The sequence below is a fragment of the Camellia sinensis genome, chromosome 9 (assembly GCF_055761805.1).
Source record: "Camellia sinensis isolate YWXY chromosome 9, ASM5576180v1, whole genome shotgun sequence".
NCBI lineage: Eukaryota > Viridiplantae > Streptophyta > Magnoliopsida > Ericales > Theaceae > Camellia > Camellia sinensis.
Window position 1 is genome coordinate 44,716,526 of NC_138969.1, and position 72,089 is coordinate 44,788,614.

At 36.1% G+C, this 72,089-nt stretch overlaps 2 protein-coding genes across 4 annotated transcripts in view; both read right to left on the reverse strand.

Moving 5' to 3' along the window:
• Window positions 1-39,320: 39,320 nt before the first annotated feature.
• On the reverse strand, window positions 39,321-45,104 carry LOC114295659 (eukaryotic translation initiation factor 3 subunit D). The gene is made up of 2 exons (XM_082886743.1): window positions 43,131-45,104; window positions 39,321-39,581 (listed from the first exon to the last, which is right to left on the reverse strand). The coding sequence occupies exon 1, from the start codon at window positions 44,841-44,843 to the stop codon at window positions 43,134-43,136; it is 1,710 nt and encodes a 569-aa protein (XP_082742869.1). The 5' UTR covers window positions 44,844-45,104; the 3' UTR covers window positions 39,321-39,581; window positions 43,131-43,133.
• Window positions 45,105-58,266: 13,162 nt separating this feature from the next.
• The window catches only part of LOC114295658 (basic helix-loop-helix (bHLH) DNA-binding superfamily protein), a 19,071-nt gene continuing 5,248 nt past the window's right edge, over window positions 58,267-72,089 (reverse strand). The window contains exon 4 of one of the 3 annotated variants that reach the window (XM_028239963.2): window positions 58,267-58,517. The gene's annotated coding sequence lies outside the window, so the exon portion shown is untranslated. Of the gene's footprint in view, window positions 58,518-59,289; window positions 59,339-64,313; window positions 64,523-72,089 lie in introns of those variants that run through there. The other 2 variants (XM_082886744.1, XM_028239964.2) reach the window with 2 other exon arrangements.

Genomic DNA, 72,089 nt, shown 5'->3' on the forward strand with positions numbered 1-72,089 from the left:
AATCTAATTGAAAGTGGTGAATTGGAGTCCCATATATGTTTTTTTTAGCATGAGAAAGAGACCTTCCATGCTAAATGGTTTAATCTCTTTAGAGGTTCATTACCAAGGCATTACATCTCTCTCATGCCAAAAACAACTCCTTGTTTGACGCTTCTCTTATTTTAGTGGACATAATTCTCAATCTTGGACTAAAATGACTAAAGAATGGCAAGGTAATTAAAAGGGCTAATAAATGGGTTAAAAGAGGTAAAACAAGATAATAAAATCAAGTTGGGTTCAATCAGACATTAATTAAACCCATTGAGTCTTGAATCATTACACACTTTTAGTGATGATAATGGTTCAAGAGTCAATGTTTACCACTTCCCTTGAGGTAACTCCATGATAGGGAGGAGGTCCTGTTGGTCTTTTCTTTTCATTCATTGAGCCTTTGTCCCATCGAGCCATGGATTATCACGTAATAACCCTGCGACTATTGATGATTTGTGGATCGATTCTACTCCTCCCTTAATTTGTTTCATGATAGGGTGGAGCAGAGAGGATAAACATCCCCTGGAAACACTCTGTTTGTGCTCTGTTTCTTTTCTGTGGCAGCAAGGCAGTATCAAAAATCAGTGGCCATTCTCATGGCAGAATAGAAAAGAGGCTGGGATGAAAACAGATATTTTTCTGACTGCAAAATAGAACAGAAACTAGACATTACACAGAGAGTTTCCGAGAGGATATTCTTATTCGTATGCGTGCGGCTCCTCGCTTCGCATGCCTTTGATTTAATGCTTCAATAGTAATATGTCATAATTATTTGGATTTGTAATAAGTAGTTAATTCGAACACTCAAATATTCGGACCCTCTTGCGTGAGCGCAAATATGTAATAATTTGTGTATGCTTCCAACCCCCATTCTTTCTCCCTTTTATTTATCTGCTTATGATGGATGGTATATAGCATCATGTTTTCCTTAGCATTTTTCATGAATTGCATCCATTCGTTTTGCATGCATAAAAGTTCGGCTCATTATATTACTCAAATGTAAATTTCAAACTCCTTACTTAAATACATGCGCTATCACATGCCTTGGATTGACTCACATGCCATGTAGCCAAGCGTATTAATTGCACGTTGTATGTGTTGCATTAGTCATATTGCATTGTTTAGGATCATGCATTCTTTTTCTCTAACTATTTTCTTTCTTTTGACTCGCCTTCGTACATTTGAGGTAAGCATTTTTGCTTTAGCATAGTACATGAGTGTGATTGCTGCCATATCAAACATATTACCGTGAGACTAAATGCTTAGTTGATATACCTGTTTAAATGCTTGTGGATGAAGGCTATTTCCTGAAATTGGGATATTTGATTAATGTATCTATATGAGATCACTTTTTCAAGTGGTACATATTCAAAACACTTTTTCAAAACAAACATGAAATCAAAACGTTCCAACTTTCGTGAAAATTAGTCTATACTTGTGTGCGCATCACATAGTAATACTAGCCTAATAATTGGAACAAGAGTATATAATGTAAATAAGATTCACATCATGAGTAGTAGAGGCCAATCTTTGATCGAGCGAGCAGGGATGCTCAATTCATGACCTTCCCCTCTCGTACCCAAGTTCTTGAGCCGAGACAATCTTGGTGATGACGAACACGTGGCCTTTGGCATGAGTCATGGGTTTCCTAAATTTCTCAAAAAAATATATTTAGGTGGCAACTCTGTACCTGGCAAAGCAGTCCATTTTTGATAATTTGATTCAAAATTGATTTTCCAAAAGATTTGCCGAATTTGGACTCTTTGGTATTTATCTATTTTACATTACACTTATGGAATCAGATTCAGAACCGCGGGAGTCTAATACTGTAGGACTTATTCATTTTCTGAAAGAAGCGCGAAAAGTCGAGCTACAGTTTCTGACGACTGTGCTGAGGAATTAGAGAACTTGGCTTAAAACTCATAATGTGAAATTTTATCTGCATTTATATGTTTCTTTGCATTGTGTTTACAATTGTACGACTAAGTCACTATGTTTGCCATCTACTATTCCTGAACGGTTTGCCGGAGGCTCGCCCAAAAGGCTTGCCAAAAAGTTGACCGGTTGCGGGCTCTACCACGATGGAAACACAACCCTTGGATCTGGACTACCGCTATACCGTTTGATCCTCCTTTCACTTCTCAGTGTTAGGTGTGAGAGGTATATTAGGTAATCTTGTCGAGGTACCCTTTTGACTATTCGACCTAGTTCCATATAATGAAGCTATAGTGACTATTCCTACTTAGGACAAGATGCCACCCATTTGTAGGATGTTGTGAAACTTGTTGTTTGAAATAGTGCAGCTTAGATCATACCAAAAATCTAGGACAGGGTAACCCCACCCCCTTATAGGGGTGTTTTGGTGCTTTTACGTGACATGTGCTTTTACAGTGAGATTGTACAGAATGGTTCATATCAGCATGAGTTTGAGAACAGAGTTCAGTAGGGATTACAGTTCAGCTATGTGTTATGATTGTTGTGAATTAGGGTCGAAGTGTTGTCCAATTTTGATTTTATTCTTTCTTTTTGCTAGATAGTTTACCAACATAGCTTCAGAAAGACCTGATATCCCTCTAGTACTCTGAACCCATGTCAAAAGGATTTACAGAACCGGATATCTTGTTAGGGGATAACCTGTGTTTATTTCGCTCTCACCGGTTACTAGACGAAGAAGAGTTAGGCACAGTCCACCAGTCCAGTTTCTATAGCAATCACCCCTCATTTCACCTGTATCTAGTCAGGCTCAGTCTTATACATCTAGTTCAGTATGAGATCATTCGCCCATTCCAATGGCACAGTATCCCCCGGTCAGTATGGAAGAATTGATTCATCATCTTCAGCAAACAGTTGAAACCATACAACAAGACACTGCTCGATAGGCCGAAGTCATAGCCCGTTAGGCTGAGGTTTTAAACAAGCTGCAACAACAACAACCACAACTGGCAGCGGCCTCTGCATCTCATGCACCTCCTGCTCATGAACCTCCTATTGGTATCCCAACACCCGGAGCCACTGCTCACACCGCTAATGTCCAAGAAAATTAGGGCAATCAGGGCAATCTAGTAGAACTGATCCTAGCACAGGCCTTCAAAGCACTTGTATGTCAAACTGAGGCTCTATTTGAATTTGAGGTTGACTCGACTGTGCTTAAGGTCAACAAACTGGAGAAATTGTTCAAAAAAGCACAAGGAGTCGACTCCATCCCAGACATAGATGAAGGGTACGCCGAGTTTGTAATTACCTTACCAGAGCGGTTTAAAATGCCACACACTGATTGCTTTAATGGTTCCGACGACCCAATGGTGCATTTGCGTTTGTCCTCGGATATTTTGAGGTCCATAGGCTTGATCCGATTGCAGAAGTTATCCATTTTTGGTCGCACTATGTCAGGTATAGTGGCCATCTGGTATGCCAAGCTGGAAGATTCAGTGAAACAGAATTGGAAGGAATTGGCGGAAGCCTTCATGGCTTAGTACTCTTATAATACCCAAATCGAGGTCATAACTCATGATCTCAAAGCAACACGTCAAGAACCGAAAGAGGGTTTCTCTGATTTTATAACAAGGTGGAGAGCTAAAGCCTCGATGATGACCATGAGGCCTTCCGAGAAGGATCAGATAAGGATGGTCGTCCAAAATCTCCAAGGCAAGCTATTACAGAAAATGATTATTCTCCCGTTATCCACGTTCTCAGAGCTCCATGAAATAGGGGTTCAGATTGAAGATGCTATGAAGCAGGGGCTCATTATTGATGATAAAGAGCCAACTAAAAGGCCATTTGTTCACAGTTCCAATGCTACCAGTGGTAGCACAGTTGCGAGGCCATCAGATGTAAGTGTTATCACCACAACCAATACCGCCAATCCCTTTGCCAATAACATTCAGCCAACCTTGTCCAATCCCAGAGGACCTTTACCCCACTCTACATAACCCTATCCCAAGCCATGAAAGTGCTGATTAAAAAGGGGCACTTCAGACTATTAGAACCTCACCCACTGTCTGATCCTCTTCCACCCAAACACAACCTAGCAAAATATTATGGGTTTCACCAATAACACGATCATGATACTGACCAATGCTTATGACTGCGTCATGAGATACAAAACCTCATTGACAACAAGGTGATCGCACCACCCGAGAAACCAAATACAATTACAAACCCTCTCCCGTCCCATAATCAAGTTCCTCCACCTCGGAACCTAAACCTAATTTGTACACTGGCCCTTCCCTATGACCCCAACGTATATATTACCCCTTCTCACTTACCCAGACCGACGGTATTCATTCCTAAAAGCACGAACTTGTGCATGATAAACACATCCACACTTCAACCTAAACCTGTTGTGGTGACAGGTGCAGTAAAAGGGAGGCCGACCTTAACGGAGAGTACGAATTCGTTGCTTGAGTACTCTAAGAACTTGTTTAAGGAAGGGTGTGATCTGTGTCGCTACATTGCGCCGGTTGATCAAGCCAAGCCGAAAGTGGTATTGCCAATTATAACAGAGGTCAATGTGGTTAAAAAGGATGGCCCCAGCCAAGGTTTAGATGAGCTGGCGAAGTTTGATGAGGACTTAGATAACCTGCAGTTATTCGATGAACAAAATTAAGGAGATGTACTAATTGACTGGTTCGACTTCAATAGGTCGACAGACAACTTTGGGTGGTTGAGTGATGAACCTAATAGGGAGGAAGGAATTGAAACAAAATCGGAGAAAAAGGGAGCAAGAATTGTTACAATAGCTGGAATGGCCAATGAAAAAGGGAAATCGTTGAAAAGTACCAATGAGGAAAATTCAGCTCAGAGACTGGACACTGTGCATACTGCGGACACAGAACACGAAGCTGTGTTTGAACGAGAAAGGGCGGAAGACAAACAGAAAGCTGTAATGACTCAACACCTTGCAAGGAAATGAGACAACTGTTTGTCAGCTGCCGAAGGCATATGGTGGGAGAATGACGATCTATACTTGGCTCACACCGACGAAGGTTGGGTGAGTGCCTTCCAGACAATACATGGTACACTGAGGAGATTGATCACATGATAAGAAGTGGGCGGTATTTCAAACCACTGCACTTAAACCAAACTGAGGCCTCTGGGAAAGATAAAGAGGTTGTGAACAGAAAAAAAAATAGCTGGAAGAGGGGGTAATGCTGAAACAACTCAAGAAAATCCAGGTTGACATCTTGATCTGGGGTCTTCTTATGGCCTCCCGGGTATATTAACAGGCTGTATTGTCAGCAATGGACAAAGCCAAATTATCCATTGACACCACCCCTGAACAACTTGTGGGATTGGTCTTCTCAGGTGGCGCCAGCCCAACCCTAACCTTTTCTGACAGAGAACTACCGCCGGAAGGATCAGCACATAACAAATCCTTGTACATATCTATTGAGTGTAGAGAAAAATAGGTACCGGTGGTGTTGATAGACACTGGTTCGGCTATTAATGTCTGTCCATCTCACACAGCTTATGCCATTGGCCTGAAACCAGCAGATTTCGTACGTACAACCCAAGTGATTCAAGCATATGATAACACGAGCAGGGAAGTGATGGGCACAGTACAAATCTAAGTTCAGGTTGGCCCAGCTCAACAGGACGTCGAGTTTCATGTCCTAGACGTCCCGGCCACCTTCAACTTACTGCTAGGAAGACCCTGGCTGCACCTTGTGAAAATAGTCTCTTTTACCCTCTACCAAATGCTGAAATACCCTCATGGGAAGGGGGTAGCAATTGTCTTCGGGAACTTATCTATCCATCTGCCACCAGAGGTAACCACACCAGTGCTAGAAATCGACCATGGCGAAAGAGATGTATTCCTCTTAGGGTTTAGTCTGGCTGAGGCCCGGGTAGTGCAAACCATCTTGGTAGCAGATAAGGGTATGTATGTTAGCACCCAGTCTGTTTATCTCATGAGCAAACTACAACATATGCCAGGAATAGGACTTGGAAGAAGTGGTTGGAAAGCTGTCACATCGTTGGCTAATATGCCGCATAATCTGCATGCCTTTGGTCTTGGCTATGTGCCCACCAAAGAGGATTGGGTCAGGAAAAATAAAGAAATGACAGGCAGAGCTAGAGCCAAGCAGGCTGGGAAACGCTGTGAGCTCGTTTACAGGCTGATCTGTGGAACACTAAATGGTCACTTTGTTCAAGAGGGAAAGGATTTCCCCTTATGCGGTTTTCCCGAGCCCTGGATGAATTCTACGAAGCAGCGTGTCCCTAGCTTCAAAATCTTCTTTGACCTGCAGTTGCAAGAGAGTGATGCCAAGGAAAAGGTTGAACTGAGTGCTAAAGCTGAACAGGGCATAGAAAGTGACTCCAACAACAACGAGCATAGAGTAGGGGCAGCACTGGCATGTCTCCTTTCAAATCCTTCAGTCGACTCAGAGAGCTTGGGGGATAACTTTACCATCTCCATGATCGGAGAAAAACCGGTATGAACCCAACCAATGGCATTTTGGTAGCATCAAAGGCACCATCTCTTACTTGGCAGCTGGAGAAAGGCTACCTTTCTAGTTCTAAATCGGATGATGAGCCGGAATCTAATTCTACAAAGGCTGTGGGGGCGGGATCAGATTCAAGTTAGTTTAAGGGGTCCAAGTCAGGCATTCTCGGGGGTGGTAACCCAGATGCCAAGGTCCTGTCTAGGTCTTCCTTTTCTTTTGCTTTTGAGTCTGTTGTAACTGAAGAGGTGGACCTGTTGAATGAGAACTCTGTAGATTTTGAGTACTTCTCCGTGCCGCTTATTTATTGCATTGACCAAGATTTTCAAACTTTTAATGAAAACGACAAGGAAAAAATTCATTTGGCTTTGAAAAACTTGATTAATCAAGAGGATAAGAGGTATATTAAACCCTGTATTGATAAAATCATTGCCAGTAATGTGGATACTAAGAAGGATCCACGCATGGTCCAGATCAGGTCCATGTTGTCTTCGGAGGAACGCGAGCACTTAGTCGCTTTATTAAAAGATTTCAAAGATGTTTTCTCATGGTCCTACGAAGACATGCTTGGAATCGATCCTGAGATCGTACAACACCGGATCCCTCTTGATCCTGAGGCCCGACCAATGAAGCAAAAATTGCGTAGAATTTGCCCGGATTGGGCATTGAAGATCAAGGAAGAGGTCGCCAAACAGATCAAAGCAGGATTCTTGTTAGTATCTGAGTACCCAACCTGGTTAGCTAACATTGTCCTAGTGCTGAAGAAGGATGGCAGAATTCGGGTTTGTGTAGACTTCCAGGACTTAAACAAAACCAGCCTGAATGATGACTTTCCTCTACCGCATATTAATGAGTTGGTAAACTTCACCGTAGGCCATGCATTGTTTTCCTTTATGGATGGGTTTTCCGGGTATAATCAAATTCTGATGGCTCCCGAACACAGAGAGAAAACTGTATTTATTACGCCGTGGGGAACGTATTGCTACTGAGTCATGCCATTTGGCTTGAAAAATATTGGGGCTACTTATCCGAGGGTTGTAACTACCATTCTGCATGATATGATCCACAAAGAGGTCGAAGTTTACGTGGACGACATGATAGTCAAGTCCAAAGACTGAGAGGGCCACTACATCGCTCTAGAAAAATTCTTTCAACGGATCAGGGAATATAGATTGAGGTTAAACCTGCAGAACTGCACCTTTGGCGTAACGGCAGGGAAAATGCTGGGTTTTTTGATCACACAGAGAGGCATTGAGGTAGATCCTTCCAAAATCAAGGCCATCCTAGAAATACTACCACCAAGGACGGAAAAGAAAGTACGAGGCTTTCTAGGTAAATTATAATTCATAAGACGGTTTATCTCCAAATTAACCTTTACTTGTAAACCACTATTTGGTCTCCTAAAGAAAGGAAAGAAATTCTGATGGGATGATCGATGTCAATTCGTTTTTGAGCAGATTAAGCAGTATCTTCAGAATCCACCTGTGTTATCGCCGCCAGAGCTAGAGAAGCCTTTGATTCTGTATTTGTCAGTAATAGACACCGCAATGAGATGCATGCTTGCTTAGGAATCTGAGGATGGGGTGGAGAAAACCATCTATTACTTGACCAAGAAAATGTTGGATTACGAAACCTGCTACACCCCGCTAGAGAAAGCTTGCCTAGCCTTAGTATGGGCTACCAGGAAATTTAGGCGCTGCTTGTTAGCTCGCTCCGTAATTCTGGTTTCGAGACTAGATCCTATCAAATATCTCTTTGAGAAACCAACGCTTACAAGTAGGCTAGCTCGTTGGTTACTTATTCTCTCCGAATTTGATCTGAAGTATGTTACTCGCAAGTCGGTCACTGGAAAAGCGGTAGCGGAGTTCCTGCAGATCACCCGGTAAAAGGGGACGAAGTGGTAGAATACCTCTTTCTAGATGAAGCCATTCTACAAGTTGAGGAGGAGACTTGAACAATGTACTTCGACGGAGCATCAAATCAGTACGACTATAGGATCGGTGTGTTGCTGATAACACCTGATGACTCCCATATACCTCTAGCCTTCAAACTCCGGTTCAAAGTGTCCAACAACGAAGCAGAATATGAAGCGTGTATTACAGGTTTAGAATCTACCCTGGAACTAGGGGCAAAAAGGTTGGATGTTATCGGGGACTTGAACTTAGTTGTTTCTCAAGCAAATGGAGACTGGAAAGTCAAGGAAGAAAAGATGAAGGTCTATCACCAAACCCTAGACGTTCTAATTCTTAGGTTTGAAAAGCTGACTTTCACGCATCTACTGAGAGAGAACAACAGGTTCGTTGATGCTTTAGCAACTCTATTTTCTATGGTAGACATCCCGCTTAGAGTCCGGATACGTCTAATCCTCATTGAGCAGAAATACATGCCAACCTATGAAACTATCACCGTAATAGATGAAGTGCAAGACAAAAATCCTTGGTATTTCGATATCTGGAACTTCTTGGAAAAAGAGGCGTATCCACCGACGGCAAATGCCAAGCACAAACGGGGAATACGGCGAATGGCCGTTTAATTTATCATCTGCGGAGACAAACTGTACAAAAGAGGACATCTGGGAATGCACAAGTTATGTGTCGAGAAAGAGGAATCGAAGCGCCTAATAGAGGCCATCCATGGGGGAGAGTGCGGAGCGCACATGAACGAAGTAATGTTAGCCTAGAAGATTCTCAGGCAAGATTACTACTGGTCCACCATGGAGGAGGATTGCATTGGTTTGTTCGGCGATGTCACAAATACCAAATTTATGCTAATCGCATAAATATCCCGCCGTCAAAACTATATAACATGACTTCACCATGGCCCTTCACAGTCTGAGGAATCGATGTCATCGGCATAGTCACACCAAAAGGGTCGAACAGGCATGAATACATTCTAGTGGCAATTGATTTAGTGTTGAAAGCAGCACATGTGGCTAAGTTCATTAGAAACAACATCATTTGTCGATACGGAGTCCCAAACGAGATTATGTCAAATAATGGCTCCCACTTCAAGAAGGAGGTGATAGACTTGTTGGAGCAATACAATATGGCTTTTCATGAGTCATCTACATATCGACCGCAAACCAATGGAGCTGTTGAGGCCACTAATAAAAACATCAAACATATTTTGCATAAGATGGTTGAGACCTACAGGGACTGGCCAGATAAATTGCCATTCGCACTTTGGGCCTATAGAACTTCAATTCGGACGTCTACAGGGGCAACTCATTATTCTTTTGTTTATGGTATGGAAGCTATTCTGCCAATTGAAATTAAAGTACCATCACTGGGGGTTATGGCTGAGTGCCAAATAGCAGAGGCCGACTGCCAACAGAGTAGATTTGAGAAGTTAATATTGTTTGATGAAAGAAGGGTGAAGGCATTGTATCATGCACAGGGCTACCAATGCAGAATTGCTAAGGCTTTTAACAAGAAGGTTAAGTCTAGAAATCTCAAAGAAGGAGATCTAGTGATCAAAGACAACCAAGCTCTTATCCATGATCCTAGGGGCAAGTTCAGACCCGATTAGACTGGTCCTTACATCATCAAGTTTATCTGGTCAGGAGTAGCAGTCATTCTTATGGACTTAGATGGTTTGGAATTTTCCCAACTGATCAACATGGACAAGTTGAAGAAATACTATCCCTGGGAGGCTCACTAGGCCAAAAACCTAGAAGGGCGAGCTAGGCAAAAGTTAGAGCATAAAAAATTAGAAATGAAGAAAAACTGAGTTCGCAAGGTTGAAAACCCTAAAGAGCGACCTTGGCAAAAGTTAGAGTGCAAAAGGAGAGAGTTAATACTCGAGTGAACCTAAACCAAACTAAGTAAGGCCTGATTCCCATCTTCAGGATACGTAGGCAACTTCATCCTGAAATTCGGTTGTAATCAATTCCAGCTCAACTGTCCTGTCCATTTTCTTGATCAAGTCATCTGTATCTGTTATTTACCTGAGGGTTTGATTGTGATCGTTACTCTGAGAGAAAAGCTGGGTACAATGCAGAGCAGTGGTGTTCAATCAAGGGGCAGTTATGATCTTTTGTTCCGGCATTATACATCTTGAGGAATGATTCTGTGCGTGTCAAATGGTGATCCTTTTCGAACATGGTTTTTGAGAAGTTTTGATAAAAGTTGATTTTGTTCAAATTTTACCTTTTACAACTTAGACCATTTTTTGACCAAAAAGAAAATTTCCAGTGCTCACAACTTTAATTTCATTGATTTCAAACTTAAAGTTCTCCAAATCTCTGATACAAATCAAAGTTGCTTTTATTACAATAATAAAAAAAAAACTCTAAAAGAAAGGTCGAAGCAATAAACTAATGGCATAGAACGAGCAATGTATGACAGCTAGACAGCATTGACCGACCTCTTTTTGAAGCCCGGTCGGGTCTAGGTGGTGGCCCAGACCAATGCAGATGCATCAAAAGCTGGCCCTTTGTCCTGGCATGTTGCAGCTATGTTTTGCGTACTACCACGTGTCTTTTAGTATTTTCGAGTTGTTTTCATTTCATTTTCCTGCTATCGAGTTGCATTTTATATATTTGTTCGGTTGTGGGTCGTTATCCGATTCAAGAACGAATGCAAGAGCAGATATTCACAGTTTTAAATCCTGTACAATGCTACCATTCATCACACATTATGCGAGGAGATCATCCAAACTGGTGGGTCCAACCCTGATCATTGTTTTACAAAGCAATAAAACAAAAGAAAAGTCTTCTAATACAGTGAGTCTATCTGAAGCTAGTGTTTAAACTACAAAGGAAAAAATAATAAAACCAAAAAAAAAAAGAGGAGGAACTTTGTTTTTTTTGTTTTGTTCCGATAATTCGTAAGTTGTTCTGTTATATTGTGTGCTAGTATTCTATCATATACCTGTACTATCGAGTTTTTATCGGTGGAATGCGTTTCCGATGAACGACCGACCAAGTGATCGACTGGTATTGCTCTGTCTTGCGTCCATTTTGTGTCTATTTTATCAAGTTTTGTCATTTCATCAAGTTTTGATTTGTGTTATAATCAGTGAGAGGCTTAATTTTTAGTTCAGAATTGATTGACATTCGAATTTGCAAAAAGAGAAAGAAAAAAAAACTCGTTTTATTAATAGGGATTAACCCCGATTAATTTGTACAAACATATATATAAAAAAAGAGAAAAAAAAAAAAAAAAAAAAAGAGGGAGGGATCTTTTTCTTCTTTCTTCTCCAGCAACAGCCCAGCGGCGAAGATTACAACCAGCTTCATTTGTACACAGCTTCGTTGCCCGACTTTACTATCAGTTGCCTCGCTACATCTTTACTCCTTCGAAACTCTTGAAGACTCTACCTCGGCCTTGGCAAAGCTTCCGAATGAGATTATTCCTCGCTGGCCATCAAATTGGTTGTGCGATGAAACTCCGAATCGAGCCACGGAGGTGGCCTGTCATTTCAGCTCTTTGTTCTGCTTTTTCAGTGCACTAATTCTACTCGAGCATCTTTGTACATACGCTGGAGGAAGGAGAGTTGTGCATTTAACTGATGTACCTCACACGTCCTATTCTGCAATCAACGAGACAAGGTGGAGACTGCAGTCACGGTCTCCACACATTACCTCAACGTATACGAGTTTACTTCGATGCCAGACTGTGCTGCCATTATTTGTTCAACTGACATCACTGGAAAGCTGAAAACAGGAGAATGAGGAGGAGCCCATGGTTGAGGTTTAAGGGAGTCAGAATCGGTCATCTCTATCGTGGATTCATTCAGGTCTAGAAAAAGAGTGAGAGAACCGTGTGAAGAAGCCATAGCAAAGGAGGGTAATGCAAAAGAAAGAGGTTGCAAAGTGGTGCTAGAGAAAGTTTGCAAGCATTTGCTCTGTCTCTCTCTCTCTCTCTCGCAGGCCTCAACTTAAGAAGAGAGCGAAGAAGAAGACAAAGAGGGAGAAAGGCCGAGACGATCATTGACAATCGGGGCAGGATTGGATAGCCTGTCGGTCAGGCGCCGCGATTGTTGAAATCGCGCACCAGACACGACGCTCGAAGAAGATGAAGGAAGAGAGAGTGAGACAAAAACAGAAAGGAAAGAGAGGCGGGAGAGTGGTATATGTATATATATGTGTATATGTATCGTACATCTATGTATTATATATATATATATGTTTGAATATTTGGTCACAATAGTGGCTTGGGCTCAATGGTTGAGGATTGAGGGGCTGAGCTTGAGGTCATAAGTTTGAACCCCCATAGCAGCGAGTGTTTTTTTTGTTTTGTTTTGGTTTTATGTATATGTGTCTCGTGTACCTATATATATATATATATATATTTGAATATTTTGTCACAAAAGTGGTTTGGCTCAGTGGTTAAGGACTCGGAGAAGCCTGAGTCAGAGGTTCGAACTGCTGTATCCATGCATTTGTGATTTTCCTTTCTTTTTGCGTGTTTTACGTATGCACGCTGACGTCAACAAACAGAGTATGCCTTCTCGGTAACAACATTTTCCCGTTAACGGCCACAAATAAAATATTCAAGCAAATAGAATATTCTCTGAATATGTATATGTATACCGTATGTATATATCTGTGTGTGTTTTGTATACGGTATTTGGTATTTATAAATTAAAAAAAAAATCTTTTTGACATTTTTTTGAAAACAAGAAAAAAAAAATTCATTCTATTATACCTTCTTCCACTCGCGTGAGACGCATTTGGACTTCAAATTCACCTTTGTTCTCTTCACGTGAAACATGTTAGGATTTGATATTTACTCGATTAAAATCTTTCCCTCTCCGTATGAGATACGGTTAGGTATGCTTGTTGGCTATACTACCTTTGTTCCTTCCACGTGAAACGTGTTAGGATTTGATGTTTACCTGGTTAAAACCCCCTCTCTCCGTATGAGATACGGTTAGGTACGTCTGTTGGTTATGTTGTAACCAAACAATATTGTATGTACGGTTCATTCAGAGGAGTTTCAAATAAGTTATTTGTGTCTCGTTCTCGGTAGGAAAACCTACACGGCTTTGTAGTTGCAATCACTTTGTGCATCTATCGCACTCGTTCACTTTGTGCATCTATCGCAATCGATCACTTTGTGCATCTATCTCACTCGTTCACTTTGTGCATCTATCACACACCTCTCTGTTGTTTCTCAGGGCGCGTGAAATGTGGCCCTGGGCGGGTTTTATCTCGGGACGTGTGAAACACGACCCCGAACGGTTTTTGTTTCTCAGGACGCATGAAGCGCGGTCCTGGGAGGATTTTATCTCGGGACGTGTGAAACATGATCCCGATCGGTTCTTATTTCATCTCACGACGCGTAAAAGTGGCCTTGGGTGTGTTTGCTCTTGGGATACGTAAAACACTATCCCAAACGGTTTTGTCTCTATCTTCAAACGCGCGAAGTATGGTTCTAAGCTGTTTTGCTTTCACCTCGGGATGCGTGAAACACGACCCCGAGCGATTTTCGTCTTCTTGTTTCTCAGGATACGAGAAATACAGTCTTGAGTGATGTTTTCTATCCTCGTCCTGTGTTTTGGCGTAGGTAGAGTGTTGTTAGTTCATGTGTTGTTTGCTATCTTGCGTATTGTATTCATTATTGCTTATTGCATCATCTTGCATGATCATTTTCAAAATAGCCGACATCACGAAGCGTGTCAATCCGTCTTTCAAAGTTGCATCGTGCATATTATTTGCATCTTACCCCTGAACTACGCAGGTTTGAGTCCTCAAAGGGATACGGAGGCAACCCTCAAGTTCAACCAATTGTTTGCACATTTATTTGTTTGCCCAAGTCTTCCGACCTTGTCAAAAAAGTCGTCTTCGAGCTTTGACATTCACTCATGTCATGAAATGACTTTGAGCTCTGTCAAAGAAGGACAACTGTAGACACCCCAATTTTGACCAGCCCTAAGACTTGGGTGCTTTCTTTTGATTACCCGATGATGACAATTAGAATGTGTTTATCACAGAATCCTCAGTAAGAGAGATGGAATTTGAACTTTAATCTCAACCTTCACCATTATAGCCAAATTGTTTTAAAATACTAAATATTTTATTTTTGTAATTTTGCATAATTTTATGTATTTGTTCATATTTTTGGTGTTTTTATATAAATTGGTATAAATTATATATTTTATATATATAAAAGAAAGTAATTTAAAAAATTATATTATTATATTATGTGTTTAATATTATTATATTATATGCTTAGTATTTTAGTATAAATTGTATATTTTAGATATTTTATATATTATATTATATTATAATAAAAGAAAATAATTTAAAAAATTATATTATTATATTATGTGTTTAATATTATTATATTATATGCTTAGTATTTTGGTATAAATTGTATATTTTAGATATTTTATATATTATATTATATTATAATAAAAGAAAATTAATAAAAAATTATATTGATGTCGGTCAGCCCTCGGCAGCCGACATCAATCTCAGCAAACATATATAAATAAGTGTATATATATATAATCTTTATATACTTTATATTATTATATTATATATATATATATATTATAGATTTATATTATTATATTATCTATTTGTTGCCTATATAAAGCAACCACATGTAGAGATTTCAGGGGCCAAAGAAATTGATTCAAGAGGCAGAGAAAAAAAAAAAAAAAAAACAATGATTCAAGATAGTTAGAAAGGGTTAGAGAGAAAAAAGAGAAAGCATTTCAATCTTGAGCCAATACATACCATAAACTCCATAATTTCGAATTAAGGATTTGAGAACACACTTCCTACACTTGAAGGTGATCAAGAGGGAGTTTGTAAACTAAGGAGTTCATCTTTTCCTTCGAAGGTGAATTTCACAAACCTTTCATTTTCTTGCATTTCTTACTTATTTTGCTCTTTTACTTTGATTTATTGTTATATTGTTTGTTATAATCTAATTGAAAGTGCTGAATTGAAGTCCCATATATGTTGTTTTTAGCATGAGAAAGAGACCTTCCATGCTAAATAGTTTAATCTCTTCGGAGGTTCATTACCAGGGCATTACATCTCTCTTATGCCAAGAACAACTCCTTGTTTGACGCTTCTCTTATTTTAGTGGACATAATTCTCATTGTTGGACTAAAATGGCTAAAGAATGGCAAGGTAATTAAAAGGGCTAATAAATGGGTTAAAAGAGGTAAAACAAGATAATAAAATCAAGTTGGGTTCAATCAGACATTAATTAAACCCATTGAGTCTTGAATCCTTACACACTCTTAGTGATGATAATGGTTCAAGAGTCAATGTTTACCACTTCCCTTGAGGTAACTCCATGATAGGGAGGAGGTCTTGTTGGTCTTTTCTTTTCATTCATTGAGCCTTTGTCCCATCGAGCCATGGATTATCACGCAATAACCTTGCGACTATTGATGATTTGTGGATCGATTCTACTCCTCCCTTAATTTGTTTCATGATAGGGTGGAGCAGAGAGGATAAACATCCCCTGAAAACACTCTGTTTGTGCTCTGTTTCTTTTCTGTGGCAACAAGGCAGTATCAAAAATCAGTGACCATTCTCATGGCAGAACAGAAAAGAGGCTGGGATGAAAACAGATTATTTTTCTGACTGCAAAACAGATCAGAAACTAGACATTAAATAGAGACTTTTCGGGAGGATATTCTTATTCGTACGCGTGCGGCTCCTCGCTTCCCGTGCCTTTGATTTAATGCTTCAATAGTAATATGTCATAATTATTTGGATTTGTAATAAGTAATTAATTCGGACACTCGAATATTTGGACCCTCCTGCGTGAGGACAAATATGTAATAATTTATGTATATCTTCCAACCCCCATTCTTTCTCCCTTTTATTTATCTAGTTATGATGGATAGTATATAGCATCATGTTTTCCTTAGCATTTTTCATGAATTGCATCCATTCGTTTTGCGTGCATAAAAGTTCAGCTCATCATATTACTCGAATGTCAATTTCAAACTCCTTACTTGAATACATGCGCTATCACATGCCTTGGATTGATTCACATGCCATGCCAGTAGTCGAGCCTATTAATTGCACGTTGTATGTAATGCATTAGTCATATTGCATTATTTAGGATCATGCATTCTTTTTCTCTAACTATTTTTTTTTCTTTTGACTCGCCTTCGTACATTTGAGGTAAGCATTTTTGCTTTAGCATAGTGTATAAGTGTGATTGCTGTCATATCAAATATGTTACCATGAGACTAAATGTTTAGTTGATATACCTGTTTGAATGCCTGTGGATGAAGGCTATTTCCTGAAATTGGGATATTTTGATTAATGTATCTATATGAGATCACTTTTTCAAGTGATACATATTCAAAACACTTTTTCAAAACAAACATGAAATTAAAACGTTCCAACTTTCGTGAAAATTAGTCTATACTGTAGAAATTTAATGTATAAAGAGAAATAGAGAATTGTATTATTGATTGATTTATATTAATATCTATTACAATGATTCATGATTCCTATATATAGAAGAGGGTGAGTGTGTAGTAGGTAAGGAGTAGGTGAAGTGGAGGTGGTAGTGGTGTAGTGGGTTAGGTTTAGTGGAGTAGGTTTAAGTGGGTGAAGTAGGTGGAGAGTAGGTGAAGTGGAGGTGGTAGTGGTGTAGTGGGTTAGGTTTAGTGGAGTAGGTGAGGTGGTAGTGGTGTAGTGGGTTAGGTTTAGTGGAGTAGGTTTAAGTGGGTGAAGTAGGTGGAGAGTAGGTGGTTTTTAACAGCCCCCCGCAAACTCAAGGGGGATAGGAACTAACCAACTTGAGTTTGGAGAGAGTAACAAAACAAGAAAATACATAAAAATAAAAGAGGATAAGAGACACTATATGGTCGTGTCAGACCATTGGTGAAGACACTGGATGGTGGTGTCATAACGTTGTAGAGGACACTGTATGGGGGTGTCATAACCATGCAGAGGACACTGTATGGTGGTGTCATAACGGTGTAGAGGACACTGTATGGGGGTGTCATAACCATGTAGAGGACACTGTATGGTGGTGTCATAACGGTGTAGAGAACACTGGATGGCGGTGTCAGACCGATGTAGAAGACACTGTGTGGTCGTGTCAGACCGATGTAGAAGACAGTTTATGGGGTCATGTCGGACCGATGTAGAAGACAGTTTACGGGGTCATGTCGGACCGTTGTAACAGACACTGTTGTGACAGTTGTTGTGACAGTTTACGGAGTCTTGCTGGACCCTTGTAGAAACTAACCGGAATCAATGTCGGGACAGTTTACAGAGTCTTGTCGGACCCTTTGAAAGAGCGAACCGGAATCAATGTCGGGACAGTTTACTGAGTCTTGTCGGACCCTTGAAGGAGCTAACCGGAATCAATGTCGGGACAGTTTACAGAGTCTTGTCGGACCCTTGAAGGAGCTAACCGGAATCAATGTCGGGACAGTTGACAGAGTCTTGTCGGACCCTTGAAGGAGCTAACCGGAATCAATGTCGGGACAGTTTACAGAGTCTTGTCGGACCCCTAAAAAGTCGCACCCTCAAAAGGTGTGCCCAATCTTTCAAAAGGCGTGCCATCAAAAGGCGTGCCCAATCTATAAAAAGGCGTGCCATCAAAAGGCGTGCCCACTTCATCAAAAGACGTGCCCGACAGAAAGCGTCGAGCCATCAAAAGGGGCGCCTGACACGCGGCGATGCACGTGATTGACAGAGCGCGTGTCGGCCTCGTCGTCTCTGTCTTTATAAACCAAAGCGAAGTCTGAGGCTTGGAAGCATAACAAACCAGTTGAAACCTCTTCGTTCTCTGTAACATTCTGTAACCAACCCTTCTCTGAAACACTCATCAACCCAAAAACATGGCTTCTTCTTCCCGTTCAGCTACCCAGAACATAGCCTCTTCTTCCCGTGGTCTGCTCACTCTCTTTCCCGACCTCAACGAGTCAACAAGAGAGATAACTGGTGCGGTGGCCTGTGAACCTCAACCAAACACCTCTGGTTTTGCTCCGTTGAACTTTCCGATGCGGTCGGTGGAGCAAAAAATGGCAGTGCAAACGAATATTGATGCTAATTAGTATACATTGAAGGCCTGTGTTGAAACTATGACTGCGGTCACAAACTTGTCGCACCATGTATTTTTTTTTTTTTTTTTTTATTACAAATCAGAGTGGCATTATATAGGAGAGGGTTTGGGTAGATTGGTGGTAGGTGGAGTGTAGTAGGTGAGTGGGAATGGTAAATTCTAACAGCCCCCCGCAAACTCAAGGAGGATAGAAACTAACCAACTTGAGTTTGGAGAGAGGAACAAGCCCATGTGAGAGAAAGAGGGGAAAAATGATAGCCGATGCACCCAAAAATAATCTAGCTGCTATCCATAGGCGCTTAGGGGAAGGAAATGGTAGCAAGAGACGGCCAACACCATATATGGCTATAGCAAAGAAATGGAGTATCAAGCTCAATGGGCTAAGATTTAGACCAGAGAGTAAAGCCACTGGTCCTGTTGAACACACACCTCCAAGGCTCAAATAATCAAAACATGCTTCACGCATTTCCTTCCTTGCTTGATCAGGAGATGCACAAAACACCTTATACAGGGCTCCAGTCATTCCTCCACCAGTTAAAGGATGACGCATGTTGAAAGCATCACCTATTAATAGTGCTCCAGGAGTAGGGTAAGGAGCAGCTGGCATACTTCTATTGGGCATTGTTCTAATACTTCCCTTATCAATTGCAGCTATAAATGAATCATGCAGCTCAGGTGGAACCTGGGGAGCCACCAGAGGGAAGCAAAGCCGAAGGCTGTAAAAGCGAAAAAGGAAAAGAAGGCTCCGGCTAAGACAAAAGCTGCTGCGCCAAAAGCTAAAGCCGCTGTGAAGCCCAAGCCAGCGGCAAAGGCCAAGCCAGCTGCGAAGCCAAAAGCTGCTGTGAAACCGAAGGCTGCCGTGAAGCTGAAAGCTGCAGTGAAGCTCAAGGCTGTGGCGAAGCCCAAACCAAAGCCGAAGGCGAAGGATCCTAACAAGAGGCAAATGAGCATGGAGGAGAAGCATAGATTGAGTGTTGGGTTGCAGAGTTTGCCCCAGGAAAAGATGCCACAGTTAGTGCAGATTATGAAGAAGAGGAATTCACATTGGCCTCAAGAGAGAGGATTTAGGCAGTGATGGGAAGGTATGTGTAGAAAATAAGCGGAATAGGTTGAGGTCCGGCGGGCGGCCAAGGCGAGGTTGCCGCCCACCAGTGAAACGAAAAATACTAAGTGCTTAACCTTGCTCTGATACCATGTAGAAATTTAATGTATAAAGAGAAATAGAGAATTGTATTATTGATTGATTTATATTAATATCTATTACAATGATTCATGATTCCTATATATAGAAGAGGGTGAGTGTGTAGTAGGTAAGGAGTAGGTGAAGTGGAGGTGGTAGTGGTGTAGTGGGTTAGGTTTAGTGGAGTAGGTTTAAGTGGGTGAAGTAGGTGGAGAGTAGGTGAAGTGGAGGTGGTAGTGGTGTAGTGGGTTAGGTTTAGTGGAGTAGGTGAGGTGGTAGTGGTGTAGTGGGTTAGGTTTAGTGGAGTAGGTTTAAGTGGGTGAAGTAGGTGGAGAGTAGGTGGTTTTTAACATATACTTATGTGCGCATCACATAGTAATACTAGCCTAATAATTGTAACAAGAGCATATAATGTAAATAAAATTCACATCATGAGTAACAGAGGCCGATCTTTGATCGGGAGAAAGGAGGTGCTCAATTCATGACCTTCCCCTCTCGTACCCAAGTTCCCAAGCCAAGACAATCTTGGTGATGATGGACACGTGGCCTTTGGCACGAGTCATGGGTTTTCTAAATTTCTCAAAAAAATATATTTAGGTGGCGACTCTGTATCTGGCAAAGCAGTCTATTTTTGGCAATTTGATTCAAAATCAATTTTCCAAAAGATTTGCCAAATTTGAACTCTTTGGTATTTATCTATTTTACATTAAACTTGTGGAATCAGATTCAGAACCGCAAGAGTCTGATACTGTAAGGCTTATTCGTCTTCTGAAAGGAGCGTGAAAATTCGAGCTGCAACACGCCGCTTGCCGTTCTTTTTTGGCACCACCACGGTGTTGGAGATCTACTTTGGATAGTGAGCCTCTCCGATTACCCCTGTTTCCAGCAGGTTTCGTACTTCCTTCGCCACTATCTCAGCGTGGTGAAGTGTCGATAAACACGTTCATTGTATAATTGGTCTGGCGGTTAGGTGGACATTAAGTTGATAACAGATGAAAGTTGGATCAATGCTTGGTATATTATACGATGTCCAGGCAAACACCTCGATGTTAGAGATCAAGAACTCCATGATCTCTATTTTCTCGGTGCTAGATAGCAATGAGCCAAGCAAAAAGAACTTTTCTAGGTTTTTCTCGTCTATCTTCAACTGTACCAAATCTTCCACTACCTTCTGTTCGACTACCTTGCCGACGTTTGCAAACAACTCGTTACTTTTTGGCTCTTCTACCATTTGTACGAACCCTTTGGTAACTCGGCTCTCATTTATTGTCACGAAGCATTGCTTGGACATGATTTGGTCTCTTAAGACCTCTTCAATCATTCTAGCTTCGTTAGGGAACCACATCACTTAATGGTAGGTTGATGCTACTGCTCGCATGGCGTGTAACTATGTTCTTCCCAAGATTATGTTATAAGTGAAAGGGACTTTCAACACTTTGAATTCCACTTGTTTTGTCATTGTTCTAGCTTTAACCGGTAAAATTACCATGCCAAGCTGACCAAGGGAGATGTCGCAGGTGCTAAATCTTTGTCCTCTAACTTGAGTTACTTGAAGGTCTTATAGTACATTATCTTGCACGAGCTCCCTTGGTCTATCAATATCCACTTGATGTCAAAATTCTTGACGCATAGTGTAACTACTAGCGTGTCATTGTGGGAGCTTTGTAACCTTGCCAAGTCCCTGTCAGAGAAAGTGATGACGTTTATTGCTTCTGTCTTCCCTCTTTTTACGGTGGGCTGTATACTCAGTACTTCCTTTAGGTGTTCTACCTTCTTGATCATCCCTTTAAGCTCACAGACTTGCTCTGCTTAACGATCTCATGTATTACGTTGATCACGCCTTGAGGTGAACCTTCAGCTAGCATCTCATTGGGATCTTTGCGGTCTTGGGAGGCTGGCAGAGCTTTTTCTTCAATGTACTGGTCTAAGTGACCCGCGGCCACTAACTCTTCCAAGTGCTGCCTTAGTGGTGTGCAATTTTCAATTCGGTGTCCTACCTCATCGTGAAAGGTACACCAATTTCTGTTATCATAGCCCTTCTATGCTTCTCCCAACTTGGCCGGCCGTCGAACGAAGGGTTCGTTGCGTACCTCGCTAAGAATCCGGTATATAAGCTTATTGAACACTGTGGTGATGGCAATGCGGACTCTCAACCTCCTTGTCTGGGAGTCCTCACCATTCAGTCATCTACCTCAACCATATTTGTTCGATCGTTCTCCTCGGCCGACCATGTTAACTTTTGTCGTGGGTTTTTTGTCCGACATCACTATTGTGCCGGACTTTTCCTTGGCTCGAGCGCCATCTCCGTCTACCCTAATATGCTAATGCACTCTCTCCATTAGGGCTTCCATTGTAAGGGATGGCATCATTGTCGTTTAATTCCTTAATTTATTACTCACCGGCAAACCCTGTTTGTACTGTATGATAGCTTGGTTGTGGGGCAATCTCTGATCTGATTAAAAGTTTCCCAATACCAGTTGTTGTAAGACTTCAGTGTTTTCTTCTCGCCCATGGCGATGGAGAGCAGTCGGTCTATCTCCACCGATTTCTTGGTGTTTGTCTTAAATCTGGTGACAAACACCTCTGCTAATTGCCCAATGAAACTATGCTGCCTTCTAGAAACCTCTCAAACCAAGTCAAGCCCAAGTTGTCTAAGCTCAAAGGAAACAAGATACACATTAGAGCCACGTTCCGTCGATATAGGACCATAACCTAGCAAAAGTGCATGTAGGGGTCTAACTTCCTCTCGTAAGTTGTGAACTTAAGCTGGTGGAAGCCCAAGGGTAATGGTGTGTTCCCCATGCTAGGAATGAACGGCAAACTCTGTAACCTTGCTAATGCTTTGTCTGCTGGTTCATAAGCAAGGCACGGTACTGGCATTCCAACCTCGACACTTCCATGTGTCCTAGGAGCCAGCCACTGCAGAACAGAGACCCTTTGGGGGTCATGTGCCTGGGCATCTTCTTTTCTTTGAGCCCTCTCTTCCAGCACTGTCCGTAGGTCTACCGACCTAGGCAACTCCATGTGTCTAGATGTCGTTTGGTGCATATGCAAGGGCCGATAACTGCTTCCATGCGTGCAAGACCTTTTAGTCCTCATTCTCTCAGACCTAGAGTAACGAGTCCTGGAAGTCCTTGACTGTGTGTCACCTATCCTGAAGCTTTTGCTTTCAGTTTGTGATAGGGTAACTTGCCTGTCACGATCCCCTGAATGGCGAAAATGTGTTTTGCCTTCACGCTTCTTTTCTTCTGCCACCCCTTTGCCCTTTATCTAGTGCTTCATCATCTCCATGTCAGCTGCCATCCTCTTTATCAATTCATCTTGGTCCTTCATGTGATCTTCAAGAACTTGAGGATCTTTCCTCCGCCTCTGTCTATCAGGGCTCTGAGAGAGGTGAGGACTTGAGCCCCATCTTTCTTGCGTGTCTCTCTGTGGATTCCGTCACTGGGGATCTAATTCTGCCATGGGTGGGACAAAAGGCAAACCTTCGCGCATTCTGTCCCCCTGTAAGGTTTGTCCATCAATAACAGAATGGAGCAAATCTTCGTCATGTGCCACTAAAATAAATTTGAAGGAAAACTTAATCAAAAGATTCGTTCTCTGTCGTATTTTCCATAGACGACGCCAATTGTATGAGTACAGAATAATCTTCTTGTATAATCCTGTTGAACAAGTTTACACTCCTCCAAACATCATCGCTTTGCTACCTGAAAATACAAACGTGAGCTAGCCAGCGGGTGTATGCCGGGAACCTCTCTGATGCCTAAGTCAGCAAATAAACAATAGACACAAAAACTCTGTGTATTTGAGAATAAGAATTGCAATACATGTCCATAGGTTTTGTCATGAGATTTATAGAATCTGCCTAGCACAATCCTAGTAGGACTCTCACTCTCCTTAGCAGAGTTCCTCCTAAGAATCACATTCCCAAGGATAATGTCTATCTTGATAACACCCTACTCACTACCAACCAAGTGAAATGGTTCCAACACTCTTACCTCGGCTGACACGACAATCAACCGAGCTAGCACAGCTCCGTACTGCTCTGGGCAGTATTGAGATAGCCCTCACTGCAGGACGGCGCCTTGCCGAGCTATGCTTAGCACGACCCTCTTTCCTACTAATACCCCGGTCCGTTATAGGGCTTAGCTTTAAACAGTTGGGTCAGGGCCATGGCGACATCTCTTATAGCTCGGTACCTAGATGGCCCATAACTAGGCAATTTGCATTCACAGCTTGGCCTATAGCTCGGCATAATGCCTAAAAGAAAATTGGATTTAGCTCGGCCTAATTTAATCACATAAATTATCCTCTCATGTTCGATTTTTTATAATAAGTATTACACACAATTATAATCTTTTTGTTTCCTTTTTTTTTTTTGACAGTTTTAAAATTAGTGGGATAGGTTTCTTTAAAACCTAAATATATATTATTAAATTATAATATTGACAAGAAAACATAGTTGAAAGAGAATCTTGTAGCACAAAGAAACTTCCTCTCATACTCTCTCTCTTCAACTTGTCCATTTGAGAATTAGGAAAAATCACAAAACAACAAAAACTCAAAAAATCGGGTGATGATTATCAAAGAAAGAAACAAAATAGAAGAAACCCAGAAAGGAGCTCATCATCATCATCATCATCATCATTCTTCCATTCATTATCATCATCATCATCATCATCATCATCATTCTTCCATTGTTGCAGTTTCAAACTTTGAATCCTTCCATTGTTACTGTTCGAAACTCTGTGTTTTTCATTATTGCAATTCAAAACTCTACTTTTTTTCCATTCAAATATCGTAGGGCAAGGTTAGCACCATTTTTGTTTGGCAACTACATATAGGTATGCCTTGGTAGGGATGTTGTTCGAAATTGTTCAATAATTTATTAAAGTTGCATTCGACTTTTTGTTTCGAGATGGATTGATATGATGTTATATATTTGTGTATATGTATACTTATTGATTGGGTATTTTTGTGAATGTAATGTACATATCCATTGAAATCATTATTATTGTAAATTACCAGATTTTAATGTTTTGCATTTGGTGATGTGAACTTCAACATTAAAAACGTGTGAGAGTTGCATGATATGCAATGTAGACTGATGATTGCATGATTGTTGCATAATGTGAATGTTCACGTTCACATATCACTGATTATTGTATGAGTTTTCATGATTATTACATGGTGTGAAAGTTCAAATTAGTGTTGTAATTATCACATCTGTAATGAATATTAATATTCATAATTAGAAATAGTCATATGAGCGTAAATAACAATATGATATTTTAGTCACAACATATTGTGCATCTTAATAATATAATATAGAGATGTAAATGTTTACATCAATATTGCATTTACCACAATGCACAGTAAATGGTTATATGCACACAATAACAAACAATTACCAACAATGTGAATGTTCACAGTATCTCTATAATACCAGAATAACAAGACAACATTAACCATGCATCACTCACAACAAATCACAATTAATGTTAATATTCACATTAAAAAATAGTCATATTAGCACAAACAAGGTGAATGTTCACAGTGTATGGTTCTATGAGAGAATATTATTTAACAACATGCATTTGTAAATTAACATTTAGTGAGAAATTTTCAAAAGGTAGACGATTTAAGGTTTTAAGAATGTGAGAGATTCTTTTCTGTGGAATAAAGGAGAGATTTTCTTCATAGAATGAGGAAGATATTTTCTTTATGAAATAAGAAAAAGATTCTATTCTTAAAATGTAGAGATTCTCCCTGGAATAAAAAGAGATTTTCTCCATAGAAGAGATTTTCTCTGAGGGACTGTTGTTATTTTTTTTTTATTGTTTATTAGTTTCAAAATGAAAACATGCACAAAAAGTTAAAATGGTGATTTGGTCATATTATTCTAAAGAAGACCTAATGGAATTTTGAAAAAGAAGATAGATTAAATGGAATATGACAATTAGGTATATGACTTTTTGAAAAATGACCCTATTAAGAAAGTAGGCACATATTAACAAAAGCTTTACTTGTTTAATGCCAATTATTTGTTTAATTTAAAAAAAAAAACTAAAAACTAGTTTGATAATTAAAAAATTAAAATACTATCATTTTATATTCTTTTTAGACCAAAAATATTTTTAAAAAATTTTTAAATAATTTTTTGATACTTATTTTAATCAAACTAATTGAAAATAAATTTTGAAAACTCAAACAAAAATAGTGAATATGTATGTCGTTTGATCTAAAAAATAAAAAATAAAAAAATTGATTTAGTTCAAGTTAAGAATGTAAATGAATTCACAGAGTAAATGAAACAGTAGACACTTGTTAGCAGGACCATAAAACAAAAATGGGGATGAACATGTCTTTCATTTATGAAAAAATGCTGAAAACATCAAGATTATTGTTGGTATTGAAAAATATATAAGAAAATATATAACGAAACGATTATAAATATATGGACATTTTATATTTCTTTGCAAGACTTATGTATAATAATAATAGTGACACATTATTTTTGTGGTATTTTATGTATAACTTTTTACGAATAGAATTTTTCCATGAAAAAAGTATTAGTAAGAATAAGTTAAAATAATTATGAAATTATGAATGTATATAGGCTTTTTGCATGCAAGTAAAGTATAGTTTTGATTTGCACCATAACAGTAACTTGTACATTTATATTTTTACAATTATTTTTATTTCCTTCTAGTTATTTATCATTTTTCCTAAAAATAGTGAGGTCTGATTAGATATGGAGAGAGGCTTATAATAATACAATAAATTTAGAAATACAAAAGCTAGACAACGAGACACAAAAATATATGAATGAGCAATTTTTTTAAAAAAAATATATATATTTCATACAAACAAATCTTGTAAAATTCTATTTACTAATTTATTTTGTGTCCAATTTTACTATTTAGGGTTTGGATTCTCTCAAGTTAGTTATAGTTGAACTTGATGAGTTTGTTTTAGGACAGATCTCAGTGATAAAAACACTTCATTTTTTAAAACTTGTTAAGTAGAATATTTATGCAAAAAATCAAAATGATTAGACATCAAGTGAATATATGTTTGGATTACATTTATCTTAAAATAATTGGTGACAAATATAATTTTAAGAAATAGACATTTATTCTTTTTTTAATACAAATATAATTTAAACATATAACTATTGATATCTAATTATCTTAATTATTTTACATAAATATTTCAAGGCGAATCACACTAACAGTCCCTATAGTTTGATACTTTTGTCACTTTATTCTATGACTTTTTAATTGTGACACATTTAATTCTGAATTTTGAATCTTGTTTCAAATAAGAATAATTGAAGATACCATCGCTCAATTTCAAGGGCAAAATCGTCAATTTGATAAAATATAAACTAATTTGACAAAAAGAAATGTCAAAAAAATAGTTGTAAAATTTTAAAAATTATTTCTACCCACCAAATATTAAAATTATGTAAAATTGATAAATCTTTTATTTATTTATTTATGTATTTATTTATTTTACCAAATTAATTTTTAATATATGTTTGGATGATGATCATGTAATGAGTGGTTGTTAGGCTTTTAATGTATAATCGATATATTTAATATATGAAATATTTTTAGTTTTGAATTTTTTAATTTAATAGATTGGTTTAATAATGATATCAAATTTGTCACCATATTTGACTTTTGAAAAAATAGAAACTAATTTAATGAAAATAAAAACAGCCAACCATTACATGATTATCATCCAAACATATAATAAAAATTAATTTGGTAAAAAAATTAATAAATAAATGTTTAAAAAAATTATTAATTTTATCTTTGGTGGGTAGAAATAATTTATAAAAATTCAAAAATAATCTTTTGACATTTATTTTTGTCAAATTAGTTTATATTTTATCAAATTGATGACTTTGCCCTTGAAATTGAGCAATGGTATCTTCAATTGTCTTTATTTAAAATAAGATTTAAAATTCAGGATCAAATATATCACAATTGAAAAGTCAGAGACCAAAGTGACACGAGCTCTAAACTATAGAGACTATTAGTGTAATTCACCCAATATTTTATGGGTAAACTACACTTACACCCCCTGAGGTTTGGGTTTAATACATATTACCACTGACAGTTGAAAAATTACAGTAACCCACTGTCATTGTAATTATTTAGACGGAATGAACATATTAAACTCATATACTCTCACTTTTCTTGCTTTGTTTTACTTCTTCTGTTTTTTTTTTTTTTTTTTTCCACCCTTTTCTTTGCTTTACTTTACTTTTTTTTTCGAATGTAATATTTTTCTCTATTTTTTTACTAGGAGTTGTTGCTTTTTATATAAACATGGGGTTTATGAAATGAGAGTATTAACCACAAGGGTAGGGATGTAATTTCCAAAATGTCAAGGGTGGGATGTAATTGGACCAAATCTCAGGGGGTGATAGTGTAATTTACCCATATTTTATTTAAAAAATCCTAAAAATCAACAAATCGAAATTTTAAGGATAAATTACAAATACACCCCAAGAGATTTGCTTAAAGTACAGATTGCTTCCTTTGATTTAAAAAATTACAAATATCCTCTTGTCATAATTTTTTATTTGACAGAAATAATAAAAAATAAGATTCATAATTGTGGAGAATTATTTTGCGAATGACGTCACGTGGCCAAAATAGACCTGAGATGTCGGCTAAGGTGCCATGTGGACGAGTCATGTTGCCGAGATGATCACAGCATTGCTGAGATGTTCTGTGGTAATGCCGGAATCCCGAGGTATCCAGATAAAAGACAAGAGGCCTAGAACAGGAGAGGATCTCAGTCTGGATAAAGATAAGGCTCATGAGCAGTTTATCCCTATCTAGCCGAAAGTCCAAGATGAGCATTAAGCCTGAGTCCAATGAAGTGAGGCTTCTAGGTGATCAGGTCACTGCTTGTTATAAAAGTGAGGCACCCTCGTAGGTCTGGGGTAAGTTCTTTCTGGTGAGTCTAAGTACTATTTTGCTATCTGTGAGAGATAAGATTTCTAACTTGATCGTCTGATTGCCCCCAGTTGGACGAACTACTGCGGAATTCTCATTTGCTTATTGGCAAGTAGTTGGCTTAATCTATTCTGTCAGTGCTCTCCAGTTGAGTTCCCCGTTTGGTTGTGTGGTCGGAAATCAACACCCACAATTTGTCATCGTTTATGGAAACTTAGTTAGAATAGATGACCAACATCAAACAAGGAGATCAAGTCAGAGGCAATATAACCATTGAAGAGGTAACACGCCATGATGTTGATATGATGGTTGAGTTTGTTTTGAGATGAAAAATTTCGAATCTTGATATTCTTGAACTAGTGAATCACGATCTCGGCTAGTAGTGCGATCTTGGTTGAGATGTTGATCTTGGGTGAAAAGAAACATTTTTGTTCTTGATTATTTATGAGAGGACATTTGAGTCCCTGTTTCTTAAACGCCGACAAGTCATGATCTCGATCAGAAGAATATCTCTAGCATGTTGTTTAGCCGACATGTTGGGAGATCAGACGATATAGGTTCCATCACCTCAAGATACAGAGGTAATATAACTTAGGGGACAGTTGTGGGAAAGTATTTTGCGAATGACGTCACGTGGCCAAGATAGCCTTGAGATGTCGGCTAAGATGACACGTGGATGAGTTATGTTGCCGAGGTGATTACGGCATTGCCGAGATGTTCTGAGGTAATGCCAGAATCCTGAGGTATCCAAATAAAGGACAAGAGTCCTAGAACAGGAGAGGATCTCAATCTGGATAAGGATAAGACTCATGAGGAGTTTATCCCTATCTAACCAAGAGTCCAATTTGAGCATTGAGCCTGAGTCCAGTGAAATGAGACTTTTACATAATCAAGTCACTGCTGGTTATAAAAGTGAGACGCCCTCGTGGGTTCGGGGTAATTTTTTTTTTCTAGTGAGTTTAAGTACTATTTTGCTATCTGTGAGAGACAAGATTACTAATTTAATCGTTGGAGTACCCCCAAGTGGACAAACCACCATGGAATTCTCATCTTCTTGTTTGCGGGTAGTTGGCTTAATATATTATGCCAATACTTTTCAGCTGAGTTTCTCGTTTAATTGTGTGGTTAGAAATCAATACCCACAATAATTGTTCTACTATACAATAATAAAATTACCTAAATTATTAATTAAAACATATTTTTAATATCATGAAAATTTGTTAATTGACATGATAATTTATTAATAAAAGGAAAATTTTGTTATGAAATTATAAATATCAAGAAATGAAATGTAATTTAAAAAAATTGGGAGATTGATTTGTATTTTAGTTAAACCTATTTGTAATTTATCTAATTTTTAAAGTCAATCCCAAAACGACCCCCCAGAAAATCCAAACCTTAATTATTATATTTATAGCAAAAATGATGATAATTAAGAGGAGCTAGATATAGGTAAATGGGATGAGGTTGATACTAGGGATTAATAAAGGAATCGTGCTACAGAGCCCGAAAGCCCCGTTTCGAATTTGGCTCGAATTTGAAAATGAAGAAGAAGGAAGAAGAAGAAGAGAATGAGGAAGAAGAAGAAGAAGGAGAAGCAGAATTGGAGGGGCCATCAAAATCGGGCTGAAGGCGGAGGCGGAGGCGGCCTGAGGCAAAGGCGGAGGTGGGCTGAGGTAGAGGCGGAGGCGGGGCTGCGATGCGACGATCGGCCGACGAGCTGCGACGAGCGACTCGACGAGCTGCGACGACTCTCCCTCGCCTCTCGCCTCTGTTTCTCTCTCTCGCCTCTGTTTCTCTTATCCTATGTTCAAAACGAAGAAGAAGAAGAAGAAGAAGAAAAGAAAGAAAAGGGGAAAAAAAATAATTTGAAACCCAAAATGACGTCGCTTTTGGTTTCGAGCCGAATTCGAACCACTAATTTCGAACCCTCAAACATTTCTCTTAATAAAGCAAGGAGTAACAATGTTTTAGAGACTATCAAGGGGTTATTCTAATTGATAAGAAAGTTTATTATTTTTTTTTTGATCAGAATTCAAATTTCTCACTATTTAAGTGAAAGTTTGAAGATTTAAGTAGATCGATCAATTTCAACTGGTTTGACTTACAATGATAGATCTTAAAATTCTTACTTTGTGGGCATAAAGGTCAAAAAAATTAAATTAAATTAAATTAAAAATTAAGAGATTAGGCTAGACAAGTGGCACATAGCTTCACATGCATAGGGCAACTAAATTTTGGTATTTTGCACATCTTGCAAGACCTTTTGGGGAAGTTTCCGATGACTTCGGCTTTTGAACGATTTGTTTACTTAGAATTTGAATAAATAGATAAATAATCATTTGAATATTAATAATCCATGTAAAAATAAATTAAAAAAATACTATTTCATGACTTATATGAACAAGGTTAACTCGTAGGGTGGAAATGGTGTTTGCTCTTCCCTAGTTAGAGTAAGAGAGCCAAACAAGCAATTTGCTCGAGCTATTATTTAATGTTTGTTGACACTTCAAATGGTGTTTCAGAGCAATAATTATTAGTTTAAATCATATGAATCATCACTTTTGTGTTGAAATTTTAGAAAATAATGTGTTATGTGTTAATTTATGAATGAAATGAAATATTATTTTAAAAATATCTAATAATTTCTCTAAATATTGAGAAATGGGGATATTATATGGTAAAAGAAAAAAAAAATGAACTACTTGATTTTCACCGTTTCATCCGTTTTGTGTCCCCAAAATTTCATTAGAGACATTCTTCTAAGTTCTAACCTTTTTCAGCCTTACCTAATGCTTTTATGGATGAAATTCTATGACGACTAAAAGGTTGTAGTTAAAAATTTATGTTTTAGGGTAAATTACATTGGTTTCTTTTAAGAATTTTTTTTAAAAAAATAAATTTTATAAGTTCAACATAATCATATTGAGTTTCTTTAAAATTTTAAATCACATAATACTTAGACCAATTTTTATCAAAAACTCATTAGTCATATGAATGAAAAAAAATATATACATATATATACTAAGGCTTCTCTCCAGTCCTCCATCGGACCAGAGAGGTGTTGTTGAGCCTTGTGAACCTACTTTTGTGCCCGTTTTGATGATCTGAACCGTTCATATTTTAGAATTCATCGAGTACAACATCCTTGCAAAACATCAAGTCGATCAAATAACGGCAACACTGTGTTTGGATCAGTTTTGTATAAAGAAAATGGACGGTGGGAATAAATGGTTCATACAAAATTGATTCAAATATGTGATTTTCGTTATCCGATCGATTTTATCTTTTTCGAGAATCATGTATTCGACAAATCCTAAAATATGAACGGTTTGGATTATCGAAACGAAATCCAAAAGTAGATCCATCGAACTAGATTGAACTATTTAGTCCGATTACCGACCGGAGACCATCCGATCCCATATATATATATATATATATATTGGAAATGGTTGGCCTAGGCTAAGAGTTTATTTGAGAAGTGATTTTTTTGCTAAAATATGAATTGAGACCTTGTTTGGAAATTTTGATTTTTAGTCAAAAAATTAAAACATTACTATAAATTGTTAAATTATTATTATTATTATTTATTTTATGCCTTTTCATAAAAAAAATTTAAAAAAATTAAAAATACTAACAAATCAATTCTTAAAGTGTTTGGAAATTACTTTTTTAGTAGATATAATGGAAACGAATTTTTTATTTTTTTATATAATTTTTTTACATTTTAAATGTTAATTTGCCAAACCAACCATAAGGGAGAGTTTGGCAATTAATTTTTATTTACTATTATGTAAAAATGTTTTTTTTTTGGAAAATGTCTCGTAACTCAAATTTTGTGGCTCAAAAGTGGCTCAAATGGCCAAAACGACGTCGTTTTGGCCATTTTTATGTTGTCCTGTACTCAAAACGACGTCGTTTTGGCCATTTGAGCCACTTTTGAGGCACAAAATTTGAACTACATAGCATTTTCGTTTTTTTTTTTTAAAATAGACTGATTTTTTATAATAATTTTTAATATTTTTGGAAGGTTCCTACCACCTAAATGTTTAGAGAGGATGAGTGTAGTACACTTACGCACTTGGTACAATTATTATGTTGTCTAGGCTCATTGCTACATTATTTAATTAAAATCAAGGTCCGTACTGATAAAGATATGAATTTCCGGCTGATTTTGTGTTGTATTGTAGTATCTCATCTCAGAATAAATGATGCCTACCAAACGGCTACATTTCAGGAATTAATTTATTTTTTATAAATACTTTTTAATTATTTTTCTTGAAATATTAACACAAAAATATTATATCTACAACTAAAAAGTTAGGATAAAAATATATACCCTTAAAATTTATTTATACTATCGCTTCTTGTAGTTCTAAAAATAACATTTTGCCCCTCTAATTTTTAATTGTATAACAAACCTCATTAATAAATTATCAAATAAATTAATTGTTTTTAATGATATCAAAAGTTTATTTCAATTAACAATTCAGATACTTTTATTGTTGTATAAAGGGTAGTTAAGAATTTTATTTTTTCTATTAATTATGTTAAACAAAATTCTAATAATGGGGCATTTGTAATTTTCGTAATCACTGTGGGCAATTCATATTTTAAAAAAAAATTCAAGATACGTATTTGTAATTTATCAAAAAAACATATGATAAATGCTAAATAGTGTGTTTAGGGCATTATTTAATATTGAGATTAAGGTAGAAAAATTTCTAAAAAATAGATAAAAATATTAAAAAATATTTTGATTTCAATAAAATAATTTGTGTATGTAAATAATGATATAGAAGTAATAAATTTTTTTATGGGATGATAGGGTTCATTTTTTAAAGTAAAACATTTATTATTTTGACTCATAATTTCAAAAATGTTATCATCAAATCTTTTTTTTATATCATCAAATTACTGTAAAGATTGTTGAAAATGGTGACCAACATATGATAGTTTTACATTTAGTCAACGGATCTACATATTAATGAGACTTTATTGGCTTTCAATGACACATTATTATTGATGAAATAGTTTATTGTTTGAAATCATGTACTTGTACTATTTTATAAATATTTTTTTGATAAATTCTATACATATATAAAAGTTATAGAAAAACATCACAAAAATATATAATATAATATCATTTTCATAAATTGGTTGAATTTCTCTCAAACTCGAGACATCAAATGTCTGTTTCGATAATTTGGACCTTTTATTTTGTAAAATGCTCCATATATATCATTCATGAAAAAAAATTAAATTAATATAATAATCAAACCTTTTTTTATTTTATCACATTTGTCTTTGTGTAGCAATTTTTTGTTTGTATATTATTACTCTTAAAAGAAAATGATTTATAAACAAAAAAATAAATCCAAAATTTTATACAAAAATAATGTGGTAATAGCAATCTTAAAAATAAATGGATTTTATTTTGAAAGGGATAGGACAAAGGATATGCCAAATCAAATGGGATATGAAATGTGAGAAAAAGAAATAGTCAAGATTAAAATGCATATAAATAAAAAGAGTTAATAATCACAAAGCCAGCCAATAATGCACTGTAGGTGGACCCAAACTCATGCAATGCAACCAATTAAAGAACCAAAGCATTAAAAGAACCCATTATTTATTTATTGGGAAGAATTCATTTTAACAAAACAATAATAAATAAATAAAATGAAAGTAGCCAAAATAATAGATTAATTATTGAGATTAACAAATGCGTTTGGGGTCGGGGGCTCTCGATTCTTTGACTTTTTTTTAACTGATAAACATAACAAAGATGATGATGCATCATAATTATTACCTGTTGCTCTATCCAACAACCAAAGCATTTTAGTATACTAATTAATGTATCAATTAATTAGTATATTAATTTAAATAATGCTATATGTATCTATAGTATATTAATTTGAATAATGCTATATGTATCTATTAGTATATTGATTAGTATACTAATTAATGTATCAATTAATAATATGATATAATTTAAGAGATTTTGATATTTGTAATTTGAATAATTAGTAGAATTAATAATAATATCATAACTAATGTTGGTACACTAGTTAATAAATTAATTGGTGTATATAGCACTACCGTTTTAATTTCTTACTCAAAAACACATTTAATTAATTGAGAATGTTTACCATATGTGATCGAATAAAACTATATGCACTATGGTTAATTACTTGATATATTAACGGATGATGTGATATAATTTTAAAAGTTTTTATTTTTTTAGTTTGTATAATGGGTGGGTTTCATAATTTTAAAATTTCAATATTATAACATATATTGATACATTAATTTGTATACCTATTGGTGTATATAACACCACCAGTTGCTAGCAGTTACACACGCACAAAAAGAGAATTATAACCCTTGGAAGTAACGAAAGAGAGGGAGATCATGGTAGAAGATAGTAGTCTAACTGCTTCGAATGCGCTCAGAGAAAGCTATAAATAGATAGAAGCAAAAACTAAAAAGAGTCTCAACCAAATCTAGACTCTACTTCTTTATCAATTTTATTTATCTTTAAATTTTTGCACCTTACTTTTATGCATTGTACTTACATTTCGTAGAAGTAAATTAGCCTTATTATAATCCCAAAACCCGGTTGGTTTAAAAGTTTCAAAATTGCTCTTACTAAAAGTAACATTTTGTAATTGTTTATTCAGTTAATCAATTGCAATTTCTACCAAGTCTCCCCCTCGCATTCTATTACAAATTTAAGTTAAATCTTTGGTTCATCTTTTCAACACAATATAGTAATTGTCCTCTTCATTAAGGTTAAGAAAACCTTAATACAATCGCTTGATAAAAATTGACATTTATTATCTGTAAGAACTTTTCAGATCTTTATTGGCACGCTTGAGTTACATTTCTAACATTTGAAGTGTCAAAAATAGCCAACAGATTCATTGTAATATTAATTATAATATTATTTTGATTATGATTCATGTTTGTTTGGCCTCGTAGGAGATACGAGATGATTGGATTATCAATTCAAGAGGTCCACCAAAACCATGCTTGGGTTGTGTTAAAATGTCATAGGATTATTAATCTAATTGGAATACCAAGCCCCTTTAAGGGTGAGATTAGCATATCCATTGAGGAGTTGAGATTGTTAACCCAGTCTCTTGGATTGAAGGTGAAAGATCATTTTGCCCAATTTTTACAACGACGACGACAACAACAAAAAGAGTCAATTTCTAGACAATAAGGACTTTTACATAATTTCATATATTTAATTCGAACAAACTAATACCATCATATTGCTACACAAATAAACACTTCTTTTTTTTTTTTAATCTCAGAATGCTTCCAACCCTTACTCAGATTTTTCATCAAATTTAAATTTGATAAAACACACACACTTTTTTTACTCCAACCATGACATCAAAGTGATATCAAATGAAGGAAGCGACAAATTTTTCATCAAATCAAGAAAGAGTTTAACTTTTCATCAAATTTTGTAGGTGACCACTGGTAGTCGACCTCCTAAACAACCAGCTATGGGTGAAAATTTACTTTTCACCAGATGACCAACAGGACAACCGGCAGAATTGATGAAAATCGTTAGAGTGCATCATATCATATCAAACTCTCCATAAACATTTGATGAATGATTGAAGATGCTCTTGCATTTCCAATCTAATACTACCACACAATTAATCTACTAACTCAATCACACCGTACTAATAATCTCATCTAATTTAATCCGTCAAATAAACATGGCCTAAGAACTTTTTATTTATATCTTATATAATATTTGGTTATAACTTTCTTCTTTTTCTTTTTTTATATTTTTTTTTTTTAAATTAGGACTCCAATAGAATTAAGTTATAACATTTGTGATAATTAAACCCACAAATATCATAATTTATATATAGTACATTCCCTTTTGAGGGTATGTATCATAACATTACCCTAATTTGGAGGTGGTTTTGAAAATAAATTTATTTACATTAATACACAAAATATAATTAATTCAAATATATACTTTTTACTTTAAAAAATATAAGGGGTTAATTACCTATATGTTTTCTTTGTGGCCGGAGGCTTTACTAGGCTAATAAGGCCCCATTTGGTGCGGTGATTTTTTTTTTTTTTTTGGATTAAAATAGTTAAAAAAATAAAATAAAATAAAAAATAAAAAAAAATAAAGCATCCAACCACATCATGATCTATAATTTTTTTTTATATATTATTTTCATAAAAAATTAAAATAGTCATTTTCCAAACATCTTATAAGCCTCATGTAAATTTTTTTGACTCAGGTAGTCGAAGTTTTTCAAAACTTTTTAGTTGGTGGACTGTTTTACCCTTTTTATATTTTTATTATTATTTCTATTTTACATACTCAATTTTTATGAAATTTATATTTTTGAAACCTACCCATCAAAGTCTATAAAATAATATGAATATTAAATATAAATTAAAAAATAAATAAATTATTTGTGAAGTGTAGAGCATTTAAAAATTTAGTTGTGTGAAATTGAGAAATTCTCAGTTTCATACAAATTGAAAATTTTCTTAATTCTATTCAGTTTTTTGTGATTTTTTTTTTTTTGGTTTGTACCAGTGTTAAAGAAAAACAGACGGAAAAAAAGGTCAAGAATTTTGTAATTTTTATTTTAATAAAATTGAAAATTTTCTCAAATTTATTTATACAAAGCTGAGAATCGAATGTGACTTGCAACAACTAATTTGAATACAATGAATTTTGCAGCGAGATCTGAACAAATAAGTAATGCAATAACGAAATTATAAACAACAATTACAATGCAATCGATAACAAGAACAAGATATTGAAAAACGATTATAATAGACTAAGGTTTTGAATGAAAGTAACTTACTCTTCTTTGTCCTTTTTAAAATTTTGAAACTAGTTATAGTAGATGATTACAATATACGAGAATTTCAATTGTGAATGCTTTTGTTGTGAAAATTTCGAAATTGCAATGTGGATTTGTTGAAATTTTCAGCCCATCTCAATTTAAGAGTTGAGAGTATAAATGGAAAGTCAAACCGGGGTTGCTTTGTTTTCCCCCAAAATAAATATATGGAATGCGGGGTATTTTAATCAATTAAACTTTGAATTGTACTAATTGTAAGCGAGTAGGCCCTAGGGCTGTAAACGAACTGAGTCGAGCCGAGTTTTACTGAACTCGAGCTCGGCTCGTTTGCTTACCGAGCTTGTTTATTGAGTTCGAGCTCGGCTCGATAAGAAATTAGGCTTGAACTCGACTCGGCTCGGCTCGTTAACATTAATGAAGCTCGAGCTCAGTTTGATAATTTTTTTTAATATTATTTAATATATAAATAATATATTTATTATATAATTTAAATATAGATAAACGAGCCGAACTGACACGAGCTCGAGCTCGACTCGTTTACTAAACGAGCCTAATAATAGAGCTCGAGCTCGACTCGTTTACTAAACAAACCGAGTCGAGCCGAGCCCTTAACGAGCCGAACTGAACTTGTTCATGAACAACTTGGTTCATTTGTTAGGACCTGATAGAATATTAATTGGTCAAATAGGACCTTTGGCAAAATATTCAAAAAAATAATGACTTTACTCAAAATAATATGTTGATTTTTATTGAATGGACGCTAAGTTGGGTGGGATAAACTTTAAACCGTTTAAATAATTATTAAAATTTTATTTAATGTAGATTAATAGAAATAACAAATTTTAAAATAATTATATAGTAAAAATTTCATTACTTAAAAAAATGATTTCATGCCGATGAAATAAATTATATTTCTCGTTTATTATAAATTTTTTATTTTTACTTGATTTTACTGATATTTTTTAACATGAAAATATATTAAATTTTTAAATAAGATTTAAATGTTGGGCCACCTTTGCACAAAGTGAACTTTTCAGAATGTTAAAAGACGACCAAATCAACTCTCCTGAGGTTATTTTAGGGTTCTTAAACAAATTTAAGTGACATTCAAAATTGATAGCTTCTGATTTAAATAATAGTACCCAACACTTTCATATTGGTATGTCTTTTTAGCAATCCTCAAATCATGAAAATAGACTAGAGACATGCCCCAACGGGCCTGGCAGCACCCGTACTATGTCATAAGGCTAAGGCACAACACTTACCCCCATGTCCCCTCACTGTAAGGTATTTCTTATTCAAGAGTAAAAGATAAAAATTGAGAAAAATTTGTAAATAAAGTAAGCGAGAATGAGTCAATTATGCAACATCTACATGAATTTTCAAGATTAATAAAGAAATAATCATGAGGCAGAGCGACATTGTCATCCCTAACACAAATGGGTGGGGAAAAAATGTATCGCAACTATCAATAAATGACAAAAAAAAAACTTGCACTAACAAATGGGACTACTACAATAGGGCTTAACTTTAACAATTTCATTTTTTTTAGTAGTGTTATAAACTCATCAATTCAAGTTCATAAAATTAACGGGTTTCAAAATAAATTCAAATAGACATATTTACATAATGAACAGAGCATGAATGGATTTTTAATAAGTTAAACACAAATCAAGCTTGAATAGCTCGGTTTGTTTCACAATCTTAACTGGAGCACCTTGCCCTGCACCACATTCTTCACTCCCAAAATTGCAATCCAACCACCCACACACACACACATACACGCCCAAAAAAAAAAAAAAAGGGTGCTAAAAGGAAAATAATGAAAACGTGGCCAAAATTGAAAAAAAAAAACGTTGATTACAAGCATTCATGCCAACACAAATCCAAGTTTAAATTTTAAAGGTGAATAAAACTGTTAATTATAAATACAAACAAAGCTAAAAGAAGAAAGGGCAGTTGATGGCACTAACTAAATTATCAGACAATTTTGCTAAGAAATAAAAACCTCAATCCAAAAACAGGGAACTCAAGTTTTTCTTTTATGCCTCCCTGCTTCCACCAAATATTTATTTGATATCCTGAAAATTCAAAATTAACAGAATCAATCGACAAAATGAATAAATATAAGATCCTATGTTACGAAATATAACACTGAAAACAGGAAGCATGGCAATCCAATGGCAACATTGAGTGCCGTATTTCAATAATTCGAAAACACGTCCAAAACCAAGGCACCAGTGTGGTTGTGTTAAACATTATATTTGAGTGTCGTATTTCAATATTTCTAAAACACGTCCAAAACCAAGTGCACCAGTGTGGTTGTGTTAAACATTTTATATTGACTCCCAATTACTTCTTAAAAGCGAGAGTGCGCGCACACACATATATGACTTGTTCTTCTAGATTCTGTGATTATGGCTTTTGTCATTTTAATGGGTTGGCCTACAAGAAGTAGTTTACTTCTTGCCAAACCAATAATGTAGCAAATAAAGTCCCAAATAACCAATATTGTAGTACAAAGCATAAATATAACCATATATAGAATGAATAATGCTATATGCATCAATTAGTGTACTAACTAGTGTACCAATTGATGATGTGACGTAATTTAAGAGGTTTTTGATATTTGTAATGTGATCAATGAGTGGAGTCAATAATAATGTCATAAGTAGTGTTGACAAACTAGTTAGTACACTAATTGATATATATAACACCACCGTATATAGAATAGATATTAAGCTATATATACAATTTGGGTTTGCAAATAAGTAAGTTTGAACATCAACATGGGTTTGGGTTGTTTGAGCTGAGGCCTCTCCTTTGAGGCTGGCTTATAAGTCAGTTTATTTGACTTTTCTAGCCTAATGAGCAAAAATGACACTATCATTTGTCACACATCAAAAAAAAAAATTTAAAAAAATTATTTTTTAAAATAAGCCAAAAACAAAAATGTAAAAAAAGAAATTAAAAAAAAAATAAAACTAGATTGTTTTTAGCAAAAAACTTTCTTGTTTTCGTTATTTTTACCAAAAAGTAAAAAACTAACTAGGCTACCAAACAATATGACTTGGTACACATCTGGGGGGCGGTAGGATCCTCTAGAATAGATTTTTCTAGAGTGATCTTGCGGTAGATCAAAACGACATCGTTCTGTTTACTAAGAGAGATGACGAACTCGAAGTGGAACACATCACTCCTCTCCGGTTGTTCTTCTCCGGCAACAACAGTGGAAGTCATTCTCTCTCTCTCTCTCTCATCATTCGTTTCTCTAAAATCGAAACAAATGTGGACACAGACAAGCCATTTTGCAGAACCCTAGCGAGAAAAAAAATACTCACTACACCACCTCTTCAATGGTGGAGCTTACAGCCCCCAAAGGGCAAAACTAAAGGCAACAAAAGGTGTACCGGTGGAAGTCAAGAACGTCGGCACAAAGCCGCAACGCAAGCTGAGTGTTCGGTTGGGAGACATCGGAGAACAAGCTTCGGTTGGGAGACAATTCCCACCCGAATCGGAGAACAAGCTTCCGATGAAGGACTATGACAAGGGTTCCAAGGCTTGAATTTTGATGAATTTGAGCAACGGCCATGGTGGCTGTTCTACCAAGGAATATTAAGAAACCCTAGATGTTGATGAGAGGTAGGCAACTTGGATAGCATCACAATTGGAAGCTAGAGAGTGAAGGGCTCATGGTCAAAGAGAGGTTCAATGAAGCAAGTGAGGTCTAATTGGGTTTCAAAGGTCGACAACAATGGTGGTGGTGGTGGTGGCGGCGGCGGCCGCGGCAAAGACAAACATGAAGACGTGGATGATGGAATTAGGGATTTCTTCTTCGATCATTCTTCTACGGCAGCTGCAGTGGACGTCATTCTTCTAGGTTCATCTTCTCTCTCTTTGTAACATTTTGTCCCATTTTTTTTTTTCTTAAAACAAAACGGCATTGTTTTACTTCTAATGCAGGATCACTCTAGAGGGTCCGAATGCCATTTGGGGAGCCAAAAAAAAAAAAAACTGGCTTATTTTAACTAAAAAGCCAAAAAACAAACAAGTTCACCAAATAACAAGACCTATTTGGCTTCATTTGGGAACAGACTATTTCAGTAACTTTTTGACTTTTTATAAAAAGATGTGCAAAAAAGTGAAAAGAGTAATGTGACAACTTATAGTACCTTTTTGACTTTTTGACTAAAATGTAAAGTTGACAACCGAGGCTGTTACTAGTACAAAAGTCAAAACAGTGATAAGTTGCACCACACAAGTTGTTTGTTGACAATTTTGCTTTTTGTTTTTCTTTATTTTCTTTTCTTTTCTTTTAATTGAAAACAAAATTTCTTTTCTTTTCTTTTAATTGATTCTAATTTTTTCAAAATTTTTGGAAACGAAACGTTTGTGTTTTTTATTTTCAAAACAAATTTTCACTCTCCTCTCTCAACTCCCCTATCACCTATGAAACACGGACACGGACACAAACACCGACACGGGGCACGGCAATTTCCAAAAAATGGAGACATGGACACGACAGGGGACACAACGAAGTTTTTTTTTTTTTTAAATATATATATATATATTTTAATGTGTTATGTATATTCATATTACATTCATCCTAAATCAAAATTCACAAACACTAACATAGTAACATTAATTTAATAAATATAACCACTACATTTAAACAAATTAATAAGTTATCTATTCACAAAAAATTAATAATAAACGATAACAAGAACTAAGACGAGAAGGAAAAACATTCAACATCTAACATCCAATAATATTTTTCACAAAACTACAAAATAAAAAAGGCAAAAGAAGAAAAATAAATAAATAAAAAGTGAGCCCCGCCGTGTCCCGATATGGACACGCGTGTCTCCGCCGTGTCCCCTACAAAACAAGTATTAAGGCCAAGTTTGACATGATTGAAAAAAGACAAAAAGTCAAAAAGTCACTATCCTATTTAAGTCACATCATCTTATTTAAGTCACATCACCTCTCTAACACATCACTTCAAACCCAACCCAAACCCAACCCATATTTCATAAAAAGTCAAAAAGTACACTTATTTAGTTTTCCCAAACTAAGTCTAAATTAAAGGGACACGCCATCTGTCATGTCCCATACGTGTCCTCGGCATGTCCGCGTGTTGGACACCGCCACAGCACCAATTTTAGAGTGTTCATGCTTCATAACCTACCATCTTCAGCCACCAACCAAAACCCTCTGGCAATCTACGGTGACACAGTGGCCACCAATCCCTGTGGCCACTTCTAGTCACCCCCACCCGTCCACCATATCCTGCCACCACCTCAAGCAAGTGACCAAAACATTTTTTTTCTTTTTCCATTTATTTTCAAAACGCTTGTGTATGCCAAACACATTTTTGTTTTCAAGGGACTCGATACTCATTCAGTTAGGATAATTTTAATGGAACGGCAAAATTGACATTTTAGTTTAAAAAGTAATCACATCATCAAAATACATCCATTGACAAATAATTCATTAAGGAAACGAGCAATTGACTAAAAATTTCAAAAAAGCACAGTGAAATTCAAAGTGAGATCATTATAATTTACCCTAAATAAAAATGAAAGACAGTCATTCCAGGAAATAGAAAATAGCCAAGTTAGTAATAATACCCTTTAAGCCTCAATAGTAATCTCTTTGTCTTCCACATCATTTGTAGCTGCATTTGCCTCTCCGTCTTCTGCATTCTCCTCCGCAGGCGGCTGGACCTGTTCGTCCTCCGGCAATGGTTCCTCCACATAATCATTCTCAAATGCATCTACCGGAACCTCATAAATCCTCACCTGGGGCTTCGATGGATCCTTGACAAGCACATACTTCCCCTCATTCAATTTCATACACAAATCCACAATAGACTTCACAATACCCCACATATTCGATGTATTCAAATTGATCTGCGCTGCGAAATCCCTCGGCTTATACCCAACAACAGCCAATATAACATGGTTGAAATGATCACGAGGATGAACCCTCGACACATAACCCAATTTCATCATATCCGCGCTTGCCAACAACGCCTGAGCAGTCCATTTGGCTAACTTATTGGCATTGTTCTTCAATTCAGTAGCCAACACAGCACCTCTCTGAGTCTCCAATTTCTGCCTCCAATCAACACCAGAGTACTTGGAATCAAACTCATTAAGCGCATTCTGAGTTAAAAATGATCTCTGATTGTTAACCTCGGCGACACTCTGAACCTCACACCGGGCTACAAGATACATATCATCCGATAACTTCCAACGCCGATACCTATACGCAACCGACGCTACTTCTTCGCCCTCATTCGCAAACGGGTTCGATTCTTCAAAATTCACCTTTTGCCCATCTCTAATCAAAACTTGCTGTGAAAAATTCTGATTGATATAAGCAGCCTCAACACTCAACGAATAAGCAGAGTTAATATCATCTTTAGATTCAGGCAATGGTTCTTGCGATGTTTCATGAACAGAAAGTAAATCTAATTGAGACCCATCTCGTTTATCAAAAAACAACTTGTTCCCAACTCGTTGAATCACAATATCCCAAGAGTAAACTGACCTAGGAGCGCACATCAGAGTCGAAAGAATCGAATCGGTAGCAAAAACCGTAGCTTTATCTTCGTTAGCGAGTCGGCGAATGATCGGATCGTCTGTGGTGGTCACTTTGAAGAAATTCCGATTCTTGAACCTCTCGAGAGGACGAGCGTTCTTCGGGGTTATACGATCAAAGGATCGATCGTAGAACTCGAGAGAGCCACAGAGGAGGAGATCTTCGGGATCGGGGACGGAGAACGAGAGTTTGGTGAAGGTAGAGAAAGGGATCTGATCGAGCATGTTCCATTCCGGCTGGATCTCCACGGAAGACTTGTAGACCGCGGCCTCACGCCGCTGGCCGTGGCCGCCGGGGCGGTTGAGGTGGTAGAGGCGATCGCGGCGGGCGCGTTCCTTGTCGGCCTCCCGTTTTTTGGCCTCAACCTCTTCGTCGCGGCGTTGGGGGAGCTGGTTGCGGTGTTGTTGGAAGCGCCACCGGGGGCCGAACCTAGGGCGCGGCGGAGGCTTGCCGTCGACGAGGCGGAAGGAGGAGTCGTCGTCGGCGCCGCCGCCGAAGGAATCGTCGCCGGTGAAGTCGAAGACGGAGTCGGAGGGGTTGCGGGTTTGGGTGCGGGTTTGGTTGTAGGTGTTGGTGCGGGTCCAGTCGGCGACCCGGCCTAGCTTGTCGGAGCGAGAGAAGGGGGCGAAGGGGACGTTGGTGGGGTGGTTTGGGAGGAGAGAGGTGGAGGAAGAGGATTCGGGTGGGCCCCAACCGTCCGGGTTAAAGGGTACTGCTCCGATGTCGAAAACCACCATTGATTCTGATCGGATCGGAGAGTTTTTTGAGTGTGCTCAAAGTAGCTAGAAAGAGCGAGAGAGACTAGAAGAGTAATAAAACCCTAGTTTTCAGCTATATATATAGGCGTAAGGTCGTGTGAAACCCGTTTGGTTGGGTTTTTGAATCCATTTCTAAAAACCCAAAACCTATTTGATTTGGATTTTAACAACATATATTTCAAATCTCATTTTGAAGAAGCCCAAACGACAAGTTTTCAAAACACAATTCACCAAGCTCACAAATAAGTTTTCAAAACCCAAACAAGTTGTAACACAAGTTTTCAAATCATACAAGTTTTTTTTTTTTTTTTTTTATTCAGTAGTTTTATGAATTTTTTTAATAAATGTAAAATGCTTTAAATAAATGTAAATTGTATAGATGTGAAACTAAAAAGTTGTGTTAAAATTTTTAAAATGTTTAGAAAATAAGAAATTTAGAGTGAAACTTTGTCCTATAAGTTAGATTAGATGCATCTAAAAACTAAATTTAGATTAGAAATAAACAAATTTAACTATAATATTGCAAAAAAAAAAATTTTTGATTACAAGATAAAAAAAAAAAAAAAAAACACAAGACCCAAAAAAAACTTAAAAATTAATTTTGAAAACTGATAACCAAACAAATTTTGAATTCAATTTTTTTAAAATTATTTTCAAAATATACAACTCAAAAATTTATTTAAAAATTTATAACTAAACAAATTTTAAAATTTTAATTTTAAAACTAAACCAAACACACTAGTATCAGTTTAGGCTTGACATTTTTTTACAATGGCTTGGACCTATGGCCATTTGTTTGATTCTTACATGTGACAGTATTCCAAAAATGGATTTGGGTAATTGGGCCAATGGTTCTTATTGGGCCTTAAATAACCATACAATTCTATTGGGCTCAGAAGGATAGAGTAGATTAACCAGTGAATGGTTGTGTTGTATTATTTTCTGGTGTGAGATTACAAATTCAACTTCTATTAATAGAAATTTGATATGATGTTAATATCTCTCCTATTATGAGTAGAGTTGTATAAAATATCATCAAATTTATTAAAATTACATCGATTCGCATCAATGCACACTGTTCTATACACTAACTATGGATTAAACTTTTAAATTTATAATCTGCCTTCAAAATCGCTCTGTTTCGCTATAGTTAATACATATATATTTTCTAACATCTAATGAAATATCAAAGTAAAATAAGTGTGAGAGAGATTTAAGATGTGAAATTTTTTACAAATTAATAATAACATATATGAAAAATATTATGTAAATTAGTGTTATATATTATACAAATACTTGATTATTGGTTAGAATATTCTTTAATCTGTCAATCCACTCAAAACTGCCCATAGTGCAATTTGTCAATCCGCCATTTGATTTATAATTTTACTCTCAAATCTCCGGAACCACACCGTGCACAGCCTATTTTGAGAAGTTAAAAGCTTGTTTTTTTTTTTAACTTTTTTTGAAAAAACGTAAAAAAAGATAAAAAGATAATGTAATTTTAAAAAGTCAAAACGCTGACTTTTAACTCCATTTGGGGATTTCCTCACAAATCTAGGTTATTTTTGTGGTGGTTGTTGGGCTGGATGACTGTTTGGTATTGGGCTTTAATTATTCAATTTGACATAATATTTTTTTTATATTTATAATTAATATCCTATCAATTGAAAAAAAAAAGAAAAAATAAATAAAAGAAGAAGAAGAAGGCGTTTCAACTTGTTGCAAACTACTTGATATTGATTTGTGTTTATTTTATTAAAATTTTATTCGAAGTGAGTTTATTAGAAACTCATTTAAAATCGATTGATTATTTATAAATAAGACATGTTTAAAATATAAAAAAATTTGGTGAAAAATTCTATTTGGTGAAACTGGTTTAGCCTTCTTTTGTTTAAAAGTAGTTTTTTTGAGGGCAAAAAAAGGTATATAGATGGCTTATTTTTAAAAGTATTTGTCATCTATTTTTTTTTATAAATAAAAGTGATAAAATAAAAAAAAGTTATTATCGATTTAAATTTTTTTTTATGGATGATATATACAAAATATTCTACAAAGTGAACAATTTAAATAATTAAAAAGTTATTAAATTATTTGTCATTAATTAAAAAAACTCAAATATCACATCAATTTGTTTTTATTTATAAAACAATTTAGTAACTTTCCAAAAAAAAATAATTAATTAATTTTTTATTGTTTGCCTTCGGTAGATCTTTTTTTATTATTTTTTCAAAAAAAAATTATTTTTAAAATTCTTCTAGAAGAATGTGTAAAGCAGAAGTTTTCATATAAATTTTTTAAAAATTTTACTTAAAAAAAAAAAAAAACAAACGGAAAAAATATATAATTTTTCAGTCTTACTAAAAAGTGTCTCTATAAGTAAAAGTCAATTTTTAAAAAACACAAGGTATTTTTTGTCAAATTCAATACACTTTTACTATAATTAATATTTTTTTAACATTTATATATATATATATATATATTAAAAAATTTACACGTTTTCTAATATTAAATAATACCCGTGAAACACCAACTAGCATTTACTATAATTTTTTTAGCTTTTGTTTTCTTTTTCGTTTTTAGCATTTTGGATACAAAATAAGAGATGTTACTTGTCAGTATGTACCAAAAAATTATTATAAAATTATAATTATAATTATTAATGTATAAGATTTATTACTTATTTATAATTTTTTTTAAACATTTACACTAAATTTTTTAGAAACCAAAAATTATTGGTGGGTTTAGAGGTGCCATGTGGTTGTTTTTCTCACCAATTATAATTTATCATAATTTATATATAAATTCTTGAGGGGCACTTTGGGAAGAAGTTAAAAAAGTCAGTTTTTTGGTTTTTAGCTTTTTTAGCCAAAGAAGTCAGTTTTTTTACCAAAAAAGTCACTAAAAAAATCAAAAAATCAACATTTTACCAACTTTTCAAAATACCACTGAGTTTCATCCATTTCACCAATCACAATACACCATATGGCAGTGCTCAGGACCAATTAATAACTTATCTTCAAAAATAGTTGATGATGATAATTATGATCGCCAATAATAATGTTGGAGAAAAAGAAGAGGCTATCATTAGATTAGAGATACAAATTAACAAAGCTACATTAATTTTAAAATGTTTAAAATTTTGAAATATTTAAAGAGCTGGTGTGGAAATTAACTTCTATTTAATTGATTTTGTAATATTTTATAAAATGAAGTTTTTTTTGATAAATTCACTTTTTAAGAGTTTTATTCCATCCAACCAATATTATTTTTCATTACTCCATTAGATCCTATTTGAAATAAAAAGACCAAAATAGCCTTTTTATCTACTTATGTTCCATTTAATTCACATTATTTTCTTATGTTTCAATAAGTCTTATGGGTGACATAATTATCAAAATACCCCTAATGTGAATGTTCACACCGTCAATGTGAATGTTCATATCGTCAATGTGTAGGGGCTCGGCCCATGTCGATCCTCGTGGGTGCCCGGAAAAATTCGAGTCAGGCCGGGGCGGGCCCGGCCCGTTGACAATGTGAATATTCACACATTGACATGTTAACATTCACATTAATAGGAGTGTAAAATTGGCCCGCGTCCCGTGGCGGCACGAAACCTGCCCGCGGCCCATGGGCGGCCCAGAACGGGCCCGGTCCGACCCGTTGACAATGTGAATATTCATATTGACATGTTAACATTCACATTAATAAGAGTACAAAATTGGCCCGCGACCCATGGATGGCCAAAAGCCCGCCCGCCGGCGGCCAGGGGGCAGGCCCGGCCCGGCCCGTTGATAATGTGAATATTCACATTGACATGTTGATATTCACATTGATAGGAGTGTAAAACTAGCCTGCGTCTCGTGGCTGCCCGAAACCCGCTCACAGCCCGTGGGCGGCCCGGCCGGGCCCGACCCGGCCTGTTGACAATGTGAATATTCACATTGACATGTTAACATTCACATTGATAAGAGTATAAAATTGGCCAACGGCCCAGGGAGGTCCCGACTCGGCCCGTTGACAATGTGAATATTCACATTGACATGTTAACATTCACATTGATAAGAGTGTAAAATTGGCCCGTAACTTGTGGGCGACCCGAAGCCTGACCACAGCCCGAGACGGGCTTGGCCCGACCCGTGACAATGTGAATATTTACATTGACATGTTAACATTAACATTGATAGGAGTGTAAAATTTGCCCGCTGCCCGAAGCTTGCCCGCGGCCGGAGGTAGGCCCGGCCCGGCCCGTTGACAATGTGAATATTCACATTGACATGTTAACATGCACATTGATAGGAATGTAGATTGGCCCGCAGCCCGTGGGCTGCCCGAAACCCGCCCATGGCCCGGGGCAGGCTCGTTTGGGTCCAAGCCCGAGCATGTCCGAGACCCTAGGCTAGAGCCTAGGCTATCACTTTGAAGCCTGGGCCAGCCCATCAGCCTACTTAAGGCCCATTCAAGGCTCGATCCGAGGCCCAGCCCGCCCGAGACCCAATGTCTTTTTTTGTGAAAAATAATAAAATTTTGGTAGAAAAAATTAGAAAGAATTAAAAAAAATAGCCAGGCCCGCCCAAGCCCGACCTAAGCCCGAGGCTAGGCCCGACCCGGGGCTCGATCCATCGGCCCGTCTAAGGCCCGAATACCCTTGTGCCAGGGCTAGAGCCTAGGCCTAATTTTTTGGCCCGTGGACCGAGCGGGGCCGACCCGAATTTTTTCAGACACCCACGAGGCTCGATATGGGCCAGCCCAGGCCTCTACGCATTGATGATATGAACATTCACATTGACGATGTGAACATTCACATTATGGGTATTTTGGTAATTATGTCTCCCATAGGACTTATTGAAACATAAGAAAATAATATGGACTAAATAAAATTTAAGTAGATGAAAATGGTATTTTGGTCTTCTTATCTCAAATAGGACTTAATGGAATTGTCAAAAAGAACATAGGCTGCTCGAAGCCCGCCCACGGCTCGGGAAAGGCTCGTTTGGATCGGGCTCGAGCCTAGTCCGAGACCCTAGGCTAGGGCTTGGGCCATCACTTTTAAGTGCTGCCCCGCCCATCGGCCCAATTAAGGCCCATTCAAGGCTCGGTCCGAGGCCCGGCCCGCACCGAGGTCTATTGTCTTTTTTTGTGAAAAATAATAAAATTTTGGTAGAAAAAATTAAAAAAAATTAAAAAAAATGGTTAGGTCCGCCGAAGCCTGACCCAAGCCTGAGGCTAGGCCCAGGCCCATCGACCCAACCCGAGGCTCGATCTACCGGCTCGGGCCCTGACCCAAACGAGCCTGCCCCGGGCTATGGGCAGGCTTCGGCCAGCCCACGGGCCGCGGTCCAATTCTACATTCCTATCAATGTGCATGTTAACATGTTAATATGAATTTTTACATTGTCAATGGGCCCGGCCGGGCCTACCCCGGGCCGCGGGTAAATTTTACACTCCTATCAATGTTAATGTTAACATGTCAATGTGAATATTCACAATGTCACGGGTCGGGCTGCGGTCGTGCTTCGGGTCGCCCACGGACTGCGGGCCAATTTTACACTCTTATCAATGTGAATGTTAACATGTTAATGTGAATATTCACATTGTCAACAGGCCGGGTCGGGCTCGCCCTAGGCCATTGGCCAATTTTATACTCTTATCAATATAAATGTTAACATGTCAATGTGAATATTCACATTGTTAACAGGCTGGGCCGGGCCGCCCCGAGCCGCCCACGGGCCGTGGGCAGGTTTTGGGCAGTCACGGGGCGCAGGCTAATTTTACACTCCTATTAATGTGAATGTAAACATGTCAATGTTAATATGTGAATGTGAATATTCATATTGTCAACGGGCCAGGTCCGCCCCGGCTCGCGGGCGGGTTTCGGGCCGTCCACGGGCCAATTTTATATTCCTACCAATGTGAATTTAAAAATATGAATGTTCACATCATAAAATTGCTAACTGTTCAAAAAATATTTATAAGGGTATCAAAATTAAATATAAAGGCATAAGTGTCCAAGAAAATAGTGCAAATCAAGAAAAAGGACTTTATGGAATAAAACTATACATACATGGGATTAAATGGGTTAAAAAATTCTTTTATAGACTTTTTGAGTTAAAACAATTCTAAATGGGATTTATCAATAAAAATTCCTTTATAAAATAATGTGTAAACAAATTCAGAGAATAATGTAATTGGGTATTTTTATTTTTTTACTATTTTAGTTTAAAAAAATTAGTTTTCCAAACATTCCCTTTGAATAAGCGGAAGCAGTACAAAAAGAATCGAGTTTGAGCTCAGATAATCAAATCAAATGTTTGTGAAACTTGAGCTCGATTTGAATTAACTCGATTATATAGACGAGTAAAGTACAAACCCACAATATACATATGCTTCCGTTTGGGAAGGGTTGGCTTTTTGGCTTTTTGGTTTTTTGGCTATTTTAGCCTGGGCTATTTTAACCTGGTTTGGGAAGGGTTTTTTGGCTTTTTGACTTTTTTGACTTTTTTTGTGAGAGAGGATTGTAATGATTATGGGTTGAATTTGATGTTTTGTTTTTTGTGGCTAAAATAGCCTATTTTATTTTTTGTGGCTATTTTAGCCCCAAACCAAGTTCCCATATATAAGCCAAGTATGAAAACAATAATATTATTAATAATTTGACCAAAGCAAACTTTAACAAAAAGATAAATTATTAAAAAATAATTGATATGTTATTAAAATAAAATTAATTTATATATCAATCAAGTTTTAAGAGAAATTCTAATATACACTCATTTAAAAATGGTGTATCACATGTACTTTTAGTTATACAATTTTATTCTTTAGTTATGACTAATTTTTTTTATTTAGTTATGATATTATTTTAATTATAACTAATGAATTCTTTAGTTATGTCTCATGTTATGTTTAATTGTGACATTTTTTTTTTTTAGTTATGGTTTAAAAAATTAAAATTATATTATTTTTATTTATATTTATAAGGTGTATGCGATGTGTGCACAATAGTGGTTCCCGATTAAAGGTTTCAAATTAAACTGCTTATAAACGGCTTGATTTCTTCTGAATGGTTATACCATAAACTGATCTCATCTTTCTTGTCATATGTGAATTGTAAGTCTGGAGGCTAAGTTTGGTGTGGAAGCTCCGTTTGGTGGAGCTTCTAAAATATAGTTCTACATTTATTTTTTAATATGGTATTTGTTTAGTATTTTTAAAAATTAATTTTATATTTATTTTTGAAAACTCTTTTCAAGACAGAAAAATTTGAACTAATCGGTCGTTTGACTGGTTGATCGAAACAGTGTTCAGTTTGTTTTTTTTTTTTTGCACCTTGTATTTTTATATTACAAAAAAAATATATTTGTGAAATTTTTTTAAATTTTTTTGTAAGCTTTGAATAGAATTTTGGATTGTGTGTTTAATTATGAGTTGTAAATTTTTATATTAAATATCATATGTCACATCACTTAATTTAAAACTCTTTTCAAAACTTATAACCAAATAAATTTTTTATACTCAAATTATAATTTCAAAAGTCATAAACTCAAAACACAACTCTATTTTTAAATTATAATTCTAAAACTCTACCAAACGCTTTCACTTTGGGGTGTTTTGGGAAGTTGGTAAAAAGCTGACTTTTTGACTTTTTGGCTTTTTTAGTGGCTTTTTTGGCAAAAAGTTGGGTTGTTTTGGGTAAAAAAGTTAACTTTTTTTACTAAAAAAGCTAAAAAGCCAACTTTTTGGCTTTTTACCATTGTTCCCAAAAGAGCCCTTTGTGTGTTTTGATATCACACTGTTCTGTATTTGATTTGGTGGGTCAGGAACTTGATTGTATTAAACAATAACGTATTTGTTCAAAAAAATAAAAAATAAAATAACATATATGCAACAAATGTATGTATGTACGTCAAAGTCCATTTAATAATTGCTCATGCCACAAAGATATATGCAACCAGCATATTCATAAAATTTATTTATTTATTTTGTTGAGTACGAATTCAAGCATTCAATACAAGGGCAATCCTCAAAGCTGGTCACTAGAATTTTATTTCTAGGAAGCTTTTGTTACTGTATATGAATCCTGATAAAAATTGAATATTGCAGACCCAACTTTTGAATTTTAAAATAGGCTGTTTTAATTTCTATACATTTAGCAAAGACGATCATCTCTTGTAACTTTTCATATTAATTATATAGTGAAAATTTCAGTAGTCGTAAACCTAATCTGTGACAAATTATATAAATCCTGTATTATTTATGTGTATGTGTGATTTATCTTTTTCTTATGTGTTATTCATTTCTATGCTTCATGTTTTACTAATTTTATGGATTCCTATTAGTCTAACATTAGCAGGAGGTTTAAAGTTCAACTCTGCTCTGGTTTGTTCGGTTCGCTCAGGGGGTGGCCTTTGAAATTGAAATGATAAAATCCACAAAGGTCATGTTTACCAATTTGATGGAAGGCGGTAAGTATAGCATTACTATTTTTAAAAACTAGACTCTTTCCCTTCTTAGAATTAGGCCCCGTTTGGCGACTTATCTTTTTAGTCAAAAAGTTATATTTTTAGTCAAAAAGCCAACAATTCATATCAAAAAGTCAAAAATTCTCTTTTCTCTCTACTTTTTGCACATCTTTTCGTAATTAGCCAAAAAGTCATCCCAAACATATAAGTTTTTTTTACTTATTTTTTTAGCCAAATAGTTAAAAAGTTACTAAATTAACATGTTCCCAAACGAAACTAAACACTTTTCACTTGGTTCATGTCTTTTATCATTTCACCCCAGAAATCACAAATATTGATTTCTACAAATCTAAAATTAAAATCCAAACTGCATGTCTATGTAATATAAAACATGTTATCCTCTACTTTTAAAATTAAACTTCTCATCCTACTATGCGAGAGTCTCAACAATGTTACCAGTGTTTATTATTTGGCATTTGATGCACCAGTGTAAATGTGTAAGTGAGAAAGTAGGAAAATGATTTTAGGGTCCGTTAATTGAAGACTGAATGCTAGAATGAATGCTCGAAATAAAAATTCTCCTCTTGTCCCATTAATTCACAAGAATAACAAGAATAAGGTTCAACAACTAGCAAGAGTTGATTTCAAACAAATGCCAAAAATTGAAAGAGTATAAATTCAAAATTTTATTAATCTTCAAAATTAATTAGCCCTAAGACTTACAATAATTTAATTTTTTTTTATTTATAATGAAAAGCAGAACTAATGACACTAGAAAGCAACTGAAATTAGGTGAAATTAGTAGTTCCTTAACTAACTAGATAGAAATAAAAAAAAATACAACGAAAATTACCGAATACTAACGATAATTGAAGTTGCAAAATTTTTCCAAAAGAGTAAAATCTTGAAATTGACAGTTTAAACAATGAAATTCACCCGAAATTTTTTGGGGTCCATGCCAAAGTAATAGATCATGTTCGTTTTCCATCAAAACTCACCAAATTTCACAAAATTTTGAACACATGCCATTTGATTCTTGCTAGTGCCTTTCTCTTTGTTTAGTTACATGTCGGTTCATTTGATCTACAAATTGCATAGCCAAACACGCTTCATCAATAGTTTAGATATTTCATCTAATATTGATCATACAATTGACAACATATTTTGCGCTACAAATCAATTTCGTTGTACATCCTATATATTCGTGAAATGGATTTCTATTATGATCACTTCAATTCAAATTCACAACCCTAGTTCCTTGGTACCAAATTCACATCATATAATTCCTATCTTAAAAAAAATAAAAAATAAAAAAAATGGGAATCACATCATATAATTCAAAAGTTCACATCCTATCCTGACTTTTATCTTTTTATCATCACAAACTGGTGGAGAAAGACTGACAAGCCATGCAATCATATCTAGCACATACATCATTTACATTATTAGAATCACTAATTTACCAAATAGAAGAAGGTGTGGAGGAGAAGAGATTTGGAAAGCAGAGATTAACCCCCCAAAAAAAAAAATTTAATCTAAAAAGATAAATCATTGATGGCTAATTTCGATCTTCTGTATGAATATTTTCTAGTATGTACAATTGCTAAGATGATTGAAGTGTTTCATTTGTATATATATGTAGTAGAAAATATAAGTAAATATAAATACAGATCTTGTTCTAAACTAAGAAAAAAGTTGGAGTGGTGGGTAAAAAAATCCTAACTGATAAATCTCAACCACACAATACACCACTCTAGGAAACTTTAGGAAAAAAAAACTCTAGAGGATCCTTGCTCACTAAAGTCACCAAAGATCCTCTAGAGTATTTTTTTCCTAAAATTTCTGTGCTCAACTAAAGTTGGGTCCACACATGGCAGGTTATGGTGTAAACTCCAAAATAGTAAACTGTCCAAAGCAAGATCTTAGATCGAGAAGCATGTACCAACTAGGCTCATTAGGATAAGAAGAGCAAAATCTCTGATGAATTATGAACACCAGAATAACAACGTGGTATTTCTAAGAGAAAATTTCATAAGGAAAGATGATCAAACGATGATATTCAACATTATAAAAGGGGGACAAAAGGTAAAATGGAGGTATGAAATAATCTCCATAAAAAATATAGAAATAGTTCATGTTCTTTGTCTTGCTAAGTAAAGAATTATGCTGACTTTAGCCAAACACGCTCGGTCAGGCTGTTCTTATGGTCATATTCTTTTGTAGGGACTTGAAACTTCGTGCTAGCTGAAGCATTGCTTTCTAATTGTTGAAAACCATGTGGTAAATATACATGTGTGGCCTCATAGTACACATGGTGTAGCCTAATCTTGAAGGCCACATGGCACACATGGTTCATTCATACAAGACCTAACCATGAGGGACACATGGTCTTGGACATGTGGTACACATGGTGTGGCTTAACCACATGGTAAACATGATTTGCCATATATGCCTATATAAGGGCTTATGCTCATCATTGTGTAGACACACCAAAAATCATAAGCTTTCTCTCTATTCATCTATCTTGAGACTACCATCTTCAAAGCTTAGGAATTTGGAGTGTGGATAAATATTGAGAAATTCTAGTAGCTCTCAATTGACGAGGGGTTTTTCAGAAGAGACTCGTAATTCAAGCATCCAATCCAAACCGTTTCTGTACCAAGTAATATGATTACCCATAGATTAGCTTTATTCATGTTTAATTCAATATTATTGAATATCATGGCATGTTGAGAAGAGTTTTTGGAAAACTCCATAAGAGCAGATTTTTTATCTCAAAATTATATATCAAAAAATTCGTTTATTGTAACTGAAATTTACAAATTTTGAAAGTACTCTTCGTGAGATTTCCATCCATATAAAATGGGCTTTAATCGGAATTATATTGAAAAAGTTGTGATTTTTCAAAGATTTTTGGTCCAATCATTGTTTTTGGAGGAAGTTTTGGAAAGTTATTTTTTTCTTATCATATTAATTATCAAAAATGCCTTGGACCCCTAGTGGGAGTGACCCCCACCACCTCCACTGTTTTTTGATTGGTTCAATTTTTTTTTTTCTTGCTCTCATAGTGTGGAGGTGGAGGTGTTGGGGGGCCCAGCACTGTTGATTAATTATTGTGTATAATTTGATGACTCATTTTGGTATTGTAACTTTGTTTATTATCCCTCTTCAATCACAACTCTGCCTAAAGCAACGAAAAGTTAAGGGGATGTTTTATCTTTACATTTCTTATGAGACCTTATGCTAATACCTCTGAACATTTGTCAAAAAGATAGTTATACTATCTAAAGTGGTTGGACTTAGAAAGGAGGCTATATTGACTCTTCTGACCATTCTGGGATCTTACTTGGTATGACCAAAAGGACTTTGTAGTGACATTACATTGATTTCAATTTTTAGAGTAGAATTTGGAACGTCACATATTGTACATGGTTTCATGTTGTGGATTTAAGAGATGGTTTTGCCTCTTATATAATATTATTAAAAAAATTAATTAGGTGTTATATTTTAACTCATATAGAAGGATATAATTATGAGCTTAGCGAAAATTTTGATTTCTCTATGTAAGTGGAAATATTGTATGCCAATTGTGTTTTTGGGAATAAATTTAAAATTAAAAAATATGTGCTAATGTCAACCTCGGTGCAATACCATCAGTGAAATGGCCTCTAAGAATGTTATTATTGACCTCACCAAAGGAGAAAAATTAGATAAGTCCAATTATGATATGTGGCATCAAAAAATTCAACACTTGCTTAATGAACGAGAAGTCTTAGATACTTTGACTACCCTTATGATCTGTCTTGAAGAAGGGACCACTGCCCAATATCGCTGTGACATGGAAAAATATGATAAATGGGTCTGGAGAGATCGGTGCGAGAACTATACTATGCTTAGCAGCATGCACAATAATCTCATTGGGGAGTCTGAGGTGAGCCCCATTACTTTATAGGACCACATCTGTAACTAGGTTGCATGCTCTAATTTTGAAATTTGGGCAATATGCTATGCATCCAAATCAGTCAATGGTTGAGAATCTCAGAACTGTGTCAGCCATGATACGTGATTTAAAGACTACTGGCAATATTCTTACTAATGAGCAGCAGGTTACAGCTGTGATACGTTCTTTGCTTGATTTATAGGGCAAATGAAACTTATGCTTACACACAATGAGAATATCAAGAATTTTGCTGATATTTCTAGCCACCATGAGCTTGAAGCAGAGCACATCGGGTTGTACCACAGCACTGTCCTTGTCGCTCAAGATGGGTAGCGTAAGGCATTCAGGCCTAAGCGCAATAAACAAGGAAGACATAGTGGTGCAGCTGGTAGCCTTGGTGCTAACCAAGGTAATGTGATGAAACGTCGTCGAGGCAAGCACTCTAGAAACAAAGATAAAACCAAAGTCAAGTGCTATAACTGTGGGAAGCTAGGTCATTTTACTCGAGAATGCCCTGATGCAAAGAAGATAAACCTTTTCCTTAACTCTTTCAATACATGTGTTTGTTCACATGTATGTGTTTCTAATTCTCTCCATGGTTGGATTGTAGACTCATGAGCAACCCACTACATAACCAGAGAAAGAGTTGGGTTCGTGGATTACAAAAAGATACCTGTTGGCAGGTAGTTTGTTGCCTTGGGTAATGGAACTCGTGAGGATGTCCTTGGAGTTAGTTCTTATCAGCTCAACACGCGTCTAGGGCGCACCTTACTCCTCCATGATGTGCTTTATGCGCCTGGTGTCCAATGTAATCTTTTATCAGTTTGCTTTGTTAGGATTTGGTTTTAGTTTTCAAATTGATAGCGATCAGTTGGATTTCTATGTAAATTGTCACACCCCAGGGTATGACCGGCCGTGGCCCACAGGGACTTAGCCCAAGGCACACGTAAGCCTAAACATGAATCCAAAACCATAAAGAATAAATGTGATGATAGCCCAGAAATAAATAAATCAACACTTAATCCAGTGACATACCACAAGTGAAAAACAAGTCATAACCAACTTCCTAAAAATATATATATACTAAATGGGACACAAACCGCCTACAAAATAAAATAATTCTAAATAAAACCCAACCACAATTTATGCACAAAACTCGACAAAGCAACCTAAAACATATTAAATAAATGCCCTAGAGGTCCATGCAATTGAGTCACTGCTACGCCACGAGTCCACTTTAAGTCCTTGTAACACCTGGAAATGGTAAACAACTAAGTCAGCTGATAGCTCAGTGAGTAGCAATATGGATAGTAAATACAGTTTTGAAAACATAGTTCAATTCCAAAATAAGATATATATCACAGAAACTAGATTGGCATACAATTTCGTAAATGCAATCTGTTTCAAAAAGAAGGTTCCACAGTTCAACACTTAAAATACTCATGTCTCGCAAGAACATGATTAATGACATTTTCCACTTAAAACAGATTATAACATGAACACCAATAATTTTCTGGGTACCAAGAAAAACAAATAATATGTCACACAGTTCTCAAGGCTATAAGCTCCGTTGGATGCAATACCGAACTAAGAGTCATCCTCAGGGTGGCGCCTGGGCTTTTTCTCAAAGACGATCCGATTGAAGGTCACCTAGCTGTTTTTAAATGTCTTTTCCTTACAATCGTTGAGCACTAGAGTCATCACGGCCCAACCCGGATAGGTTCCCTAGTGGCCAGAGTCACCACACATAGTGGAATAATTTCCCTGGACTAAATACACATATGGTCCCAATAATCAATACACATCAGTTTCGCAAAATATGGTAGTTCATCATTATAAACATGAGACCAAAACAAATAGTTTACAATATGCCAAGTTCACACGTTGTTTCAGAAACAATTTGATTCCATTAATAATATAATAATTTATCAAAACAGTTTAATCATGAAACAACAATTTAATTTTCCAACAGTTCAGAGTAGGGGAACATTTACAAAAATATGTAACATGAAACTACTCACCTGGAAACGAAATAATATAATCCTCGAATAGAGTATGAAAGTCCAACTAATGCCCTGAATCGATATGAAAACTACACGTCACTACTAATTTAAAAATACTAAAGAATACGAACTAAGTAACCACAAACTAAAGCGCACTAACACGGCTCAACCCAACTCACCGTTACTCTTAAATATTACCTAAGTTCATGTTCTTCAAGGTCTAAAATCACCCAAGACATAGGTTCCGATCGAAACTTAACTAAAAATAACTTTAAGATAAAACAGTGTTTTAAACAAGTTTTCCCAATCTATTCGCTAACTTTGAAAATTACAAAACCCACTCCACGCTATTCGAAAAATTCCAAAAACCTCCAAATATCAACTAATATATCCTAAGTTTCAAACCCAATTGGTTTCACTTGATTTTCTTATCAAAATAATTATCTAGAATTTATTATATCCAAACAGGTTGTTTTCTGCAGCACTTTAAAGAAATTGACGGTTCTCTTAATATACACGAGCAATCAACGCAAGTAAAAAAATGCAAGAAACTAGACTCGTAACCGGTTCTAATGACACTGATTTGATAATTTTTGGATTTATACCCAAAGAGAACAACACTCCCGAATTTACTGTTAAAAACCAGTTTTCTGGACAGATTTAAACACATCAGTTTATATGGATTTTGACTCCCAAAAATTATGAAAAAATTCAGATATGCAATTCAATATGTAATTAATCTACCGTAAAAATTTCAGATTAAAATTCATCCATTTGATATGTTTTCTTGATTTTTAAAGTTTGTGATTCTGTGTAGAATTTTTGGACTAAAAATTACACCCAATCTTTACACGTAAATTTAGCTCCTCAAGTTTCTTAATAGGATATCTATATACACAATACATAAACCTACAACATCTCCATCAATGAACTAAATAATCATAGAGTAAGGATAAAGAACAAAACCTTAAGGAAGAAGAAAGATAAAGACCCAGTACACACCCAAAAATCCATCCTTCTTTGCAACCCCTTTTTTTTCGTCTTCTTTTTTTTCAATCTCTCTCTCTCCCTGTGGCTACCTCCTGCTGCTGCTATAGAATGTATTAGGCAACCTAGGGTTATGTATCTAAACAAAAGGCTCTAGTTTATTATCTCTTTATATTATTTTATTTTCTAACCCATTAATTTAAATAAAATATAACTATTAATATAACAAAATATACTTACAAACTTACCCTCTATTTGTTTTTTTTAAATAATAAATCTTGCCTCTAAATTAAATACTTTCACCATAAATTTATTTTAGGTTTAAAAATTAATTAAAAGACCTTCCAAATATTTAATTTGCACTTTAGGATTTACCACCAAAATATTTGGGATTGTAATATTATTATTATTTAATTATTTACTTGATTTGTATATTCAGGTTCTCACATTCTCCCCTCCTAAAAGAAAAGTTTCGTTCTCGAAACTAACCTGAGTAAATCATGAGAATAGATGTGGGTACTTCTCGCACATCTCGTTCTCGCGTTCCCAAGTCACCTCTTCAATTAGATGATTACGCCTCAATACCTTAACCAATTTAATGACCTTTGTACGCAACATTTTCTCTTTCGAATCCAAAATCTGAACAGGTATCTCCTCATACGAAAAATCCTTTCTAATCTGAAGCGGCTCATAATCTATCACATGCGACGGATTGTGCACATATTTCCTCAACATAGACACGTGAAACACATTATGCACTCCTGCCAACCTAGGGGGTAGAGCAACACGGTACGCAACCTCACCAACCTTCTCCAATACCTCAAATGGACCAATGTATCTAGGACTCAACTTTTCTTTCTTTCCAAACCTGATCACTCCTTTCCATGGTGATACTTTCAAGAATACCATATCCCCCACATAAAACTCTAAATCTCTCCTACGATGATCAGCATAACTTTTTTGTCTACTCTGAGCAGTCAATAATCTCTCTCTGATGGTGATAATTTTTCGTGTAGCATCCTCCACCAAATCAGGTCCCAACATTTGTCTTTCACCAACCTCATACCCACACAAAGGAGACCTACACTTCCTCCCATACAAAGCCTCATAAGGAGCTACTCCCAAACTAGAATGATAACTATTATTATAGGCAAACTTCATGAGCGGCAAATAATCATTCCAATTACTTCTCTACTCCAAAGCACAAGCCCTCAACGTATCCTCAAGGGTTTGAATAGTCCTCTCTGATTCCCATCTGTCTGAGAGTGAAATTTAACCGAGTACCTATAGCTGACTGTAACGCACCCCAAAACTTAGACACAAAACGAGGGTCCCGATCTGACACTATTGACACAGGTGCACCATGCAATCTAACAATCTCCTTCACATACAACTGTGTAAATCGAGCTAGAGAATAGTTCATTTGAACTGCAATAAAATGTGCTGACTTGGTTAATCTATCCACAACTACCCAAACTGCATCGTGATTACTACTAGTACGAGGTAATCCGCACACGAAATCCATGGTAACATGATCCCACTTCCACTCTAGTATAGGTAAGGGTTGTAGTTTCCTCGCAGGTTTCTGATGTTCTACCTTAACCTGTTGACACACTAAACACTGAGCCACAAATTCTGCAATATCTCCTTTCATACCATTCCACCAAAAATGCTCATGAAGATCCCGATACATCTTAGTGCTTCCAGGATGAATGCTGTAACTAGAACTATGTGCCTCCGTCATAATCTCTTTCCTCAAATCACTACCAACAGAAACACAAATTCGGCTACGGAATCTAAGCAACCCGTCATCACTAACCACAAAGTCTACATACTTACCCTCTGTCATCTCTCCTTTAATACGCTTACATTGGAGGTTAATCTCCTAAGCTAAACGAATCCATTCTCTCAAGGTCGGCTAAACTGCCAATTGACTACAATAATCCCTATCACCAGGTGTAACAACCTCAAGCCTCAAACGTCTCATGTCTTCCACCAAACAACTCTCAATAGACAAAGCAGCTACATCTCCAATTGCGACCTTCCTACTCAAGGCATTTGTCACCACATTTACCTTCCCCGGATGATACCAAATATTCACATCGTAATCCTTTAGCAACTCAAGCCATCTTATTTGCCTCAAATTTAGTTTTTTCTATGTGAAAATATGCTTCAAACTCTTATGATCAGTGTAAATCTCACATGACTCTCCATAAATAATGTCGTCAAATCTTAAGAGCGAAAACCATTGCTACTAACTCCAAGTCGTGCGTAGGATAATTTCTCTCATGTACTTTCAACTATCGTGATGCATAAGCAATCACCTTCCCATGTTGTATGAGCACACATCCAAAACCCTATCGTGAAGCATCACTATAAATCACAAAACTACCACCACCTGTACGTAAGGCAATGATTGGAGCTGATATCAACCTTTGTTTAAACTCTTAGAAGCTACACTCACAATCATCATTCCACTCAAACTTTACCTCTTTCCTAGTGAGATTTATAAATGGCAAAGCAATACGGAAGAATCCTTCCACAAACTGTCTATAATATCCAGCAAGCCCTAAAAAGCTACGTACCTCTATCACAAAAGTAGGTCGCGGCCAATCAATGATTTTCTACCACCTTCGTGCTATCCACAGATACCCTATCTTAACTCACTACATGACCCAAAAAGGATACACTACTCAACCAGAATTCACACTTCTTAAATTTTGCATACAGTCTCTTCTCCCTAAGGATCTGCAGTACTACCCTCAAATACTGCTCATGCTCCTTCTTACTCCTCGAATAAATTAGGATGTCATCAATAAATACTACCACAAATTTATCTAGTTGGGGTTTGAATACTCTGTTCATCAAATCCATGAATGCGGCTGGTGCATTTGTGAGACCAAAAGGCATCACCAAGAACTCATAATGCCCACAACAGATTCTAAAAGCTGTCTTAGGAACATCCTTATTCCTTACCTTCAACTAGTGATAGCCTGACCTCAAGTCCATCTTAGAGAATACCTAAGCTCCCTGCAATTGGTCAAATAGGTCATCAATACATGGCAAAGGATACCTATTCTTCACTGTGACTTTGTTCGGTTCTCTATAATCAATACACAATCTCATAGACCCATCATTCTTCTTCACAAACAACACAGGTGCTCCCCAAAGTGAGGCACTAGGCCTAACAAAACTTTTGTCTAGCAACTCCTGTAACTGGAGTTTGTAACTCCCTTAACTCCAACGGTGCCATTCTATAGGGTGCTTTAGAGATAGGTGTTGTATTGGGGACCAAGTCAATGAAAAATTCGACCTCACGGTCTGGAGGAAGACCAGGTAGATCCTCTGGAAAAAACATCAACAAATTTCCTTACTACAGGCAACTCATCTAACCTCTGCTCTGGTTGTTCAGTACTCACCACACAAGCTAAATAACCATGACACCCTTTTCTTAACATTCGGTTAGCCTGAAGAGAAGAAATAAAACAGATAGAAGACCTTATCCTATCTCCCTAAAAAACAAAAAAAAAACTCAAGTTGCCTCGGCATAGCAAAAACTACCCTCTTTCTAAAACAATCAACAGAGACATGATGCTTCGTCAACCAATCCATCCCCAAAATCACATCAAAATCCTTCACCTCTAAGGAAATCAAATCCACCAGAACAATCCTACCATCCAAGTTTACCTCACAAGATCTACATACATCTCCTAACGCTACTACTTCTTTTAATGGAGTACACATGGTAATACAAACATCAAGGGCTCACAAAGGATAGACAGTCCGTGTAAATATCTAGGTGCCAACTCTTAACCTTCAAAATGAAATCCAGAACGATTCAAAACAAGTTTAAATAAAACTAACTTAACCACACACTACTAAGGACTATAAGGACTCGGACCTCGTCTAAATGATGAAATGCAAGATATGTAACTCAATAAATCTAAAGCTTTGATACCACAATCGTCACACCCAAAATCTGGGCATGACCGGCCGTGGCCCATAGGGACTTAGCCCAAGGCATACGTAAGCCTAAACATGAATCCAAAACCATAAAGAATAAATGTGATGATAGCCCAAAAATAAATAAATCAATACTCAATCCAGTGACATACCGCCCACAAAATAAAATAATTCTAAATAAAACCCAACCACAATGTATGCACAAAACTCGACAAAACAACCTAAAACAAATTAAATAAATGCCCTAGAGGTCCATGCAATTGAGTCCCCGCTACGCCATGAGTCCACTCTAAGTCCGTTTAACACCTGAAAATGGTAAACAACTAAGTCAGCTGATAGCTCAGTGAGTAGCAACATGGATAGTAAATACAGTTTTGAAAACATGGTTCAATTCCAAAAATAAGATATATATCACAGAAACTAGATTGGCATACAGTTTGGTAATTACAATCTATTTTAAAAAGAAGGTTCCACAGTTCAACACTTAAAATACTCATGTCTCGCAAGAACATGATAAATGACATTTTTCACTTAAAACAGATTATAACATGAACACCAATAATTTTCTGGGTACCAAGAAAAACAAATAATATGCCACACAGTTCTCAAGGCTATAAGCCTCGTTGGATCCAATACTGAACTTAGAGTCATTTTCAGGGTGGCACCTGGGCCTTTTCTCAAAGACGATCCGATTGAAGGTCACCTAGTTATTTTTAAAGGTCTTTTCCTTACAATCGTTGAGCACTAGAGTCATCACAGCCCAACCCAGATCTGCTCCCTAGTGGCCAGAGTCACCACACATAGTGGAATAATTTCCCTGGACTAAATACACATATGGTCCCAATAATCAATACACATCAGTTTCGCAAAACATGGTAGTTCATCATTATAAACATGAGACCAAAACAAATAGTTTACAGTATGCCAAGTTCACACGTTGTTTCAGAAATAATTTAATTCCATTGATAATATAATAATTTATCAAAATAGTTTAATCATGAAACAACAATTTAATTTTCCAACAGTTCAGAGTAGGGGAACATTTATAAAAATATGTAGCATGAAACTACTCACCTGAAAACGAAATAATATAATTCTCGAATAGAGTATGAAACTCCAACTAATGCCTTGAACCAATATGAAAACTACACGTCACTACTAATTTAAAAATACTAAAGAATACGAACTAAGTAACCCCAAACTAAAGCGCACTAACACGGCTCAACCCAACTCACCGTTACTCTTAAATATTACCTAAGTTCATGTTCTTCAAGGTCTAAAATCACCCAAGACATAGGTTCCAATCGAAACTTAACTAAAAATAACTTTAAGATAAAACAGTGTTTTAAACAAGTTTTCTCAATCTATTCGCTAACTTTGAAAATTACAAAACCCACTCCACGCTATTCGAAAAATTCCAAAAACCTCCAAATATCAACTAATATATCCTAAGTTTCAAACCCAATTGGTTTCACTTGATTTTCTTATCAAAATAATTATCTACAATTTATTATATCCAAACAGGTTGTTTTCTACAGCACTTTAAAGAAATTGACGGTTCTCTTAGTATACACGAGCAATCAACGCAAGTAAAAAAATGCAAGAAACTAGACTCGTAACCGGTTCTAATGACACTGATTTGATAATTTTTGGATTTATACCCAAAGAGAACAACACTCCTGAATTTACTGTTAAAAACCAGTTTTCTGAACAGATTTAAACACATCAGTTTATATGGATTTTGACTCCCAAAAATTATGAAAAAATTCAGATATGCAATTCAATATGTAATTAATCTATCGTAAAATTTCAGATTAAAATTCATCCGTTTGATATGTTTTCTTGATTTTTAAAGTTTTTGATTCTGTGTAGAATTTTTGGACTAAAAATTACACCCAATCTTTACACATAAATTTAGCTCCTCAAGTTTCTTAATAAGATATCTATATACACAATACATAAACCTACAACATCTCCATCAATGAACTAAATAATCATAGAGTAAGGATAAAGAACAAAACTTTAAAGAAGAAGAAAGATAAAGACCTAGTACACACCCAAAAATCCATCCTCCTTTGTAACCCCTTTTTTTTTTCTTCTTCTTTTCTCTCAATCTCTCTCTCTCCCCGTGGCTGCCTCCTGCTGCTGCTATAGAATGTATTAGGCAACCTAGGGTTATGTATCTAAACAAAAGGCTCTAGTTTATTATCTCTTTATATTATTTTGTTTTCTAACCCATTAATTTAAATAAAATATAACTATTAATATAACAAAATATACTTACAAACTTACCCTCTATTTGTTTTTTTTTAAATAATAAATCTTGCCTCTAAATTAAATACTTTCACCATAAATTTATTTTAGGTTTAAAAATTAATTAAAAGACCTTCCAAATATTTAATTTGCACTTTAGGATTTACCACCAAAATATTTGGGATTGTAATATTATTATTATTTAATTATTTACTTGATTTGTATATTCGGGTTCTCACATAAATGAAGTCTTGTATGGACATTTTTTTCTTTCCAATGGTTTCTTTATGCTAAATTTGGATTTTTATTCATATTCTTATGTGTCTTGTGATTATGACTCATTAAATTCTGTTAATTGGCATGCTAGATTTAGTCACACAAGCAAAGATAGAATGACTAGACTAGCTAAAGAAAGCATGTTGGGGCATCTTACTAATGTAAGTCTGCTTGTGTGTGAACCTTATTTGGCAGGAAAAGCTTGTAGAAAGCCTTTTGGAAAGGCACTTAGGGCTTTATGTCCTTTAGAGTTAGTTCACTCTACTATTTGTGGACCTATGAATCTAAAGGCAGGCCATAGCGCTTCTTATTTCCTTACATTTATTGATAATTACTCACGATTCAATCATGTCTATTTCATCTCACATCGCTTTAAGGCATTGGATTGCTTCAAGCACTTTGTTGCACTGGTTGAGAATCAAACAAACAGAAAATTGAAAATCCTTCGAATAGATCGAGAGCGTGAGTATTTATCACATTAGTTTCAGGGACTGTGTGGGAAAAAGGGGATACGTAGGTAATTAACGATTCTGTGGACTCCGTAACAAACTGGTGTAGCAGAGACACGAAATCGCACTTTACTTAAAATGGCTAGATTGATGATGGTACAAGCCAACCTCCCTATATCTTTTTGGATGGATGCTCTTTTGACTACTGTCTATATCCTTAACCTTGTGTCTTTAAAGTCAGCTCCAACTACTTTATATGAATTATGGAAAGCCGCAAAACTAGATTTGAAGCATTTGCGGCTTTGGGGTTGTGCGGGTTTTGTTCACAGTACTTCTCATGAGCATGAGAAGTTAGGCTCTAGAGAAAATAAACAAGTGTTTGTTACATACTCTGAATACTCAAAGGGTTATGTGATGTATGGTGAATACCCTAATGGTGAATGACTGAAAATAAGTCATGAGATGTCAATTTCATTAAAAATGAATTTCCTAGTATTGGTGAAGTAAAGAAAGATCTTGTACTATGTGAGTTGCAGGATTTTGAGGAAATCACACTATCTTTTGGCGAGAGTGGAGAATTAGAGACTTATCTTGAAATCGCAAAAGATAGTGGGAGTGATTTACCTCCTAGTGGGACTGTTCCACTAGAAAATAACAAACTACGATCCCGGTTACGTAGAAGTGAACGTGGAACTATTTCTCGTCATCGTTATGAGATTAAGGGGGAATCTTTCATGTGTACTTCGTTGGATCTTGATGAGCTTGTTTCCTATGAGGAAGCAATAGTTTCACCTAATGCTAATGAGTGGGTGGCTGCTATGAAGAATTAAATGAGTTCTATGGCTCGAAACCAAGTTTGGGAGTTGGTTAACCTTCCACCTGGGTGCAAGACCATTGGTAACAAATGGGTCTTAAAAATTAAGCGCAAGGCTGATGGGTCAATCGATAAGTACAAAGCCTGTCTCGTGGTAAAGAGCTATACCCAAATAGAGGGTATGTATCATGATGAGATATTTTCCCCGGTGGTGAGATTTGCCTTTATTTGCCTAATTCTAGCTATTATCGCGCATTTGGATTTAGAAATTTTCCAAATGGATGTTAAGACTGCATTTCTTAATAGAGAACTAGATGAGGAAATCTATATGGATCAACTAGTACGCTTTGAGGTCAACGGACAAGAGCACAAAGTATGCCGCCTCAAACGTTCCCTTTATGGCTTAACGCAATCATCTAGACAATGGTACTTTAGATTCTATAAAGCCATTGTTTCAACTGGGTTTAAGATGATGGAGGAAAACCATTGTGTATATGTCAAACGACTAGAAAAAAGTTTCATTATTCTATCACTGTATGTTGACGACATTTTATTAGCTAAAAATGACATGGAGATGATTGTCACCACTCAAGAATGATTGTCCTCTACTTTTGAAATGAAGGACATAGAAGTGGCAAATTATGTGCTCGAAGTTAAGATCTTGATCTTGAGAGATCGCTCTAACAGGCTTCGTAGTTTGTCTCAAGAGACTTATATAAAGAAGATCTTGGAATGGTTTCATATGCACTATTGCAAACCCATTGACACTTCAATTAAGAAAGGACATAATCTGAGCATTGACTCTTGCCCTAAGACAGATAAGAAAAAGAAACAAATGACAAAAGTTCCCCATGCGAGAGCAATTGGTAGTTTGATGTACGCTATGATGTGTACTCGACCAGACATATGTTTTTGCAATGGGATTGGTCAATCGTTACCAGAGTAACCCAAGACTTGTTCACTGGCAAGTAGTGAAGAAGATTTTTTGCTATCTTCGTGGGACGATGGATTTCATTCTTTGCTATCAGGGTAGAGATTTCAGACTAAAGGGATACAGTGACGCAGACTGGGCTACTGATAAAGATGAGTGCAAGTCTACCACTGGTTATTCGTTTCTACTTAGTGGAACAACTATTTCTTGGTGTAGTAAGAAGCAATCATGCATTTCTTTATCCACGATAGAGTCAGAGTACGTTGCTTGATCAGCAGCAGTACAAGAGGCTGTTTGGATGAAAAGATTCCTTCAGCGCCTTGGGATCACGACTCTTGCAGATGAAGCCGTTATGATCTATGTTGACAGTATGGCAACTTTGGCATATTCTAAGGATCCCAAGTATCATGGTAAAAGCAAACATATCGACATTCGATTTCATTTATTCAAGATATGGTTACACGAGAGGAGGTAGTCCTACAGCATATCTCCACTAGCAGAGTGGTGGCTGATTCACTTACTAAAGCCACTGTTAGAGACGTTTTCCAAACTCATGTTAGGAGTTTAGGACTTCGTAGGATTTAATATTTTTGTGGACAACTCATTAACTTTATTATATATTTTTTGAGTATCTTACACATAATTATTTATTCATGTGGTTTTATGGCGTAATTGATTTTATTAGCACACATTGTATATGATGCCTCCAGGCATAGATCGACCTTCTCACAGTGACGATCACCCTGACGCTTGTAAAGCGAATGGGATGAGACATTAATTATCTTGGCGCTTAGAGAGCGAGCGAGGTAAATGTTTTGTAACTTAAGAAGTGAACAAAATTGATCTATTATTATAGGATGTCGCCTAGCATTGGCTAATATAAGACTTAAAAAAAGTCAAATATGAAGTTATCCACGACTTTATAAAGCCTAAATATAGCCGAATGTGAGGTCTTAGATAAGCGCTTGATGAGTGAATATACTAAGAAACTCAGGTTTAGACTAAGATTCGTATGGTGTTAGAGAGTGACAGAACCAATTTAGTGGGAGCTCCGCCGTCGCATACATATCATACTATATGTGCTACCTTCGACTACTTAAGGAAATGACTAGATGGATCCTTGCTCTAGCACTGTGTGAGCTAGGGGTGCTTGCGGTTTGGTTACAGCCGGGAAACCTCTAATCCGCCATCCGTCCACCAAATTAATGGATTGGAAAAAATCAATCTGCATCCGTCTGTCAGATTGACGGATACAGATTGACGGATGGATGCGAATCATTTGCAGTTTAAACTTTTACAAATTTTGAACATAATACAACAACTTCACAAAATTTTTTTTTTTTTTTGGATAACAATCCAACTCAACATAACTAAAAAATTATCAAGTAAATTGTCAAATACCAATAATAAATACATATAAGAAAACCATGCATTATCAAAATTATTTCATACTTTTTTTATATTCAAAAACTATTTAATTTGATTTTTTTTAAATGAAAAAAATTAAGCCTTATATTTTCTACACAAAAATAGCAAATATTAGCACTTGCCATTTGATAAAAGGATTTCCAAATTGAAAACACAACCGAATATTTAAATTCTTTTTCAATTGAAAATACAAACAGAATATCTAAACATATTGAAAACACAAAATCTTACAAATTACTAGGGGTGCTCATGGTTTGGCGGTTCGGTTGTGACCAAAGGAACCTCAAATTCATCATCCGTCCAAAACTAGGCGGATTGAAAAAATCAATCTGCAACTGTCCGCTCGTCATCACCTATCCGTCCACAATGTGGCAGATCAGTTCGATTCAGTCTGTTTGGATGAATCGGAATATCCGCTACTCACCCCTAGTGTGAGCCCTGTTAGGCCAATAATAGGCCTACTCTATACCCTTGAACCTGGAACTATGTCATGAAATGATGACTTGATGTCGTTACTTTAGCATATCATCTAAGGGTCATGATGAATACGATCCAGAGGACCATATCTAGGAAAGTAGTCAAGTTTGAGTGAATTGACATGAGTGGCTAGGGCAGATTGTTAGAAATCATACTCTTGTATTGTAGCTCATTGCCCGGGCGATTGTGTCGGATATGAGATCACGACATAATCATAATTATAGATACAATGTTACTTTCAAGCATGTTTATGAGCTATGACTCACGAGGGGTTTTAAAATGTTTGATCTGGTGTTATCTAATGAATTTGGGGTGTAGACGAGATATTTCGAGTGATGTGCTATGTTAGTTTATAGTGACTTAATATAGCAATCCTACCTTATACCTTATCGTGAGGTTACACACTCTATTTTTCTGCATGAGGATAGATTGAATGAAAGATTGAGAAATGATGATTGTGCATATAACACATGATATGGATATGTAGATGAGTGGGAGATGTTGAAAACCATGTGGTAAATACACATGGTGTGGCCTCATGGTACACATGGTGTGACCTAACCTTGAAGGCCACATGATACACGTGATCCATCCACACATGGCCTAACTATGAGGGACACATGGTTTTTGAAAAATTTAAAAATCACCTAGATATTGGTTTGTGATTATGTATTAATTTTAAACAGTAAATAGCAATCACAATCAAACAATCAAAGACAAATCGACACAATGATTTTAACGTGAAAAAATCACAATTGGAACGCCTCCAATTGTGATAAAAAAATCATGGGTAAAAGCCACAAAACAATCCATTAAAAAGACATAAAGGAATTACACAAGTGTACTCTTAATTACCTAGCGAATCCACATCCGAATCAAACCGACCCCTATGTGCCTCTTCTAGCCCTGTCTTCACCTCGGAATTGTCTTGCCCAATGTTGAATCCACAACGTCGATGTCGAATCAATGACGATGAGCTACTCCAGAATCCACTAAAGCTTCAGGCCAAATTCCACGGAATCCACCGAAGAACAACTCCCTCATTTTTGAATAAAATAAACTAAACAAAGCCTTTGATATAATCCACTCAATTCATGATTAATCTCTCATAGATATCAAAGGAAAACAAGCAAAGAAGCTCTAGATAAAAACCCTAATACCCAAGAACAAGATCTGGAAGCAGTACCCTAAAATCGGACTGAAACACATATTTATAGAAAACAGATCCGCGATCTCCGTTCTAGC

Bases quoted from the DNA above. Each gene is read 5' to 3' on its own strand.
- LOC114295659 (XM_082886743.1), bottom strand. From the start codon at position 44,843: ATGGTGGTTTTCGACATCGGAGCAGTACCCTTTAACCCGGACGGTTGG.